The sequence below is a fragment of the Mixophyes fleayi genome, chromosome 9, assembly GCF_038048845.1.
Source record: "Mixophyes fleayi isolate aMixFle1 chromosome 9, aMixFle1.hap1, whole genome shotgun sequence".
NCBI classification, from domain to species: domain Eukaryota; kingdom Metazoa; phylum Chordata; class Amphibia; order Anura; family Limnodynastidae; genus Mixophyes; species Mixophyes fleayi.
The window spans coordinates 118,472,872-118,544,960 of NC_134410.1; the positions used below are offsets into that span (position 1 = coordinate 118,472,872).

The 72,089-nt window shown below is 41.6% G+C and overlaps 2 protein-coding genes and 1 pseudogene across 4 annotated transcripts; 2 read left to right on the forward strand and 1 right to left on the reverse strand.

Annotated features, from left to right (window-relative positions):
• Positions 1-4,408, forward strand: part of LOC142101095 (nuclear pore complex protein Nup214-like) — a 26,722-nt pseudogene extending 22,314 nt beyond the window's left edge.
• A 15,101-nt stretch (positions 4,409-19,509) lies between these two features.
• Positions 19,510-33,148, reverse strand: FAM78A (family with sequence similarity 78 member A). 3 transcript variants are annotated; one of them, XM_075185246.1, is made up of 3 exons: positions 32,842-33,148; positions 29,626-30,116; positions 19,510-21,614 (listed from the first exon to the last, which is right to left on the reverse strand). In XM_075185246.1, the coding sequence occupies exons 2-3, from the start codon at positions 30,045-30,047 to the stop codon at positions 21,080-21,082; spliced, it is 957 nt and encodes a 318-aa protein (XP_075041347.1). In that variant the 5' UTR covers positions 30,048-30,116; positions 32,842-33,148; the 3' UTR covers positions 19,510-21,079. The 3 variants fall into 3 exon arrangements, with proteins under 3 accessions (XP_075041347.1, XP_075041346.1, XP_075041345.1); XM_075185245.1 differs by lacking the exon at positions 32,842-33,148 and adding an exon at positions 32,318-32,779 and having other exon boundaries at positions 29,626-30,126; XM_075185244.1 differs by lacking the exon at positions 32,842-33,148 and adding an exon at positions 32,318-32,778.
• An 11,825-nt stretch (positions 33,149-44,973) lies between these two features.
• On the forward strand, positions 44,974-58,691 carry PLPP7 (phospholipid phosphatase 7 (inactive)). The gene is made up of 2 exons (XM_075185247.1): positions 44,974-45,563; positions 58,018-58,691. Exons 1-2 carry the CDS (start codon positions 45,122-45,124, stop codon positions 58,380-58,382), a joined length of 807 nt encoding a protein of 268 aa, XP_075041348.1. The 5' UTR covers positions 44,974-45,121; the 3' UTR covers positions 58,383-58,691.
• Positions 58,692-72,089: the final 13,398 nt, after the last annotated feature.

The following is a 72,089-nucleotide window of genomic DNA, read 5'->3' on the forward strand; positions in this document are numbered from 1 at the left end:
CATAGTGAGTTGATACACTGTATATGTGTGACTGCATGCCTCCGTAATGTCATTAGGTCTTAGTGAGCCCACAGTGGGCGCCTCCACTGCCTGTAGGTGATGTATACACATTAAAGTGTTGCATTATACTGTGCCCCATTATAATGGTAGTACATCCAGTGTACACTACCACCGGACACGGGCTCCGTGTCTTGTCTGATCCCCCCCCCCTCCCCGGTCTGCTATTGCCATTGCATGTGATGTATGTTCCTTTGTGTCTTCCCCTCTTCCCTCCTCCTCTTTTATTTTGTTTGCCTCTGTTTTGCTCAGGTGGGTTCGGCGCTGCTCCGATGTTTGGCAGCCCTCCCACTTTCGGGGGATCCCCTGGTTTCGGAGGGGTGCCAGCATTCGGTTCAGCCCCAAGCTTTGCAAGCCCTCTGGGCTCGACCGAAGGCAAAGTGTTCGGCGAGGGTACAGCTGCAGCTAACACAGGAGGATTTGGGTAAGGACAGGCGATTTCATCCTATGGCACATTGTTTATACGTAATAAAACACACACCTATATATAGAATTTGTGTAATTTACTGTCAACATTTGATTCCCTTTGTCTTTATTTAATAATGAAACTTGTTGCATTTAGGTATTTGTTGTACATGATGGTTTTGATGCTACACATGGCTTTTGCAAGATGTTTAAATATTTCAGTGTTACAGACTTCAGAGAACAAACGATCACCAGGTTAAAGAGGACATTTTATTTACTGCATAGTGCAGGGTTCCCAAATCCAGTCCTCAGGGAGTTCTCGCAGGGCAGGTTTCCCAGGTAACCTAATTATACCACCTGTGGATCTGTTACATTGTATCGGTCAGTAACGAGAGCACCTGTGCTCCAGCAAGGAGATATGGAAGTTAGGGCTCCCTGGGGACTGGATTTGGGGAGCACTGACATTGTGTGCTATGTATTTGAGGAAAAAAAAGATGATCCCTCTGTGTCTGTGCCCCATTCTCCTGGGAGAGGGCATACAAAAAATAACGAGGTTTCTGCTAATGGCTTGATTCCTTTTTATTAGTTCACCTTGTTCCTCCATGGATGAAGTCCGCTAGGGAGAGAACCTATGCATACTGCTCTTCCGCTCTGAAGCCGTCTTGAGCTATCTTATATGCTTGGTGGGTGGGTTTGTGTCAGTTCATCTTTTCTAATCCACAGTGGTGTTGCTGATTCAGAGAGAACTTGCTGTGTAGCGATTGTAGTGCTCATTGATTATTAATTTTCTGGTTTGTCTCCATTGTTTGTTTCTTCCTTTTATGATTGTCCCAATAACATCCCTCCAAATGCAGGTTTGGAAGCAGCGGTGGCAGCGCCACCACGTTTGGTAACATGGCCAACCAGAGCGCCCCGTCCTTCGGTGCTCTGTCCCAACAGGGAGTTGGTTTTGGCGGGCAGCAGAGTAGCGGGTCCCAACAGGGAGTTGGTTTTGGCGGGCAGCAGAGTAGCGGATTCCCCGGCTTTGGGTCCGGCGGTGGTGGAGCAGCACCAGCAAGCAGCGGAGGTACGTTACCCATCGTGATTTGAAACATCCGGGACCTCGTCATAGTCTGACATTAACCCTGCGTTGTTCTTTGTTTTGTAGGTTTCCAGTTTGGGGTTGCAAATCCGTACGTATTCCTGGCCATGTCACACTGTGCTGAAATGATGCAACGTATATAGCATAGGGCAAAAGCTGAGAGCGAAATCTAATGAGGATGTTTGATTTTTTTTTTTCCCTTGTCCCTTCCTGTACTATGCAGACATTGTGTGTAAGAGCGGAAGTCTTAACCCTGTGCTTAAAAGTGGAGCTAAGTTTAAAAAAAAAAAACACTTTGATATAATAGCAGAGGGTAAACTGTATTCTCTTGTCTTTCCTTGAATGATAAAGATCTTGCCTCAGGAGTAGATGTTTTGACAAATTGGAGGAGATTTCCTTGAGGAAGTCTTGAATTATCTTAAAAAAAAAAGGGGGTTTCCACCTTCAGACAATTTGTATTACTTGTTTTTTTTCATTCCGTCCTACAACATTTACTAAATGAATGAGCTTTTTCTGTGGATTATACAGAAGCATTGTTTGAAACGGAGCTGTTTATTTTTGTGCCATTTGGATATGACGCACTCCAGCTATACCTAATATAATGTAGACTCCCCAGAGCAGCTCCGAGTTGTACCCAGGTGCAACAAATATAATCAACTCTGCCTGTTCTTTTTCCGATGACCATAAACGACACTGGCTGATTTCATAAATACATGGCTGAAAATCACAGACGGAACAAGCGAGAAAAAAATGCTTTTAGTAAATGTGGTAGCTGTACAAATACAAATTTAGTCATCTGAAGTTGGGAAATCCTGTTTTAAAGCTGCAGTCCCATGAAAAGTGAGGTTTATGTTTTTAACATATATCACTCTGATTGTCTGTAAGAGGACACATGGTATTGTTGTTTTTTTTGTTTTTAAAACCATTTGACAGGTGTCACCATGGCAACTATAGAAACATAAGCGGAGAGGATTTTAGAACCCCCTTCTTGTCAGCCTGTTAGTCCACAGCACAATCCCTACTGCCCCCCCCCCTCTTTCCTCTGCCCCTATATACATGGAGTGGGTGCCCAGACATCAGGTGACCCTCTCCTCAGGAATGAGCTTGAGTGCAGCAATGTAAGCACATTCCAGTGGAGAGGGTGCGCCTTGCAGGTGTAGTCATAGAAGTCGATTCTGGAGAGGGAAGGCTGAGCAATCGGAGGGCATCCTAGGTTTACGGTATAAAGGTACAAAACTTTCTGATTTGAGAATTAAACGTTTGTGGGATTGCAGCTTTAAGTGACACCACTTTTTATTTAGTAGATTTTTATCTTCAAGACCAAGAGATTTTCAGCCGTGAAACACCACCCAAAGTATTCCTTATTCTTTTATATTGCCTACGTAAGTAACAATTACCGTGACGTTAGTACTAACCTACAGCTACATGATTTGTACCACCATTCCAAACATGTGTACCCTGAAGGGCTGTAAAGCTATCATGACCTAGCTTTTGGTTTAAGCCGGGTGATCTATGGAGAGTGAAACAGCAAGGTTACCACGCCTGACAAACTTTAATTTTCTTTGCTATATGTATATATGCAACACAGACAAAGTGTGGATTGCAGAAATATTTTTTAGTACATTTTATCTAGATGTTGGCCTGATTTTGTAAAGTCAGAGTAACAACTTATTTCCCATAAATAACACACTTTACACTTACACTATGTAACCTAGCACTTGGCTTCCTCCACCCAAACCAGCAGTGGGCAACCGAATGCCCTGAGGCTGCCAACGGCCCGCTGAGCCTTCACCTGCAGCTCCCCCTAGCTGGCAGCTCCCAATCTAATCAGAGCAGGGGCAGGTGATCTCTGCACAGTGCAGGGAGGTCACGTGGCATACCCGGAGGAAGAGGGAGGGCACTGCGCTCTCCCTACTTCCCCCGTGTAGCCCCTTTGACAACTGGAGGGCCCACATACAGCGTTCACGTTGCTCCTCATTTGACTTAAGCAATGGCTGCAACAACTTTAACTCTGACTGTTACCAGCAGTGGTTTATACACCAGCATTTGGATCGTTCATCACCATGCAGACTCCCTGATACCAAAAATACATTGTTTCAAAGTTTTCACCCTCTCTTGAAATGATAAAATGCAAAATACAGAACTGTCCCAGGATGATTCAATATAAAGAACCCCCCCTTCCCAGTAGCCATATCACAGTGCCAGCGTTCTCTCCAGGATAGCTCAGACCTTTGCTAGAGCGAAACTAAACTAAATCTAAATCCACCTGGGTTTTTTTTTCTGGCATATTATATTATATTAGATCACAGACTTGGATGTACAGATATATTAATGTGCAAAAGTGGCTTTATTGTAAAATTAGGTAACTATCGAAAAATGTCACGTTTTCCTTGCACGGTGTTTGAAAATATGGCATTATAAGGCTATGAACTGTATCAAAGCTGGGCTATTAGATCTGTAGAGAATGTGTATGTTTGTCTTTTGATATATACAGCGTTAGACTTGGCCGCTGATTTGGATTGACACATGGAGCTCATCGCGTTAGATGGAAGTGGAAGCTGCACCTGTGTGTTATTACTTTGTGACAGTTTTTGCAGTTTTGATAGCAGATCTCAAGAACAATTATCAGTGTGACAAGGCATTTTATTTTGCTGTGTTATATCTAGTGTAAATTTAGGTTTCTGGGGGTCACGGTTGTATAGAAGCTCTCCCACCAACCCCTGTCACTGGCCATCGTGTCTGTTTCCCCTAATGCTGGGCTTTACTCTCCCACAGGTCTATGTCAGGATTCGGGGGTGGCTGGAGGGGCTGAGCAGAGGAAGATGACTCATATCCGCTGCTTTCTGTATTTGCTTCTTGTAACTTCACCACCGGTCTACACCTCCGAAGCCACAACAACACCTACACCGTGTACCAAACGTCAGCCTGTTATCTGCTGTCCGACATCTCAACAGACACAACATATATTTTTTAACAGAGTGTTTCCCACGCTCCTCAATAAACTGTCTCTTGTTTTCAGATTGTTCTCACTTTGTGTTGTACGTTTCTTTCTTGGGTTCCTGTTAAATGCTCCCGTTGTATTAGCCACCAGAAAGGTAATAACCAACGTCTAAATGCAGTGAAAGGGCACGTTTAAAGGGATAATGTGCCATACTAAAAAAAAAGGGTTTAGTTAGACTTTATTTTTGCATAAATACAGATGAACATAAGATTCTGTGACTTAAACCTTATTTATCTATGTTTTGTTGTACGTGGGAGATGTCATTCTGAATACTGGACTAAGTAAATTATATTAGCTATAGAATGCAATGAAACTGCGCCTCCTGCTGGACACATGACAAAGTACTTGGTACATTGCACATAGCACCATTGTTTTAGTAAACAATAATAGCTATATAAAACACATGTTTTCAAAAGGTGCGATTAGCTTTTGTGAATTTGTTTTTAAGGATTGATCTGCATAATATGTCAAATTCAGCAACTCCCAGTTTTGTTTTTAAGACTCCTTTCTTCATTGTCACTGTAGTGGTCTTAAAGCTACTTTTATTTTACATGGATAGAGAGTCACCCTTTAAGTCAGTGCTAAAATACCCAATTATTATTTCATATATTAATCAGTACTTTATACATTCGTATTGTGAGTTTAGTGTCACTTTTTTAATATACATGCTGCAATTCAATGTCCTTTAAAAAAAATGTAAATAACATTTTATATGGATCAAAGTCTAATTTTTAAAGTTTGTCCCTGTATCATATTTGCTTCATGCCCTCCACAACAAATGAAATCTCTAAAACTGAAGGCACGTGGCATTGTGACTGTACACAAACCTTTGCAGGGCTGTAATTACATGGCCCTGTTCTGAAGGCCTGAAGCCTGTCTGCGTGCCACTTGCTTCCTCGTTGGGTTTCTATCAGCCGTTACTGAGCTTAATGGCTGGATAATGTTAATAATGGCTGACTGTTGTGTGGGCGGGAATGGTTTTCTAATCTCCAAGCAAATGCCTGTTGTAATCTTGTTTTTACAAGTGAACCTGCTCGCGCGTTGGGTGATATTGGTAGATCGTGAGAACTGTGCCCTAAAGGAAAACACTGAAAGTCTCTCTTTTATCAGAAATGTTAAATTAAAAAATAAAAGTTGCTCCTAAAATGTTCCTGGTTTTACTCCCGTCAGCAAGAGGCAGCTTCTAGCAGACAAGTGCACATTGTGTAATGCCTGAGGGTATAAAACTAAATATAATAACGTAACGTGTAATAGTCACAATCCTGTTGATAATACCCAAATATTCTCTGCAAGAAATTGTGCTGTTGGCTGCTATTACCTGCTGCCTTGATGCAATATATCATAGCTTTTTTGTGTGCTGAGTTTTTTTCTATATAATAGGATTTGGTTGATGCAAATGTTGGATTCACTAAATTATACTATGTGAACTAATACCCCTTACATTGGTGGTGGTACTCCCTCTGTACTCTGCCCATTACAACCACCTGAATGCTGGGGTATAACTATATAGTGCATTTCTTGTTTGATACATAATTTCAGTTCGATGTGGTATTGTATCCTAGTGTTTTGTATCAATGGAAAGCTGCAAATCTCACAGCACTTTACAATACAATTTACAATATGGGAATTATTATTAGTTTGCAGATATGTTGTGACTGTGCCATAGGGGTTAAACAAAGGGGGCAGCAGGGAATTAATATTTTTACATTTACATTAATTTGTTTAAAATTGAGGCAATATTTCTAGTTTCGCCCCTGGTATGTGAAATTTTCGGTTTTCTGTAGATCCAGCGTGAGAACAATGTGTCATGTGTTTTACATGCAGTGAGTGACATCTACAATCTGCAACAGACAGAGTAACTTCTGGCCAACAGACATTTAATTGCGGTCAGTCTGTAAGATTATTTGTAACACACTGCCGTAACATTCTATAATCCCTGACAATCATTTTTAGTTTTATACAGCAATGCACATTGACCACATACTATTTGTCACTAATGTATTTTAATGGACAGCAGTTTACATATAGATTGAAACCGCTTTGACCTCCAGAAAAGCTCAACAAAAATATCCAAACGCTCGTTCCATCCCACCTATATAGTGCAGTGATGTAACCCCTGACCTCTTTGTATCCCTGGCTCTGCTTCCTGTACATATCTAGCAGTATTGTCATTTCAGGACAGTGTTTCCCAACTAGCATGTTAGGACACTTTTGTACATCATTAGAATTAAGATGTAATATAGGACTTTTGTAAAATATTAAAAAAAAACAATTGAGGGATGCTATATTGATGTGTTGTGAATAATGGAAATATATCCAGATCTTTGTCACTATCTGGCAGCAGTAGTCATCAAAGATAACAATATTTATCCAAACAAAGCTTATTTATGTCGCCCATGCTGCAGAGTGGCATATAATCCAGTTCACACTTGTTCATACACTGACTAAATACTAAATACGACTTTGGTCAAAAAAGTTGTGTATATACAGCAACCAGCTGCAACATTAAAACCGCTCCCAAGTGCAGTGAATAACATTGACTATCGCCTTACAATGGCACCTGTCAAAGGGTGGGTGGGTGGGATATATTAGCAAGTGTACAGATGTGTTTGATACAGGAAAAATGGGTAAGTGTAAGGATCTGAGGGACTTTGACAAGGCTTGAAATTGTGATTGCTAGAAGACTGGATCAGAGCATCTCCAAAACAGGTGTTCTGGGGGTGTTCCTGGTTTGCAGTGGTTAGTACCTACTAAATGTAGTCCAAGGAAGGACAACCGGTCCAGTGGGCGCCCAAGGCTCATTGATGCGAAGGAGAACAGCTACTGTAGCACAAATTGCTGAAAAAGGTAATGCTAGTCGTCTGCCTTACCTTCACCCATATGCACAGATCAGTCACATCATTAAAACCAATTATTAGCTTATTATTATGTAGGCCCATCTCGTGCCACCAAAACATCTCTGACCTGTCAAGGCATGGACTCCGCAAGACCTCTGAAAGCGTCCTGGGGTATCTGGAACCAAGATGTTAGAAGCATATCTTATAAGTGGGGCCTCCATGGCTCGGACTTGTTTTTCCATACTCTCTGTAAACTTCACAATATGTGGGCGCTATAGAAAAAACTGATGACCTCAGAACTCCCCGATTTAGTAGCAAAAATAAACTTTATACAGATATTTTACAGGAGAATAGAGGGACAGATCTGTTTCACTTATGTATGTTAATTCTGTACTTGTTCTATCAAAAAATGTGTTATGGCCCCACCTAGGAAGCAGAAGGGGTTAACTTCCCGTATGGCCTCAATTGTGCATTACTGGAGAAATTTGTGTCCTCCCAGCAGTGATCAAGAATTGCAGGCTGTGCGTTCAATACCAATTTATTAGCCGTGTCCTGGGATTACTTATCGTGTTTAATCAGCGTGGCTGGACAAGGACAGAACCGTGCCCTTCCCGCAGTATCTAGGGAAGAACTGCAGCTCTCTCTGTATCCGGGATAACTGCTGTAAATGACTTGTTGCTTCCTGCAGGGAGGAAAATAAAAGGTATTTCTCCACTTGTGAAATGCATCAAATCCGGCTGTCATTAATGTCAAATGAGGCAAGTGCCCAATTCAATGGGATTTACTACATAGCAAAAAGCATTTTCGTCCTTCCTGTTGGTCATGGACTGTTAATACACATGAGAAACAAATTGCTTTTATCAAGGTTTATACTGCCCATGCAGCCCTACTGTAAGCAATTGGCCTCTATTGTTATGAGGTGTGCCAATAAACATGGTGAAGGGACTGCAGAGGACCTTTATCTACCTACCTGGGGGTGGTCATCTTCAAACTGCCCCCAAACAATTGGGCTAGCTACCACTGTGGACACCGCATGGTGGCTCAGTGGTTAGCACTTCTTCCTCACAGCACTGGGGTCATGAGTTGAATTCCCGACCAAGGTCTTATCTGTGTGGAGTTTGTATGTTCTCCCCGTGTTTGTGTGGGTTTCCTCCGGGTGCTCCGGTTTCCTTCCACACTCCAAAAACATACTAGTAGGTTAATTGGCTGCTATCAAATTGACCTTAGTCTGTGTGTGTTTGTGTATATGTTAGGGAATTTAGACTGTAAGCTCCAATGGGGCAGGGACTGATGTGAATGAGTTCTCTGTACAGCACTACGGAATTAGTGACGTTCTATAAATAAATGATGATGATGATGAACTGTGCAACGCCAGGGAGCCCAGCACCACAACTACAGATTACAACAGCAGAGATGGGTACACTATAAATTATGAGCAATACTACCCTCTTTTTGTCTTTTTCTTCCCTTTCTGTTGCTAGGACCCATCTTAATCTCCTCTGTGTTAGTTCCTTACTTTGCTGAAAGTGCCATTTTCTAGACATTAAATGTCATTATCCACACCCTAACGCTTCCTCTTGCCTACAACACTTCTGCACTGATAATAAAGTTGTGATAACATTACACAAAGCCACAAAACCTCTCTGAAGACAAATTAATTTCCTTTTTCTTTTTGAAGTCCTGTGTTAGTAATTTCAATTATCTATTTGTGTATTCCTGATGCAAGCTCATTGGTAACTAATATAGTGTTCTATAACAACTACAACTTTGCCTATTGCACTGAAGAGGATTTTATACCTGTTTCAGCTAAGACCGGGAAAACCTTTTGTGCTGACCTCATCCTTAATCCTGTCAATATGACTCACAGATAAATACATCTGTACATAAAGTCAATTAAAAAGTGTTCAAAAAAAACACTGGAGATTTCAAGATGGCGCCCATGTTTGGTACATACCTTAAAAGATAGACCACGTCACCCATACCTTACTGGAGTATTCAGGTTTTCCAATTTCCTGTAGAGTTTTTGAAATAAAAGGGTGTACTGCGACTTTTGACTCACCCTGTACCTCAATATTGTCACTGATATTAGGGCAGCACAGTGGCTCAGTGGTTAGCACTTCTGCCTCACAGCACTGGGGTCATGCGTTCAATTACCGACCATGGCCTTATCTGTGTGAAATTTGTATGTTCTCCCTGTGTTTGCGTGGGTTTCCTCCGGGTGCTCCAGTTTCCTCCCACACTCCAAAAACTTACTAGTAGGTTAATTGGCAATGGGGCAGAGACTGATGTGAATGAATTCTCTATACATTGCTGCAGGATTTGTTGCGCTATATAAATAAATGGTGATGATGATTTTGGCAATATCCCTGCCTTGGTGATCCCAAAAAGGATACAGCCGTAATTAATGTGCTATTTTTTGAACATGCCAGACTATCCAGTCGTCAGAGGTCCACTGTTGGCCTGTGGACATGGTCATCTGCTGACCATATTAACATTGTGATCAGGCCGCCAAATCAGTCTAAGCTGGTATGCATACGTATGGCCAAATTGGAAACTTATCCAGCTGAGGAAAGATTCATGTCCTGTGTGTCACCTCTTGGCAAGGATTACAATTAGATATAGGTAATTAGCTACATGGGTACAATCATTTTGGCTACTTTACAATGCATAGTATACCTCAGAACACTTAAAAAAAAAAAAAATGGACAATATGAGCCCCGCCCATGATCAACCCAAACTATGCCTGATTTGCACAAATTTCACCCAGGTACGTCCAATCATGCCAGCGTTCCTGAAAAGCCACGTCCACTTCCACTAGGCCACGCCCTTATGAGCCTTTGAAAGTTAGTACAATTATAATGTACTGGATAGTGATTGTCGGATTCCGATTCTTGATCTCATCATATGCCATAAAACTCAGAAGTGAAGATGTGAAGGGTCATTCAAAAGATATTCATTTTATAATCTGAATATTGGACTGCAAGACAAAAATAAGTCCCAGCCTCTAATTTGTCAAAGCCCTGCCCAGATCCTTCTAGCCACACCCATATTATTGCAAAGCCTCTTTCCAATAGGCCACAGCATTTTTTTGTTTAAGTATTAAGACAGTCTGACCAAAATTAGGACTATTGAGAGCTATGTTTCTATCTTGCTACAAATAAAAAAAAGCAAAAGTGCAGTAATACATTACTATTTAATATGCACTGTATTATCTATTGGTTACATTATTTTTGCATAACAGAATAATCACCATATTGTGGTTTAGAGTACCAGCCATCTAAACATAGTGCACACAGCTACCTCAATACAATATTCTTGGGAATGCAGCCTATCCATCGGTAGTATCTAGTGTCTCATGCCTCTGATCTTACTGGTTCCTTGTAAATTTATAGGCTTAATATTAACTTCTGCCCTCAAGAGAGATGGCTTCTCTGTGCATACGGACAAGTACACTTTATTTTGGGTGTTCAGAAGCCGCCCCTCATTTTACTGTCAATATTGCAGACTTGGGACGTTTTTCTTGCACTGATATCTGTAACGTTGGCCAAGCGACTCAGCCTGTGTCAGGCTCCTCTCCTATCTATTAATAGTCTTTCTAATTTAGTTGTGGTTTAGTAACCAGAGATTCACATGGGGCTTCTACAACCAACTTGTCTCTGACACCCAAGAGGTCAATCTGCCAAGACTGACGTCGTCCCTGATCCTGTACTGTAGTCTAGAGATAGTGGAGGAAATAGACAGAAGTATTTGAGAGCATCTAGTCATGGCAAAGATAGCTATAGCTACCACAAAACAGCATTTCTATTTATGCGTATAAAATGTAGAAATATAGTCCTGCAATGGCATATAATCAATATAAGCAGAACTTTGCAAATTAGTATTTCATCATCACTATTTATTTATACAGCGCCACTAATTCCGCAGCGCTGTACAGAGAACTCACTCACATCTGTCCCTGCCCCATTGGGGCTTACAGTCTAAATTCCCTAACATACACACACACAGACTAGGGTCAATTTGTTAGTAGCCAATTAATCTACCAGTATGTTTTTGGAGTGTGGGAGGAAACAGGAGCACCCGGAGGAAACCTACGCAAAAACTGGGAGAACATACAAACTCCTCACAGATAAGGCAATGGTCGGGAATTGAACTCATGACCCCAGTGCTGTAAGGCAGAAGTGCTAACCACTTGGCCACCGTGCTACTGTAATTTCTAGCTTTAATAACATTGCATTTATGTGCAAAGTCTGCACCACCTATTATAAAAAGTGAAAAAAAAAGGAAAGAGATGAATACTGGTTATTCAAATGTAATTAACACAAAATAATAATAATGTGATCATTTCTAGTAACTACTAGTGTCAAAGGTATTGCTGGAAAGCAGTAACGTGAACTATAGAGAAGTAACATAATCACATAAGTATTCCGGTTGATTGAGAACGTGGCTACATCTCATGAATTATATAGAAAGGGTTTGATACTCTACATTTGATGGTAGCTTGTAGTGCCATGTCTTATACCTTTATGTGTTAATAAAGTTCACAAATTCCTCTGATTTAATTTTTTTTTTTTGATGGATTTTTTTAGTTTAGTTTTTCAGTTCGACAAAAATAATCCATTAATTTGCATGTAGATACCTTAAATATTAAAGATTTATGAAAATAAAACAGAACTTTAAAAATAAAACAAAAAAACATTAATTAGCTTATATTTGTAAAAATAATAACTAATGTAATAATTTAATATAGACCATAAAATTACTGTAAAATATCTTGTTAATTTACCATAATAAATAGATTTGTTTCTTTTACACAATGTTTTGTCAGGAAGAATGGAAGTCATTAAAATTACTTGTTAATAAAGATATGCAAATTGCTTGAAAATAAACATTTCTTGATCTTAACTTGAAAGGTTTATAATAAATAATCTGTAATTAGTTGTTTATAACAAATAATTATTAGTACTTATTTTTGTTTCTAAGGAAATAAAAAGTAAACATCTGCTGGTTTATAATATAAAACCTATATTTTTCATTATGTTTCGTATTCAATCCTACAGACATTTATTTGTTTTGAAAGCATTATTAGAATACTCGTTCATCACTCGTACATGAGAAATTCACAGTGTTAAAGTAATTTTATGTTTGTGAATTTTCCATCATTAAAAAAAAAAGTGTCAAAACTTGTTTTTTTTGCTACTAAAATATATTTGTGGATTTTGAGATCTGAGAGCTGCTCTATTCAGAAGCTGTTTTTCTAGATAAAATAAGTAAATACACTTTAATTCTTCATGACAATATGACGACTGGAACTACTTAGTGGAGTCCTGGATGATATTTGATATTGGCAGAGCAATATGGAAAATCCCACTTATAATGTAACATGCCAAATAAAGGCCTTTGTTCACGAAAGCATAATTCCATATGTTTAACTGAATGTTTATTTTCAATTTATTCTATAATCTACTTACTGTATATAACTCTTTAAAATCATCTCAAGCTCCTGAAATTTGATTTATATAGTATTTAATTTGCATCATCATCATCTATATAGTGCCACTAATACCACAGCACCATACTTAGTAATTATACATATAAATATAATACATATATACATATATAATACATATAAATTCATATTATACACACAAAGACAGACTAGGGTCAATTTAATAGCAGCCAATTAATCTACTAGTACACTTAATTAATCTACTAGCCAATTAATCTACTAATGACAGTCGGAGAAGAGCTGAACTGCTGCGCTTGCGCAGCAGTTCACTGTCGGCTACAGAGTTCCTCCCAAGCACCTTTGCGGACCGTTTCACGCCTGGAAGAGGTAAGTATAAACTTATATAATTTTTTATTCATTTATTAGTGTCCTAAACATTTTTTTTATGCAATTCTGAGGCCATGAGAGTCATTGGGGGCATTACTGTGGCATAAAAGATATTTGGGACATTACTGTGGCATAAAATGTATTGGGGACATTACTGTGGCATAAAATGTATTGGGGCAACTGTGGCATATAATGTGTTTCTGGGGGCAACTGTGGCATACTATATATTTATGGGGGCAACTGTGGCATATTATGTGTTTCTGGGGGCAACTGTGGCATACTATGTGTTTCTGGGGGCAACTGTGACATATTATGTGTTTCTGGGGGCAACTGTGGCATACTATATATTTATGGGGGCAACTGTGAAATACTATGTGTTTCTGGGGGCAACTGTGGCATATTATGTGTTTCTGGGGGCAACTGTGGCATACTATATATTTATGGGGCAACTGTGGCATATTATGTGTTTCTGGGGGCAACTGTGGCATACTATGTGTTTCTGGGGGCAACTGTGACATATTATGTGTTTCTGGGGGCAACTGTGGCATACTATATATTTATGGGGGCAACTGTGAAATACTATGTGTTTCTGGGGGCAACTGTGGCATATTGTTTCTGGGGGCAACTGTGGCATACTATATATTTATGGGGGCAACTGTGGCATACTATGTGTTTCTGGGGCAACTGTGACATATTATGTGTTTCTGGGGGCAACTGTGAAATACTATGTGTTTCTGGGGGCAACTGTGGCAAAGTATGAATTGGGGGCACTACTGTGCGGCATAACATGTTTTTTTTGCTGGTCCCTTACTGTTAATATGATATTAGCCTCATAAAATGAGAAATAATTATATATATATATATATATATATATATATATATATATATATATATAGCCGCAGAGAGGGGAGGGGGCGGCTACAAATTGCCTGGGCCTGCTTGGTGGCCCGAGTCCCCTCTGGAGACCTAATTTTTTTTTAAAAAAAAAAATTAAAAGTACTTTTTACATTTTTTTTATTGAGTGCAGGGGGATCGGTAGTGGCTAAATCCCCTTCAGCTCAGGTACCTTCAGACGCCAGGTCATGTGACTGCAGTGGTCACATGGTACTCGGTGGGCTGCTGAATATCTTCCCATGCTGTGCAGTGGAGAATAAGATAAGAAAGAAGGTGTGCTGGAGAGGGGACATTTGTGACGAAAGGTGATGGAGAGGGGCATGTGTCACTGAAGCAGTGCCGTAACTAGACAATTTAGTGCCCTGGGCGAGACAGGGCACCGGCGCCCCCCATCTAAGTGGGAGTGACATTTGCCGAGTGGGTGTGGCCAACCTAATGTAGGGGTGTGGTTGGCACATTACTGAAAATATTCTGTTACACATATTTGCAAATGCATGAAAAGCCAAATGCATGTATATATATTTATATCTATATAGATATATCTATATAGATATATGGCACTGGGTTAAATACCAGTGGCACCACATGTCAAACACAGTGGTTAACTAGTATTTGTACTTGCGGTCTGTGGGTTCCTTAGAGGACCATGCATTTACCCCGGAACGCACATGCGTTCCACTGCTTCTGATACCAGGAAGGAATTGTTGCTTGTAGGGGAGCTGGATTAGAGCCGTGGTTTCTTATGGGCACAGAGGCAGTTATAGGGCGGCTGCGCCCCCTTGGGCTTGCGCCCTTGGCGGTCGCACCGCAGTCGTTATGGCTCTGCTGAACATTCTTATTTACATTCTGCTGACACCTAGTACAGGCATCTACCTATAGGTTATGGCAATATATAACTAAGAACAGACAGCACCTTCTGAGCAGTCAATAGTGAGCACAGCACACTAAATAATCAGTAACAGACATCACCCACTGAATAATAAGCAGCTGGCATCACAGGCTGCGCAATCAGCAGCAGGTATCACCTACATAAAATCAGCGATAGGCATCACCCTCTCAACAATCAATAGCCAGCAACAGTCACTGAACAATCAGAAGCAGACATCACCCACTGACTATTAGAATCAACAGTTGGCATCACCCACTGACCATTACAATTAGCAATATGCAGTACCCACTGAACAATCATACTATGAACTCCAGTAACTTGGAAATATAGAAGGATTGATTAAATTACTTACTTACTTTGGTAAGTTATATCCGGATGGTTACAATTATTTCCCGGCATCAGAAGCAGTGAAGCGCATGTGAGTTCCACCGAAAACAGGAAGTTCGGCATTTGGAACGCAAATGCGTTCCAAATGCCAAACTTCCTGCTTTCGGTGGAACGCACATGCGCTCCACTGCACTGCTTTTGATGCTGCTAATGAATTTTTGCTTGTAGGCGAGCTGGATTGGATCCGTGGTTGCTTCTGGGCACAGAGGCAGGTATCGGGTGGCTGCGCCTCCTTGGGCTTGCGCCCGGGGCGGTCGCACCGCCCGCACCGCCGTCGTTACGGCTCTGCACTGAAGGTGCTGGGCAGAGGGGGGGCAAGTGTGATTAAAGCATGTGGGCAGAGGGGATATATGTGAGCAAAGCTGCTGAGCAAGGGGGTATGTGTGAGTAATGCATTTTTCTGTAAGAGGGTGGCCTGGTGCTTTTCACCTGCTAGACACGCCCCCAATGATGTACTGCCACGCCCCCAATTGTACGACCACTTGCATGGTTGCAATGTTGTGCGGCGGCACAACATTTTTTTTAACCATGCTTAACTATAAGGGAGGACCCATGGAGTTGCTGTACTGGGGCCATGAATTTCTCTAGGCAGCCCTGTATGTGTGTGTATGTATGTATGTATATATATATATATATATATACACACACACACACACACACACACACACACACACACACACACACACACAACTGGCACACCTGGTCTTGACTAGATTTTAGCCGGCACTCCGATAGAAAAAGGTTGCCAACCCCTGTATACTAGTATGTCTTTGGGAGGAAACCGGATCACCCGGAGGAAACCCACGCAAACACGAAGAGAACATACAAACTCCACAGAGATAAGGCCATGGTCGGGAATCGAACTCATGACCCCAGTGCTGTGAGGCAGAAGTGTTGAACACTGAGCCACCAATTCACAATTATTGCCCACGATCCTTCATTATTAAGTTCTAAAAAGCTTCACCCTATTTAATTGTTCCTTTGATCACTCTTGTGAAAGAAAAAAACAGGACTTTTCGTGCCCATATTTTTGTTTTCCTATAGAAAGTTCCGGTGAGTAGGCCTTGTCATTGAAGCAGGGCATACAATGGGCGTGATACATGGAATTTTGGCCATGAAAGTGTTCACAAAAAAACTTTATTAGTCTCTCCAAATTCAAAAGGACCCTATGCCCTGCCACTGTTTTCCATGTCCCATTTATATGCAGTAAGTCTTTTCTGTGAAGTCTTGCACCGTATCTTATAAGTTTTCCTCAGTTCGTTTCCTGTGCCCACTCAAACATTAACTAAGGACATCCTTTCCAGTATAGATTATCACAGCGTCCTGTTATTTTCCAATTTATAATGGATAACTCTTAGGAAAGAGGGAAGTAGCAACAAGGGTAGGTTTTATTTTATTGTGAGATTATAAAAAACAAGTCCAGGGGGTAAATTTATCACGCTGCGGGTTTGAAAAAGTGGAGATGTTGCCTATAGCGACCAATCAGATTCTAGCTGTCATTTTCAGCCATGCATTTATATGAACAACAAGAGATGTTTACATGAGCTGTGCTGGGATACGACAATAGCTGTCCTGATACCACTGTAGCCAATGTGGAGAGGTCTCCCAGGAACACAAAAATAAAACAGCTCTGTCTGACGGTATAAAATACATGACAGGCAACACTACATCAGCTAGAATGATACATTAATTTAGTAAAATTTGCAGGAAAGTATATATAAACCTATAGTCTAAATAACACGGTAGGTGGACAAACCTCTTAGTTTGCATTTGTGTTCAAAACTGTTTTTAATGTATATTGCAACTATATTGTATTCAGTTTGGCTCTTGTGTAAATCCATGTGTAACCAATATTGAAATGGGCGGAGCTAAAGCGACCTGTGTCCAATCAGAGCATGAAAGAGTTAACCGTTAGATTGCTTTTGTTCAAAAGTATGTGAGGTGCATAGATAGATAATGCACCTGCTCATTAGCGATACTTCTAGAAATACGTTGAAATATCATTATACCCACATGTAATGTATGTTTTGCTCTAGTCTGCTTAGCCTTGAGATATGTACTTTATTATTATTGGCATAATGCCATATATCATAGGCTTGCGCAATTGTGATCTGTCTACGTAATCTGAACTGCAAAAAGTGATGTCTTGGTTTTAGTAAAATCAGAGTTCTTGCAAACAATAGACCCGTGTGTTTCGCTAACTCTCCGGCTGGCCGTATTGATACACCTTATCTGATCAATGACCACTCAAGAAATATCGCTGACAGAGCGTTAGAATGTTAACAGCACAAAAAATTTCAGCTCAGACAACTCCTGCGTGTCTGTGCAGACAAATTTAAAGTGGGTCTGTGCCAACATAGAGTCATAAAGATGATCTGAGACCCACATATATTAGTATGTCATTATTCTGGGTGCCCCAAAGAGAGAGGTTCCTAATAGATTTGCATTAAATATCTACTAATTAGTGGATCCCAAATACTATATTCTAGAAGTCCATTTGGGATCTAGACTAAGGCTGGGTACACACTACAGGTTTTTCACCCAATAGCGCATTAGTGTGTACGCTCCAACGATCATGTTTTATTGTTCCAAAGCACATCGTATCGTCTGGTTTTATAAATGGACTTAAAATCACTTTGACTGAAGGAACGATGTCGGGCCAATCCTGCAGTGTGTACGCCCTCATGACCAGCCGTGTAGGCAGATCTACATAGAGTTTACAGAGTCACAATCTTTTCAGCCAATGGTTACGACAGATGAAGGGCACAGGTCTGACGGTAAATCGTGTAAGACTTGTATGTGTACATATGATTCGGCTGCTGATCGGAACTTTCAGACGTTCGTAAAATCATTAACAATATGGCATTGGGATAAATTTTCTGTAGTGTGTACCCAGCCTAGCAGGCTGCGTACATCTGCTCTAATAAAAAAGAGCACAGAATTGCGATGTGAGGATCCATTCACAGATTGTGATGTCAAACTTACCTCTATATGAAACAAACTTAGCATTATGAATATATCTATATTTTCACTGTTCTTACTGTGTAGGTTAAATCAGTAACTAACAGCTCTCCACAAAGTCGGGCATCACAGCAACACACAATTTGTAGACTTTTATGAAAACTGGTTACTGTATCCCATAGCTCATTGTTTCCCAAACCCAGTCCTCAGGGCCCCCAAATAGTGCAGGTCTTCCTGGTGACAAGTGAGATAATTACACCACCTGTGGATCTGTTACATTGTATCACTCAGTAATGAATACACCTGTGCTCCAGTAAGGAGATATGGAAAACCTGCACTGTTAGGGGTACTTGAGGACGGGGTTTGGAAAACACTTAGCTATTAGTTGTTTGTTTTACATTATATAAGCTGTATTGTGGATTACAGCATCTTCTCTCAGTGAACAAGGTTTCATATGGGCAGCACGGTGGCTTAGTGGTTAGCACTTCTGCCTTACAGCACTGGGGTCATGAGTTCAATTCCTGACCATGGCCTTATCTGTGTGGAGTTTGTATGTTCTCCCCATGTTTGCGTGGGTTTCCTCCGGGTGCTCCGGTTTCCTCCCACACTCCAAAAACATACTAGTAGGTTAATTGGCTGCTATTAAATTGACCCTAGTCTCTTTCTCTGTGTGTGTGTTGGGAAATTTAGACTGTAAGCCCCAATGGGGCAGGGACTGATGTGAGCGAGTTCTCTGTACAGCGCTGCGGAATCAGTGGCGCTATATAAATAAATGGTGATGATGGGTTTGGGCAGCACTGCCATAGCTACTAGTTGTTTGTTTCTATTATATAAGCTGTACTGTGGATTACAGCATCTTCTCTCAGTGAACAAGGTTTCATATGAGCTCACTAAAACCGACTTCCGTTTTGCGCTTTTTATCTATTTAAAAAAAAAACAACTTGTGCCATTTCCACCATATTGCATGTTAAAGTTTTAACGTACTGACCTATTTCTCATGCATTAAAGCGCACTACCGGTACAGTACAATAGTGCAACACACGGAAAATGCACTAAAATGCACGACTAAATCACAAGTGTTTTTAACCTCTTTCCCAGTACCAATGTGCAAACGAGCCCTAAATCTTCCCCCATCACATAATAAAAACGCAGCACTTTCTTAAATAAATTAGAATGTCCAATTATTTAATTTTACAGAGCATATGAACATTACATTTTAATGTCAGCTTTCCGTCCATACTGGCCTCTGCACTACGACTTTCGGGTTTCACTTTTTAACAGACCAGTTTCAATCTATGATTTCATTTTAATTTTTTCTTAACAGAAGTTTGGTTTCAGATGTAAATTTCAAGTCTAAAATACTTTTTAACAGAAGTTTGTTTTTAAAAGTTACCACATCATAGTTCTGTTTTTTTTTTTTTACTCTGAAACACAAGATTAGTTTCAAGAGCATTACACAATCCAGCTATAAGAGAGACACAGAATGGGTTTCTTATAATAAAAAATAAAAATTCTGAGCTATGTACACCACTGTATCAGGTAGAGAAACGGTCCGTGTACGGCCCGAGATTGGGAAATAAAATCCACAATATACCATTTGTACTTTGACAGGAGGTGTAAGCCTTCGCTCTTATCTGTGGAAGTCAAATTATTTCTACAACTCTATTGTCACATTGTCCGGACTGATCTCATAGTGGAACAAATGCAAATAAGCCTCTCCTCTTCAGGAGAATAGACTCCTGGGTAATGTCACTGTGTTTCAGTAACCAAAATTGTGAATTATTTTGTAATGCCGGTGTGCATTGTTTGTTTCCCATTCTGTGGATCCACAACAGGCCAGCAGCCCACTGTAAACTACTTGAAAGTATGAAAAGTGACTTGACACCTTTTCTGTGTTAACATATCATATTTTCTTAAGAAGGCTTTCATTTGTACCATAGTTGCCCTCTTTTAAGAAAAAGCAGCTATACTGATTGAGGGATTCAGGTGCACTGCACAGCAATGCTTCGTTGTCCCTTCAGTAGCTAATCTGATAGCTACACTACCCCTGAGTTTTAGCAACATCTATCTTTTATATCTATCAACAGCATTCCACTGTCCACGTTCCACTGTATACCAGTGGTGTATTGCCATGTGAAATATAAAACGCTTTACCGTTTGTCAGCTTGTTCTATATAGTCTATTCCAAAGTTTACTATCTGCATTGAAGGCAACACACAAAATATTGCCTTGTCTAAGGGCAAGAGGGTTAAGAGGATGTTTTGGCAACGTTCAAACCATGAGAAGAAAATATGTGGAAGTGCATATAGTATAGAAACTTCATAAATTACACACAATAAGGAAAATCTCTCAACAACAACATCAGAAGCTTTAACGTCATGCCTCAAGAGGTTCCTCAAAAGTAGGCTTGGAAACGTAGGACCAAGTCCAAACCTGAAATGAAATGGTTGCAGTGCCAAGGGTAGACCATCATGGTTGGATGAAGGTGCTCAATAAAAGCTAGTAGAGTATCTGGAGAAGCTCAAATTAAACATTTGTATGTTTCCCATCAGTTTTGTAGTCCTAAGAGATCTCATCATTACTCAGTCACATATCATAGTCCTTATCTATAAAATAACACAGTGATACCCAAGATTTGAAGAAAGCAAGAGCAGACCCTTGGTTGATTTTTTTTTGGTATTCTATTATTATTATTATTATGTCTTTATTAGCAGCTATTGGCCTGTGTACTTTGTCAGGCTAACCGACGTTTCGGGGGTATCACTACTACTGGCGGTTTGTTCTTTGGCCTCCACATAAGCACCTGTGCGTCGTTGGCGTTGGGTTTTACAAGAGCGCTTGGAGGTATGGGTTCGTTTTTGATGAGCACTTGCGGCTGCTCCTGGCCGAAAGGTTCTTTTAGTTTGGCCCGTTGCCCCAACGGCAAGGTCGGCTTGACCTCGATCTCCAGTTTCATCCTCCATTTGATGGTGTGCAGAATAATGAGGTCACCGCAAGCCAAGTTGATAGCCACCAGCCAAGTGGTGAAACTTTGGTCCCTCCAGATGCCCGTCAACATAGGCACATTGGAATCACTAACAGGCACTGCCCATGTCACACTTGGGTAGAAATTGTCATTCATGCTGACGGTAAACTTGGTGTCCCGCTTGGTGGGGCCGGTAACAGTGCAGGTCTCAGTAGTATTGCCATACCAGGGGTAGTTTACGCCATCCGAGTCACTAATAGCTGGGATTGTACCATTGTCAAGATCTGGCAGCTCCCAACTGGACCTGAAAATGAGAACAAATTAACTACATGTGATAAGACATGGGTTACATTGTTGTAAATGTTGTTGTTGTTGTTTTAATGTATCTATACTAATAAAACAGGAGAAGGCAGTTGGTTCAAAGACAGGTTTAGGATTCCAGAATCAAACTCAACATTCTAAACAAGTTTTCTATTTGTTCTTGTGTTCTCTCATTCAAGTTAAGTTTCCTTTCCCGATATAAAAAACAAATAGTCAAAATTCATTACACGGACATGAAAGTAGTTTGCGTTATTTGTCCCTTGACTGCCCAGCCCGCCAGGGATGGATTAATAAGGGAGCATTTGGTGAGAGAGTTAGCAGGCAATGTCCAGGTCCACTACGGTCTATGTGCTTATACATGCCGTCATGTTGGCAATCAGGTAGTTTTATACTTAGTTGGCTTTAACCGATCGTGTCTATGGGCCCAGAAAGGTAGAATAAACAGGACCAAATTGTGACTGATATCTTTCAGTCGTCGATCAGCCACAAGATCTGGATGGATGAAGACCACTTCTCACCATGTGTGAGGTCACTACCCGACTGCACCAATTGTGCCGCACAGGATCAGGCATTTGTGCTGAACAGACAGATCTAGATGATTTGGTCAATTGTATGCCAAAGATCCGCCTATGTATGGGGACTTAAAACAAGCTGCAAAAGACAACTCCAAGGCTTCTAAATCTAGGAAACAGAACTCATCAATTGCTGGAAGTGGAAACATTTTATGGGAAGGGAAGAGAAGACATAATTTATCTCGCGGATAGGGGTGCAGTAACATGCTCACAACTAGTTTAATTATGGAACAGCACCAGAGAATGAAGTATTAAATGTCAAGCCAGGAACTGTGGATTTGTAAATCTCTCCTTACTTGCCCCTGTTAGCCAACAATACATATAGTTCAACTGGCTTAATAGCATGGATACATTCCAAGGAACAGATCCATAAATCCGAATTGCAGACTAATTATGATCCTAAAGGTTACAGTGTTGGTAGCTGGGTTTGAAATGTAAGTATTATAAATGGCGTGGTACAGGATTTTGGATAGAGAATGGACCAAATTTAGTTTTTACTCTGAAACCAGAAGGTCCTTTACCAGGATCACCATTGTCCATCTGACCAACTCACTCTATTTAACAGAACCCTACCTCATTTAAATAACCATAAATAAAATACTGCAATAAGCACGGATGTGTTATCGCTCACAGCAAAACACACAATTCAAATATTCTAGTGCAATTTACAAGCCGTGTTATTAGATAAACCTCGAGAACCTTCTCCCATTATATACACTTACTAATGAGAACCCTCTCCCATTACATTAATATACACTTACTAATGAGAACCCTCTCCCATTACATTAATATGCACTTACTACTGAAATCTTCTCCCATTACATTAATATGCACTTACTAATGGGAACCCTTTCCCATTACATTAATATACACTTACTAATGAGAACCCTCTCCCATTACATTAATATACACTTACTAAAGAGAACCCTCTCCCAGTACATTAATATGCACTTACTACTGAGAACCCTCTCCCATTATATTAATATGCACTTACTACTGAGAACACTCTCCCATTATATTAATATGCACTGACTACTGAGAACCCTCTCCCATTACATTAATATGCACCTACTAATGAGAACCCTCTCCCATTACATTAATATGCACTTACTACTGAGAACCCTCCCCCATTACATTAATATGCACTTACTACTGAAACCTTCTCCCATTACATTAATATGCACTTACTACTGAGAACCCTCTCCCATTACATTAATATGCACTTACTACTGAGAACCCTCTCCCATTACATTAATATGAACTTACTACTGAGAACCCTCTCCCATTACATTAATATACACTTACTAATGAGAACCCTCTCCCATTACATTAATATGCACTTACTACTGAAATCTTCTCCCATTACATTAATATGCACTTACTACTGAGAACCCTCTCCCATTACATTAATATGCACTTACTACTGAGAACCCTCTCCCATTACATTAATATGCACTTACTACTGAGAACTCTCTCCCATTACATTAATATGCACTTACTACTGAGAACCCTCTCCCATTACATTAATATGCACTTACTACCGAGAACTCTCTCCCATTACATTAATATGCACTTACTACTGAGAACTCTCTCCCATTACATTAATATGCACTTACTACCGAGAACCCTCTCCCATTAGATTAATATTCACTTACTACTGAGAACCCTCTCCCATTACATTAATATGCACTTACTACTGAGAACCCTCTCCCATTATATTAATATGCACTTACTACTGAGAACCCTCTCCCATTACATTAATATGCACTTACTAATGAGAACCCTCTCCCATTACATTAATATGCACTTACTACTGAGAACCCTCTCCCATTACATTAATATGCACTTACTACTGAGAACCCTCTCCCATTACATTAATATGCACTTACTACTGAGAACCCTCTTCCATTATATTAATATGCACTTACTAATGGGAACCCTCTCCCATTACATTAATATGCACTTACTAATGAGAACCCTCTCCCATTACATTAATATGCACTTACTACTGAAATCTTCTCCCATTACATTAATATGCACTTACTACTGAGAACCCTCTCCCATTACATTAATATGCACTTACTACTGAGAACCCTCTCCCATTACATTAATATGCACTTACTACTGAGAACTCTCTCCAATTACATTAATATACACTTACTACTGAGAACTCTCTCCCATTACATTAATATGCACTTACTACTGAGAACTCTCTCCCATTACATTAATATGCACTTACTACCGAGAACCCTCTCCCATTAGATTAATATGCACTTACTACTGAGGACCCTCTCCCATTACATTAATATGCACTTACTACTGAGAACCCTCTCCCATTATATTAATATACACTTACTAAAGAGAACCCTCTCCCACTACATTAATTTGCACTTACTACTGAGAACCCTCTCCCATTATATTAATATGCACTTACTAATGAGAACCCTCTTCCATTACATTAATATGCACTTACTAATGAGAACCCTCTCCCATTATATTAATATGCACATATGTCTCTTAACAAGAACACATGTAATAATTTTTTTCTGATTCTTACAGGAAAGCAAACATAAATATAAGAGCAATCATCTCAAGTTCTCTCAAGGTATGGAAGCTTTTACCTATATATTTTTCAATGTTATTTCTAGCTCTTTTGTGTAAGGTAACATGAATTTTATGTTATGTGGTTCTTCAATCAAAGTGAGCGTCCTCAGTCTCTGCGCCACTGATCATACTTTTTCCTGGAATGCTAGCACAGAGGACACAGTAGCCGTGTTAAGCGTGCACACTCTCATGTTTCATGTAGCGTGACCTACCCTCCCTTCCTGGCAGATGCATCGGCTTCATAAGAGCATTATCACAATTGTGCTTTTCCTCACTGAGAACATCCTGCTGTATCAAAGAGAGAGTTTATGCAGAGAAGGGGAATCCTATTTATTGTCTCTTGTTTTTCTTGCTAGCAGCGATCTTCCTGTGCTCTGCTATTTCCTCTTGTAGGAAGAAGGAACCGAGGAGCATTACAACAGGAGCATTGAGTGGGGGTTTTAACAGCTGCAATATACAGAGGCGCTCATCAATGTATTGCATGAATGGAATCAATATGAGCAGTGATTACGCAACCCGGTAGCAGGATAATAACAAGGACATACTGTGTCATCCCAGTTTATCTTTCTGTAGCCTACAGGCTAACAGGTACCAAAAGACGGATAAAGATGAACGAACCCACCGATGTATAGAGCAGTGGTTCTCGGACACGACTACAGATCAGAGCAGGGGGCCTATTTATCACAATTCGCATTTTTGCTCCTTTAAGTAACATCTGTTACCGCATGGGTGACTTAACGGGGCAATTTACCATTAAAGTCATGTCGGGACAGCGCATTCGATAGGGGGCTGTCCCGGTGATGACTCTGTTCTAATGGCTTCTGACCCGGAGCCTCTACTGCGCAGGCGCGACACAGGGTCGCACGTGCGCAAGGGACAATTCCGTTAATTAACGCAAGGGAGAGCAGGAGGGTTGCCGGAGAGGGATCCGAAAATCCCTCTCCCCATAGGATTGAACGACTAACGCCCTCTGAAGAGCTAAGCTTTTCAGGGCTTGATAAATTTAACCAGCCCACAGTCTGGCTACAGCCGTTTCCGCATGGTTTAAGGCTTGATAAATAGGCCCCCAGGTGAGATAACACGTGGTGTTGTTGCCCAAAAGGATAATGGACATAACTACCGTCAATCAAAGGTATTTTCAAGCTAAAATTATTTTCGTATTACCTGCTTTTGTCCTATTGATAAATAGACCAGTCATTCACCTGAGGGAATATAGGTGCAGGTGAAGCTATCTAGCAAAATCCATTCACTTCCGGATTATCCATTTCCATTCACTTCAGGTGGTTTTGTTACAGCTACCTCTCAGTAGCTGTAACAAAACATCTTCTCCATGAGAGACGCACGTATGGAATTATCAGCCCTGCATCACTAACCCGTCCCAGAATGAAGTCCCAGGTAGGGGCTGGTTCGCAAATTTTATCCTGGGGGGCAGGACTTGGCTCAACAGCCTATTAGGAACATTTTAAAGGAAAAAAAATGTAGGCCCAGTGACCCAGCCCAAGGGAGCTCACTATGGGACCAATCTGAGGGGCAAATGCCCCCTCTGCCCACCCCCAGGCCCCTGTTGACTATTCATACTGGGACTTACTAAATATTTATATGTGCCTTCACAATGCTGTTACACAGAGATTACAATACATAGATTGAAATTTGATCTTAAAGATATACTTTACTTCCATACTCGCATAAAAATGTGTAAGTAGTTTCGAAGTTACACCTGTCCTTAATCACCTCTTGGGCTACATTTATTAAACTGCGGGTGGAGGTGTCACCTATAGCAACCAATCAGATTCTAGCTGTCATTTTATAGAATGTACTAAACAAATGATAACTAGAATCTGATTGGTTGCTATAAGAAACAGCTCCGCAGTTTAGTAAATATACCCCCTTGTCTAGCTCAGTATCGGTAGCAAAAAAAAAAAAAATTCCATCACGTTTCTTCACTGTTACTGAACCAGATAACCCCTGACACAGACAAAACACAGGCGCTGCCAGAAAGACAACTCACAACTCACACAGGTCATCTTGTCTGTGCGCTAAAAAAATAATAAAACAGCAGACATAAACAATTATTCTCATTATCTTTAAGTCCTGGCAGGGAATGTGGGAGCACTGAAATCTGACATTTTAACTGCAGGAAAGGAATTATTTCCGATGGAATTTCCACCAGGAAATGACTTATCCAGGTAACTGGCGTCCAGGCTTCATACATTATAACCGGATACCACCAGAATATCACTCATTAGGTCACCAGCTCCGGTCAGTGCAGATTACAAGAGGACACCGGGGAAAGTCTACATACAACGGTGACACTCCCAGTCACGGGAGCAACATTGGTCGTATTTTAATTGTTCTATTATTATAGACCAGTGTTCTCTTGTACCATCAGGGAGCTAAACTAAACATTCTATGGAAATGGTACAGGACACAGAAGGTCAGATGGCTCTGGTCACCAGAGCTTACAATCTAATGGAACAAAATTGAAAAGCAGCGGCTTGTTTTCTACAGTGAGACACACACACACATACGCACACTGTGGTGAACTGTCAAGTGACAAGCATTGCTGTGTCTATCAGCCACCCAGCTAGTTTATCCGGAAGAACAGAAATAAGAGTGATAAGGGGCAGATAGTGGAATTGGTGGGGGCAGCAGGGTATAGGAGTAATGTTGAGAGCTGCGCACAAAGAGATAAGATGCTGTGAAGAGAAGCAGTAAACGTTATCTACTGGCCTGGGAGAACTAAGTCTCTGGCAAAGTACAAATACACAGGCAGCATTCACAAATATATATGAGAACATTTGAGGAGTTTGTCAGAACCTACAACAGGAAGGGATCTGCAATAATACTGGCTCCAGGATTGCAGGGGGGGGGGGGGGAGCCATATTGGGCCTGAAAGGGAAAGTGGAGTGGAACTGACTCTAGTAATGTAGTTGTTAGGTAGTTTTACTGTATGTTATTAATACTGCAAGACATTTAGCAATAACACTTGGCTTAAAAAAAAATCCAAACAGGAAAAGTGGAGGTGATGCGCATAGCAACCAATCAGATTCTAGCTATCATGTTCTAGAATGCACAAGATAAATGATATCTGGAATCTGATTGGTTGCTATGGGCAACACCTCTACTTTTCCTTTTCGAAGGTTTGATGAATCTACCCCCATGTGTATTAACTTAAAGTAAAGTAAAGTAACTTAGTAATTGCCCGGTATTAAGCTGTTATTCAAAAACTAACATAAGAATCTGAGGGATAAATTTATCAATCTGCTGGTTTGAAAAAGTGGAGATGTTGCCTATAGCAACCAATCAGATTCTAGCTGTCACTTTGTAGAATGTACTGAATAAATGATAACTAGAATCTGATTGGTTGCTTTAGGCAACATCTCCACTTTTTCAAACCCGCAGCTTGATAATTTTGCCCCTGCGTCTTGTCCTTGCTGCCTAGTGTGCATTATAATGATATAAGTCACCTTGGAAAACTATGACCTGTATAAAAATAATCATCTTGCCGCTTTCTTCCTTCATATGGTGACAGAACACATCTAACATCCTCACCATTGAAATGGACAGAAAGGGTCACGTTATCCAGTATCCAGTAACACAAGGAGAAATGAAGGAGTTGTGGATCATAATGACTACACAAAGGTAGAAGCTGAATGTTTTAAAATGTCTAAGACGGTAAATAAAGCAACTAATTCCTAGAAAAGTGTGGTTAAAGTCAATGAAAGAGATAATGATAACAAGATCCTTGAAGCAGCTATCAGTGTGATGGCAAGAGCCTTGAGGATTTAATTCCACTGCGTATTCCTAAGTCGCCTGTTTCAAGATCCATTTCAAATATCGATCTTTCATAATCATTTGATTGTGTTTCATAGCCGGAACTGTACCGTTTAGAGCTATGAAAATGATATGAGCGTTGGAATCTTCAATGTGACCCAAGCTTATGCAACTAGTGACTATTCAGCCGCGGGGGAACTACAAGCCTCAGCGTGCCCTGCTAGCCAGAGCCGGAGAGCCCCGAGTCACTTTTCTCTGATGGGACCTATACCCTATAATTCAGTATATAACTAGTATTCCCAATGCTTTTATTTTCAGAAGTCTCTATTCATTTGTCAGCTTGCCATGTGGGCAAAACGGCACAGACAGATTGGCAGAGAGATTTGAAACCATGTGCATTATTGTGTCAAGAATTAACGTTCTTTGAGTTGTCACATTACATCCTGTCTGTGGAACATAGGCTGGTACAAACAGGAAGCACAAGTCACTTCCTGGCGGGGAGGGGGCATATTAAGTGGGGGTTTTGCCCATAGCAACGGCTCAGGTCTTAGCTATTATTTATCTAGTATATAATATAAAAAGGATAGCTGGAATCTGTTTGGTTGCTTTGGGCAACGCCTCCACTTTTCATTTTTAGACGTTTTAGTAACTCTACCCTTAATTTTCATCAATTTAATTTAGTATACGCTAGTAATTTTTGGTACAAGAGCTTGTACTTCTTAAAGGCAAACTATCACCATTTTTATGTGATTCTCATCTTGCAGAATAGCAGACATTGCATTTGATATTATTTGGCCATTGTTGCTAAATATTATTAAAAATAATAATAATAATAATAATAATAATAATAAATGAATGAATAAAACTTTATATTTCCAGGCAGCAATACCTGGAAAACTGACAGTTTTCAGGGCTGCCACCACCATAATCTAGGAAAAGGAATCACATATAAATTATGATAGTTCCCACGTAAATATATAAGTAATTATGTGAAGCGATGGGCAATAGATCTCCACCATCACGTTGGTTGCAGCAGACACTTACATGCCCAGGTCTCCATAATAATTATAGAACTCCATATGGTTACAGGCCTGGATCCAGCCCACCCTCCAGGACTCCTTCCCAGAGATTGGAGGCACTAGCACTTGGGCGGTAGCTCGAAAATGGGGTGTCCTGTAGCGGAGAACTACGCTGGACGACTCGTCGATGCTGGTGGGAGTGGGGTCAATGGAGGCTTTGATGTCCAGGACAGAAATGGACTCTCTGAAGACCTTGGGTTTGCAGCTTAGGCTGTGGATGCACCCCATAGTATTTAACACCAGAGCAATCTCAAGCAGGCTCAGACAGTCCTGGTGAAGGCGACGCATGGAGACTTGGATGTTATTCCTGCCCTCCAGGTCACAGCTGGGTGAGACCTCGTCCCGATGGCTGTAGTTTATATGATAGATTTCTCTTGCTATATCCATAGAGATGGGATCACGAGCATTTCAGAGCTGCAAACTACGTGCCAGTTCCAGGCTCCGCCTCCTGGGTACCTGGAAAGAACTATATTTTATTAGATGAGACTATGCGACATTATCCATGGCCTATTAAACAGCACCTATCCCTTTGGAACATTCATATTAAGAAACATATGTTTCACACTTATGCAGCCTGTGGCTTCACGGCTGGTGTGACCGACCCAATCAGACCTCCTCGACACTGCCAGACGCCCACCACCCCTGTTCTTACCAGGTGTGGACAGGGTAGGGCAGCATCTATTATGCGTGGGAGTGTTGCGCTGGGCTATGTCATCATTGGCAAGCGCCACACCCCCAGCCCACTACAAACATGGAGGAGCAGCAGCCGGCAGCTTCACTCTTTCAGTGTTTTAGCCCCCCTCCCCCTACACCTTAGCGCCCTAGGCTACTGCCAGTCCTGTATGGCTTTAACCAGGCCTAGCCAACCTGTAGGCCTCCAGGGGGTATATTTACTAAAAAGTGGAGATGTTGCCTATAGCAACCAATCAGATTCTAGGTATTATTTTGTAGAACGTACTAAATAAATGATAACAAAAATCTGATTGGTTGCTATAGGCAACCTCTACACCTTTTCAAACCCGCAGTTTAGTAATTATACTCCCAGCTGTTGAGAAACTCCAAGTCCCAGCATGCTTTGTCAGCTATTGGCTGGCTATCTATTGGCAAAGCATGCTGGGGCTTGTAGTTCCACAACACCTGGAGAGCCACAGGTTAGCCAGGCCTGGCTTGGACTATAACTCCTAGCAATCTCTGCCAGTCAGCAGCTTTTACCCCTACTAAAACTGTTAAACTGATCCATCACTTACACATAGCCATTTTGTAGGCTGAACATAATCTTAAAATTGCTGACGGGTGGCACCCATGATAGCTGATTGTTAACAACAAAACTATCACTTTGTTTCTCTTCCCAAAACTACAGTGCCATGTTTCTTTTTATACTGCCAGAATGGCTGCTGAATCTCTCCTCTCATTCTGATTTGCATAAAACATCATTACTGACAGGAAACCAGTAAGGGAGAGAATGCGGTGAGACAGATAAAGAAAAACTAGATTAAAGAGCAAGCTTTCTATAGATACATAGTTTTCAGCAACCAAGTACCTAGGAATTTGTGGTGACAAGTACATTATAAAATATGTAAAAAGTATTAGTGACAGATCAGAAGGAATCAGATCTCACACACAACACAGGATCACACGGAATTTTAAATGTGAGAATTAAATAAAACAACAACTATCCTTTCTATAAATAATTTAATCTAATGTGTCCCAGATTCTTCATATGCAATAGATAATAAGTAGATATTAAAACATTGCCTTATCTTTTAGTTTAAGCAGCATCGGGAATCAATTGCAATATACCAATTAATAATATGACAGCAATCGTTACATATCAGTTCTGAAAATTGTAATTATTGACTGTTACTTGCCTGTCCCATAAATTATACTTTGTTTTTTCTTTTACCCAAATCCCCGACCACACGCACTGAGATCAATCTATAAATTATTTGTCCGAGCACCAGTTATATTTTAGATATGGGATACCCAAGTGTCTGGTGCAATATATAGCCTCACGGTTGCAATGCTTCCGTTCCCGTACTGAAGCCGCAATTTCTTGCTAATTCTGGGTACAGGCCTGATATATCTTTCAGGGGTTCAGCCACAAACCCTTTCACAGCTCCTAAATGTTCTCCCTGACGAACAAAACAGTTAAATATTGACATCTATATATTTTTTTTATCCCTTTTGGCACTTCTATCATGGGTGAAACACACTAAGCTTAGGCTATCTAAACAGTTTAGCTGACAATACAGTGTTCACTTGGAATCAGCATTTCATTGTGATGGAATTGCTGTAGCATAATGCAGCAACTGCTTTCAGAGCTATGGAGAATACTGACACTGTTATATTTTTTCCCAACCAATAAATTGAATATATCTGCAATGGTGTGCCAAGCAGATGAGAGAGGGGGGTGGGGGGTTGAAAGTTACAGGGGATGGAACACCTTATAATTACTAGCAAGGGAAGTTTGTGATTTTATAAACCCCTGATAATACTACTCTCTCTTGGCTGCAGATTTCGTTGCATAAAGAGGGGATTTGTAATTAATTCCCACCGTTCATGAGCAATGAAAGGCAGATAGAGGGCAAGCAAAGACTGAACGGGGAGGGTTTCCCATTGACCCAAGAGCCATAAATAAAATAGAGATTATTAAGTACCTGTGTATATGTTGGCATGCAGCAAGCGCAGAGTCTCTATTCCTCTGGGTCCTGGCGTCTCTTTGGATAGCAGGGGTTCTGTCTGAGCTCCAAATTTTTTTTTTGGAAGGGGGTTACCTCCTGCTAGCACTCTCTCTGCAGCCCCTGGTTCCCCTGTTGCAGTCAGCAGCCACGTCCGTTGCAGCCTCTGTGACAGCACTGAGGATTAACAGCGCATAATAATCAGGGGTCCCCATGTCTGCCAATAAGGGATGAGTGAGGGTCCCCCAGTCATGACAGTGCCAAGGGTCTCCCCTGCAAGTATTATGTGTGGTGCACACACAAGTGTCCTTGTCACTGCATTTTATTGTGACATTGTCACTAGTCTTCCCCCTCCTTAAAAAAAAAAAAGACACCCCACCCTCAAAGGCTGCTACCAAAGGAAACTTTTGCAAGGAGGACTCTTGTGATGACAGCTATATCTTCTGTAACTCTCCTCTCCGCCTCCCCCTAGGGAGGGACTCTCTGCAGTATAGATTACTCACCCATCAGCCAGCTCTCGTCTGCACAGCCTGGGGTGCTGTGGTGGGAGAGGATGGTGCAGCCAGTGTCGCCCCTTCTCCAGCGTCTTCCCGCTGCTGCTGCTGCAGTCTGATGGGCAGGGGAGCAGGTTAAACTTTGGTGACAGACAGTCCTCCTGCCCTGCCCCACTCATGACCTTTCCCTGCAGGGATCCCCACTCTGCCTCAGTCCTGTGCCTCTGCTGCAACCCATTTGCAGCCCCCTCTCCTGGTTTGCTAATTGTCTGTAAAGCTGCAGGTCTTGGACGCTAAGCTGGCTGATACACGACATTTCCTTTGCTGGGCTGGGGGCGTACTGGGTAGTGTAGTTTTACATGTGTCTGTTCTTTTGTAGCTGGTTCATGTGCCAACTTTCTCCCATCAACAGGTTTTAATTGTTTTTTTTATGATTGTGTTGTTTATCTACAAAGCTGCCAAATATTTCACACTGCTGGGCAGGCAGTTCTACAAATCATGTATTACTGGGAACCTAGATTGTAAACTCCTGTGGTCTCTTTCTATGGTCACTGGGCCATCTGCATTTTTCTTCCTTTAAAATGTTCCTAATAGGCTGCTGAGCCGCGTCTTGCCCTCCGGGGTAAAATTTGCCAGATCCACATTGATACAATCTAACACTGACACACAGATCCACACTGACGCAGACTAATATTGACTGACACACAGATCCCCACTGACACACAAATCCCCACTGACGCTGACTAATATTGACTGACACACAGATCCCCACTGACACAGACTAACACTGACACATAGATCCCCACTGACACATAGATCCCCACTGACACAGACTAACACTGACACACAGATCCCCACTGACACAGACTAACACTAACACACAGATCCCCACTGACACACAGATCCCCACTGACACACAGATCCCCACTGACACAGACTAACACTGACACACAGATCCCCACTGACACATAGATCCCCACTGACACAGACTAACACTGACACACAGATCCCCACTGACACAGACTAACACTGACACACAGATCCCCACTGACACATAGATCCCCACTGACACAGACTAACACTAACACACAGATCCCCACTGACACACAGATCCCCACTGACACACAGATCCCCACTGACACATAGATCCCCACTGACACAGACTAACACTGACACACAGATCCCCACTGACACAGACTAACACTAACACACAGATCCCCACTGACACACAGATCCCCACTGACACAGACTAACACTGACACACAGATCCCCACTGACACATAGATCCCCACTAACACAGACTAACACTGACACACAGATCCCCACTGGCACACAGATCCCCACTGACACACAGATGCCAACTGACACAGAGATCCACATTGACACACAGATCCCGACTGACATACAGATCCCCACTGACACACAGATCCCCACTGGCACACAGATCCCCACTGACACACAGATTCCCTACTGACACACAGATCCCCACTGACACACAGATTCCCTACTGACACAGACTAACATTGACACAGATATGAAATATTTAGATAGATAGACATATTACCAGCATAGAATGTATATTTTGTATATACTTTATCATCCCCTTGCTATATATTTTCTTGGTTGGCACACAATGCCACGATGATTACTGGGCTCATATCTCTATTCCCTTTCTACCTTCTCATATCACACAAACTTTGTTCCCCATAAAAGTAAAACTAAAAATCAGAGTTAAAAAAACAAAGTAAATTATTTTTAGCAGCATCTGCAAGTGGAGAGGCACCAAATTTTGTTCTCGCCCCAGACGCCATCATTCCTTGCTATAACTGATTATTTCATAATATATAAAACAAATATACGTCCTATCCAACAGGTTTCAAAATACAGTCATTCAGAAGTTTATATTCAACATGTTTTAAAGGAAAAGTAAATATTTCATATTATTATAAAAGAAATGCAGAGGGTTTTATTATATTCATTGCTGCATTATAAGGCCCATCCCCTTTAACAATTTGTCAGCTACATAAAACTGTATAAAAGGGTTTAGGAAAAATAGGCCACACGTCTGATCTATCCGCGCCACGTCTTAATACTGCAAGCCCCTCCCACTTACTATGGCCACACCCACATGTATGGTTTTTTTGCCAGCAGATAATCATGGCTGTACAGTGTAAAGTTGCAATTGGGACGGGGTCAGGGCAGGGGCAAACGCAGGATTTATAGAGGGGTGTTTCCACACCACGCCGCCAGTGGGCGTGACCAGTATGCATGGGGGCATGGCTATAATTTTAGAGAGTGCTTGGCTGCTCTCCAACTCTTCCTATCCCCATAATATACATGAACAATGCTGCGTGCACTACTGTTAGGTGCACGTAGCTCTTTCTTTTCAAGCAGAGCTGTGTGAAGTGGGGGTAGGGTCCAGACACCTCAATTATACAGTGCCCCAGGCTTGGAGGGGGGTTTCCAGGCACTAGGAAATCCCCCCTCGGTTTGCCTATGCAGGGGTATTAAAATTAAATGGGGAGGACCATAATAACAACACAGTTAATACAATTAATCATGTCTTCATTTTATAGCATATTACAAAATTGTATTTTAACAGCCATGTAGCAAGAAGAGAGAACTCATTACATCATCAGGGGCGAGGTTTAGGTCAGTATGGGGTGGATTGATTGGGGTCTAGGGGGAATGGAGGAGGATGTGGCTTTAAGGTTATGAGGGTGTGGTTTAGGAGTAGGCAATGTTGGTAGTTATGTTTAATGGGTCGCTAGAGGAATCGCTGTGCTATACAGCACAGTGGCATGGTAGTTAGTATTGCTGGCTCACAGCACTGGGGTCGTGGGTTTGATTCTGGCCCAGACTCGGGTCAGAATCAAAAAAATTACTGGTAGGTGAATTGGCTTCTGACAAAATGGGCTGTATTTAGACTATAGGCTCCAATGGGGCAGGAACTGGCGTGAATTATTATCTTGGGCAGCACGGTGGCTTAGTGGTTAGCACTTCTGCCTCACAGAACTGAGGTCATGAGTTCAATTCCCGACCATGGCCTTATCTGTGAGGAGTTTGTATGTTCTCCCCGTGTTTGCGTTGGTTTCCTCCGGGTGCTCCGGTTTCCTCCCACACTCCAAAAAAAACATACTGATAGGTTAATTGGCTGCTAACAAAAATTGACCCTAGTCTCTGTGTGTGTGTGTGTTAGGGAATAGACTGTAAGCCCCAATGGGGCAGGGACTGATGTGAATGAGTTCTCTGTACAGCGCTGCGGAATTAGTGGCGCTATATAAATAAATGGTGATGATGATGATTACATATTATCTGTACAGCGCTGCGTAATAAGGTATGGCTAAATAAATAAATTATTATATATACAGAAGGGGGAAGGTTCACAGTAAAAAAAAAACAGGTTTTCCAAAATTGAACAACTTTATAAAATAGTTTTTCTTAAAAAAAAATAAAATATCTGCAGCCATAAGTCCCAACTCTTAGACCTACGAGTATAAGACAACAAAAAACAACATGCACATTTTCTGAATAGAAGTCAGTTATACGGACTATGTAAATAGCAACTATAAGAGTGCAGTATAAACATAGACACGTTATTGTGTAAGGGCTTGTGCAGAAACTGCTTGACCCCTATGGTCACACAAAGACACCTCTCAGGAACTTTCATCAGTCTGTCAGAAATGATAACAAGGAGTAGATTTATCAAACCGTTCTATAAAAAGAAAAATGAAGGTGTTGCCCATAGCAACCAATCAGAATCTAGCTATCATTTACCTAGTACATGCTAGAAAATGATAGCTAGCATCTGATTGGTTGCTATGGGCAACACCTCCACTTTTCCTTTTTAGAACGGTTTGACAAATCTCGGTCTAAATCTGACATAACTGGCACATCCTAAAATGCTTGTTAAATAATGTGCATATATCCTGACTGGCACTTTCCAGCCGGCCCTGCCTCACAGATTGATATATGTTCCCCACCGTAAAATTGTTATGGGTGACTGATGAAGGTACAGACTTGTTCTGTCAAAGTCATTCTTGAGAAAAGGTATTTGTCACTCAAACAGCATATGTCGTTTTAACAGACCAATAAAACATAATATTATTCAGAGCCTCAGAGCACAGTGACAATAAGTTTGTCTGGATGTATCCTCGCTTGCCGTGGAAGTGACAGGTAGGTACAAGGCAAGACCTCTCCCGATAAACAGAGCTTGGATTTGCCTATAACGGTGTCACACAAAAAAAGACGTCAAGCTTTGACATGTTTTGAAGTGCTGCATACAGTTTTTAGAACAATTCAGCAACTACTATTGCAAGTACTTTATAGAATTCTGTGTTATTTCCCCTGTCACATGAGAAGTTAAATCGTTCCTTATTAGCTGCCCAGATGTTATGTAGATGTTTTGGATCCTAGGTTTTTCATGCAAGATTGAAAAAGCTGTTAAACACTGAACACTTTTCTCTGGCTGTTTTCCTGCTCATTAAAACAGCTTGTGTGACATCAGCCTTCTAGTTCAAATCTAGGAAAATAAAAATCCAGAATATTCTGTAGCAAAGACTGTTACTATTCTGGAAAATTTGAGCACACAAGACCCTTATCTAACAACCCATAGGACGTGATCTGTGATGACAGTGAAGAGGACAGGTTGGCCCAAGGTAAGACTGACTGGTCCATAATTACAAAGAAAAAGTTTGTTTTAAAATGTTTAAAAAACAAGTGAATATCATGTTTCCAACATGGTAAAAATTAAAGGTCTACTTTTCACACAAAGGACAAACTAGGTAGCCATGAAGACGTGATCCAACTATAAAGAATAAAACTGAGTGACTTCTTAGTAGTACCAATCAACGAAGAGCATGGACATGTACCTAACAAATCCAGTCAGTAATCTATTATATTTTGCAATAAAGACATCTGTCTAAATATAGTTGTATATTTTTGTGCATAAATGCTGAATGTGTACAATTGTACAACCTTCAATACAGAATACGGAAATAGATTAATAAAGTTCCCCACCTCTGATCCAACAGAATCAACCTAGGTTATCTACGGACCCACTGTAGGTCTGCTCGTATTACTCACTAGGCAACCTGGGCAAGTGGCTAGAGAGAGCCTAGAACTAGCAGGAGCCCTGAAGCTGGTTCAACAATGTGACCAAATTGTATAAACTATGACATAATAGTCAGGGCCATCTTAACAACATTATGGGCCCCTGGGCAAAGCAGTGCACTGGGGCCCCTATATATATATATATATATATATACACATCACTTTTTTTTTTCAAATCCCCCTTAATTTACCTTTCAGTCGCCTTGTTCTCCGAGTCCGATCCCCTTGTCTTCTTCGTTGCTGTCCTGCGCTCCTCCGTGCTGTGCTCGCAGTGAATACCGGGCGTGATGACGTCATCACGCCCAACATTCACTGCGAGCGCAGCACGGAAGAAGTGACCGCAAAAGGTAAGTTGTTGTTTTTTTTTTCTTTTTACAGGAGTCCTGACACTTACTACAGCCTACGATTTTGGAGAGGGAACGGGTCGGGAAAGGAGTGTTCAGTCGTAATCAATGTACAATAAGGGCGTGCCAAACTCAAGTGCGCGCAGCCACGTCCGAATCAAGCTCTGTGCATCTCAAAGGTACCTGTTTTATTGCCATATCTCCAGCTACAGGGCTAGTCTAAGTCCTGATCAGTAGTGATGACAGTCTTGTATGCATGCTATAACATGTGTTTGCAATCAGGAGCAACTGTGTCCAATCTAGTAACAGTGAAATCTATTGGGCAGCACGGTGGCTCAGTGGTTAGCACTTCTGCCTTACAGAACTGGGGTCATGAGTTCAATTCCCAACCATGGCCTTATCTGTGTGGAGTTTGTATGTTCTCCCCGTGTTTGCGTCGGTTTCCTCCGGGTGCTCCGGTTTCCTCCCACACTCCAAAAACATACTGGTAGGTTAATTGGCTGCTATCAAAATTGACCTTAGTCTCTCTCTCGCTCTGTCTGTGTATGTTAGGGAATTTAGACTGTAAGCTCCATGGGGCAGAAACTGATGTGAATGAGTTCTCTGTACAGCGCTGCGGAATCTGTGGCGCTATATAAATAAATGGTGATGATGATGATCTATGCATTTGCACAATAAAGTGGTGAGAGAGACTGAAGATAGCGATTGAGAGGTGCCCAAACACAAGCTTAGCCCAAGGACACAGATACGTAGCCTATTACCTGAGTGATTGCCAAGCAATACAATGAGAGGTACAGGAGCTGCTCTGAGTTCCAATGACCTTGGGCCATCTATAGCTCTGACTACTTTTTAATTGCTGGTTGTTTGCAATAATGAAATAATATTATATCTTAACCGTCTTGAGTCACCCAAATCTCCTGGAAGCAAATTTTGAAACAGAATAAAATGTTGTTATCTAATGAACATCCAGGGCTTAGTTTGTGCCGGAACACTCCGGAACGCAGCCCTGGGACTTATGTTAGACTCTTTAATGTTTAAAGAAAATGTGTCAGAAGGTTTTGGAGTTTCACTTCTTTTATATCTCAGTTCCACTTCTTTCTTGTCTATAAATTCAGCACTGTGTATACCGCACGCACATTGCGTTACTTGTGATGATGTTTATGATAACACAATGACTTCGTTGTAATAATGTGACATTAGAGAGCCGCAAGCATTGACTAAGACCAGCTTGGAGGGTAGGGTGGAACTGTTAATTTAGACCACTCTCATCCTGAGTAGACTCTCACATCTGGCCCTGATATCTCTATATATTATGTGTTAAGTTCCACACCCTGACCAGAAGCTAGTTCACAACCCTGCAATATTTTCTGTGCAAGTGGAAACGAAACCAACAGCAAGCTTCCTGTCTGAGTTTCGTTCCCCACAGAGGAAGTACAACCCAGGCCATGGAGTATAGAATCTAAAAAACTATTTTATTTTTTTTCCTTTTACAGATATCACATTTGCAGTCACTTAAAAGAATTTATCGTGAATTCTCTTTTATTTGATTTGCATTGGTTAATGGTGATCTAATGCAATTAACAGCAGCAGCCATCATTACTATAATGCACTGTAATCAGTCATTATTTAATCAGGTCCTACAAATGTCAGGCCCAGGGAGGTCACTGGGATTTCTCTTAGCATTACAGCAACCTGCCAGATAGCAGAAATGAATTCATTATAACCACTGACATGATGCAGTTTACAAATACCAGACAGTCGCTAAATGCAACTCGTGACGTCTGTTCTATGTTCCCCAAACCTTTCAACTGATTCAAAAAAACAATATACCTTATTCATAATGAGAGTTCATCCTCCCGTCTAATTTAATTGCTCAGGTAAATCTATATTATTAAATGTAGAACTTCACTACCAATCAGCAATTGACAACCCCGCTCAGAGCTATTTGTCTGAAATGTGTGGGGGGGGGGGGGGCATGGAATCTGGGGTGGTTAGGGGGAATAATATTTTTGCATGGAGTTCTCCGATATAGAAATGTTTTTTTGCTTAATTATGCCTATCACCAGGGCCGTAACTAGGGCTGTGCGACAGGGGCGATCGCCCAGGGCGCAATGCTGAAAGGGGGTGCAATTTAGGAATATTTTAGGTTCATTTGGTTAAAATTGAGTGCTAGGGGGGCGACATTTGTCTTTCTCGCCCCAGGCGCTAGAATTCTAAGTTACGGCTCTGCCTATCACAGAACATCTCAACAAGATTAACAGGAGAGTTCTGGGATTATAGGGAAGAGATGTCAAACAATGGCATCTCTACTTAATAATGACCTCGACAAGCAGACTTATGCTGGTCAAACATGGCCTCTCAGCCCTAACACCGAGTGGCAGAGTCTTTGCCAAATTTGACCAAATTAGACAAGATCTGAATGTTCAGAATATGAGTCAAGTAACTGGACTTGAGGTTGAAGTAACAGGCCGATAACATCCAGCTTGCGTCCGTATTTATCAATATGCCTGATAACTTACCCCGTCATCCTCGATCACATTTTTATCAGGATTTGCTATTGTTTTAGGCATACATGCGCTGCCAATATCTTAACTTTTCTACCACCACCATATAAAACAGTCACCTAGGAGATGTCATATAACAAAAATATAAAACAACACACAAAACAAACAATAATAAAACAAGGACAAATACATAGGACAAGCAAAGGGTTAGAGTCTATTTAAGCCAGACAATTATTCTCCATTAAGCTCTGTTGTGATGTGTAATGTTAGAAAAAAAAACTTTCAATCACTCCAGATATTGCTTGTTGTAATTCTAGTGTAGAAGGCGCTAATAATAAATTCTGTACGTAGGTCTTCCAATCACTCTAATGGAGCGGTTTTCAGCCGCACCGTTTCACTTATGGAATAGTTTCGGAGCTGGGAAACCCTGAGAAATGTTCAGCTGGTGTTTTGTCTGCCGAGTTTGTAAAAGGAAACAATGCAAAAACCAGTATATTAGGATGTGCAAAAATATTTGTACTGACTGTATTTTGTCTTAGGAAGGCCGTATATAGTAAATATACAGTATGCTTCACTAATATATGTCATACTTGCCAACTCTCCCTGAATGTCAGGGAGACTCCCTGAAATAGGGGTGATCTCCCTCACTCCCTGAAGAGTCTGGCATTCTCCCTGATGCTGAGCCAGTACAAGACGCGGTTGGCTTCGCCATCTGTGGCATGATGACACAGTTCAGAAATTGTGTCCTATGTCCATGTATAGATGCCTATGGAGGTGGCCATTTTCATGGAGACCAAGATTTCATGAAAGACTGACAGGTAAGACAACATGACTTCAGTAACGGAGACAGAAATGTAAAAGACACTTCAGTCTCTAGAGATTCATTAGCTGCTTTTCTTTAACGCATAATTGCCTACTCTCCCGAAATGTCCGGAAGACCTCCCAGGCTCCCGGGAGAGCAGGGCAACCTCCCGGTTCTCGCCCCCGCAATAGATAAGTGGTGGGGGCGGGGATTAATGACGCAAATATCACATCATCTTAGCCCTGCTCCCTGCTGTTATTGGCCAAAATTGTGGCCATCGTTTCGGGGTTGAGTCCAAAATGATGCGATTCGTCAAGCCCTGCCCCAGTACGTGTCCCCCCCCGGGATCTCCCTGAAGCCAACGAGGAAAAGTTGGCAAGTATGATATATGTTGCTTGTGATACTCCCATTTCTGTTAGAGGCACTGGTTGAAATATTTAACATTGGTAATGCTAAGCAAATGTCTTACAATTGTTTGTAATAATTTAGCCAGCGGGGCTGCTGTTCTGTTGAGGTTGATGGATACTGTAAATTCAAGTCATAGTAATAAACACAAATAAAAATAAGTAACTGAAAGGGAAACATTTATATATGAATAGGGGTCAGCGGACTGTATGAGTGTAGTATGTAGTTCTATACTAAACATGCCAAAAAAAACACAGGTGTTTATATGGCCTTTATATGCATTTAATATGCCGAATGAGGAAGTGCAGAACTCGGTACACTGGTCAGTGCATTAACGGCTCATAATAAATGCACACTCTTTCCATGCCCCAGGCAGGAATCCATTCATAACGAGCAGACACCGCTAACTTGAATATGAATGTAATAGGCTCTGACATCTTAATGCAAAATGCCTAAATAAAACAAGGTATGTTTGTTTGGTTTTTTTTTATTTTGAAACAAATCCCCTGTCCCCCAGCTAGTAAGATAACAGGGTCCCTGTACAAGAAACTGGAAAATTTTGATGGCAGTCGGAGTGTCGGAAACTGAGATTGCGCTGGTCCAATCAGCTTACTTGACATACTCTGAATCTCACTTACATAGAACGCTGCCTGGCTGGCTCGCCAAGTGCTCACCACGTGCATGCCGTATCTCCACTCCCTGGGGATGCCTCAGGAAAGTAGAAGGGCGTATAGAAATATCACCTGAGGTGCACTGCGCGAAAGTGCAAATGGTACATGAACTTCCAACCTCCTCCCATTTGAGTTGCCCCCCTTTCATTAAAATATTGCTTGGCTTAGCCTAGTTTAGGGCTTTAGCTAATCATGAGAATGAGGGAACATCAGGACTGTCTTTTTGTCATGTGACATTCTTGTGTGTGCGCGAAGCCCTTATTACATTGCTCGGTGTGCGCAAAGAAATGCGATTCTCCACCGAATTGCAATTAAGTCTAGGATGATTCAATAATCAAATTCTGCAAGGTTAAATCTCATTTCTGCACTGCTCCGCAAAAGTAAGTACATCCTAGGTCATACCTCCTAACATTTCAGAATCAGGAATTAGGACTGGGGGCGTGGTTATGTCATGTGGGGGGGTGTCTAGTGCTCATAAAGTGCCACCTTCTCTGCCCTCCAAACACCCGCACACCTGAATGTAGGAGGGTGCATGTCACCTGTTTACTGCTGGCAGAGCAGTGGAGAATGGGAGACTCCTCCCAACATTCCCACCCATGGGACAAAGCTGTCCCGATCGGGAAGACGGGACATAGACCTCAAATCGGGACAGTTGTGGGGTGTGCTAGGTGTGCCCACCCTGAACTTTGCAAGAAAGACCTTCAGTCTGTTCAACTTCTACTCCTCTGCAAGCCAATGGGCTTTGGTGGAGATCCAGTCACACCTGCGTAAGTTGGAGCATACTGTGCAAAGCTGTTTCCTGTAGGTACTGACTATGCCTACAAGTAGGTTGCCACCACAGATGAGTATATCACAAAAGCTGGGAGTCACAAGGGCTAGACCCCATGGTTATTATTATTATTATTATTATCATAGATTTGTAAGGCGCCACAGTGCTCCGCAGCGCCGTACAGTAGGGGAACAGTACATACATAATACTGGACATACATAAAATAGGGACATACAAGGTAGACAAAATAAATGCAGACCTGAAAACAAAGGGTATGGAGGTCCCTGCTCATTAAAGGGCTTACACTCTAAGGGGAAGAGGGCACAGCTGAAACAAGAGGAGCGAGTGTGGCTCAGAGTGGAGATTGGGACAGTTGTGAGGGTGCATTAGTGTGAATAGTGTTATAGGGGATTAGGTCACCTATAAAAAAGAGATGGGTTTTCAAAGAGCATCTAAAAATTTGAAGGCTGTGGGAAAGTCTGATTGAGCGTGGTAGGGAATTCCATAAGTGGGGAGCAGCGCGGGGAGAAGTCTTGTAGGCGGGAGTGAGAGGTGGTTACCAGAGACGAGACAAGGCACAGGTCAGAGGTAGATCTAAGAGAGCGGGAGGGAGAGTATTTTGATATGAGATTTGAGATGTATGAAGGGGTGGTGTTGAGGGCTTTGTAGGTAAGGGTGAGTAATTTAAATTTGATTCTGGAGGACACATGGAGCCAGTATAGGGATTTGCAAAGTGGTGCAGCAGATGTGGAGCAGTGAAAGAGATCAGTCTTGCAGCAACATTTAGGATGGATTGAAGTGTGGATACATGGGTGTCAGGAATGTCAGATAGCAGGAGGTTGCAATAGTCAAGACAGGAGATGATGAGAGAATGGATAAAAGTTTTGGTTGCATGATGAGTAAGAAAAGGGCGTATTCTGGAAATATATTTAAGGTGGAGTCGACAGGACTGGGAGAGAGTCTGGATGTGATAAATAAAGCAGAAGGCGGAGTCAAGTGATTTTACTGGATGGGTCCAGGGGTAATTCATTAAAAAAAAATGGAGTTCCCCTTACAAAAAAATGGTAGTTTATTTATTTTAAGTATCAATTATATTTCGTTTTACAAAATATTTTAAAGCAATGTTCACCCACTTGTATTCCCTTTTTTACATGAATGACATTATTAAGACTTTGCAGAAAAATTCTCTACTAGAACTATTCTCTTTTTAATGCCTCGCATCTTTAATATTTGCAAGGTGTGAAGTGGAAAGAGCTACTTTTTGGACTTCAGCACATAGTAATAATGAAAGCCAAATAATGCATCACAAAGCAACTACAAATCCCAGAATCCTTTGTGTTTGACAAGTATTGCAGTAAGGTTTAAATAGACTAAATCAGCCATGTGAGTCCTCATGTTACTTTCCAAAACGTTCTGTTCCCTATTGGATGGCACAGCTGCCAGTAAGCCTCTGATTGGCAGATGGCATGGGGCTGTCAAGCTCTGCAAGAGTATGGAGTAAACATCGAAGGCATTCTTCCACAACTAAATATAACTCAGGACATGTGTGCTGAGTGCATCCAGCTCTCACTGATGCAAAAGTCCATCAGCCAGTTTAGATACAACAAAGGTTCCCTGCCCATCCCATTTGCCCTGCTGTTCTGCAAGAAAGCTGTGCCCACACCTCTTGGGGATCTGCGAAGATGCCAGCTGCCCAAAGACGGAGTAGAGCCCGAGACAAGAATAATGTCCTAGGCAGACCAGAGTTCATGTCTCTCAATCAGCCAGCAGTTCAGCCCCAGGAGGGCAGAAGCTCTAACAGAAAGCAGAGTGGACAATATGGTAACTCTGGTGAGGGTGGCAGGGAGAGAAGGCAGAGTCAACAGCTGCCTGAGGAAGACTGCATGCAGCTGAACCCATCTTTCAAAGAGATTGCCTGGAATTCACTGGTGGCCATTGATATATCCATGTCCAAAAGCCTTGGTGTTTGTGCCACCAGCACTTCTTCGTGGGGCAGTGCTCGATCCATGGTCAAGCTCATCGGGATAACGAGCCACGGTTTTCCCTGGATTATTGGCACGCTGGTGTGCATGTGGAAAAGCAACACATTGGCCGGGCAAGAAGTCCTCTTTAATCTACTGCTGGGTAAGGCATTCTAAAGTTTACGCCGGTCTTGTGGATCTGGTTGGCAAGTAGGTGCCAATATAGCTCTGCATGGCTTTCATGTGGCCCATGGCTTAGCTAAGAAACTATAGTCAATTGTTAATATTTATTTTTTTGGGGGGGTAGATGAGGAGAGATGAGCCTGCATGCTAACATCTAATTAAGACATCTATGGAACCCACAGAAAAATATAGTCAATTGTATGATACCATTTGTGGGTGAACAAGGAGAGGTGGGGTCTGCATGTGGCTCACACTTTGTCTTGGGGTCTGCATGTGGCTCAAACTTTGTCTTGGGGTCCACTGGTGGATCCCCTGGGAAAGTTAGTGCCTAACTTTCCCAGCCTGAGCTCACCACATGCAAAAGTTAAGCAGCACAGCCCACACTTTCTGGCAGTACCGGTGCTATAAATACTCTGATAGCAGAACTGTCACCTCATCCGGGGATGAGCTGCTGGTCTCTGACCAATGGGCTCCTCTGATGTCACCAAATGAAACCAGAAGTACTAGGAATTTGCTACAGGGACTAACGCAGACATGCCAAGTTAAAAACAGCTACAGCTGGTATTAAGTATTAAAGTCAAAATCATTACTGTGTTAGTCTTAAGTGTTTAAGATTAGATAAGGGGCAATTCACTTCAGAAAAAGCTGTCACTGAAATATACGTTATTCCTCCAAACTGTTACAGTACTAGGCTAAATTCTGGTGTTGAGTGACAAGATCATCCTTCAGTTGGGCCACACACGTGTAACGCCAAATCAGGCAAGATCCAGCCATTCGCTCTGGTTTAGTGGCTGGATGACAATTGACTTCATTCCTACTTCTTCAGTGCAGTCAGAAGATGACATCACAAACAACACAACAACTGCCATCTTCCTTACACATTTTCTGCAATGTTCAATAATTATTCCATCAATTCCCATAGCATCATTATCTATCAGCTTGGTTGTTTAAGGGCCCTTGACCCTGCAATATTAGGCCAAGTGCAGGATATCTATTGTGATATTGTATCCTCTGGTCACCTTCATCATCATCAACATTTATTTATATAGCGCCAGCAAATTCCATAGCGCTTTACAATTGGGAACAAACATTAATAAAACAATACTGGGTAATACATACAGACAGAGAGGTAAGAGAACCCTGCTCGCAAGCTTACAATCTATGGGACAATGGGAGTTTGAAACACAAGGGTAAGTGCTACATCATATTGCACACTTGACCAGCTAGAATGCAAAGGTTAAAGTATTGAGTGGGCTGTGTTATCAGTCACACAACAATGTTGGTCAGGGAGTTGTTGTCTTGTGCTAGCTGTGTAGTGGGTGGTAATAGGGTAAACTAGGAAGATTAAGAGGGTGGTTGAGGAATATTAAAGGCTTGCCTGAAGATGTGGGTTTTCAGAGAAAGCTTGAAGGTTTGAAGACTAGAGGAAAGTCTTACTGTGCGAGGGAGGGAATTACACAGCCCGAAAAAAGTCCTGTAACCGAGAATGGGAGGATGTGATGAGAGTGGAAGAGAGACACAGATCTTGTGCAGAACGGAGGTCTCGAGTTGGGAGATATTTTGAGATAAGTGAGGAGATATATGTCGGTGCAATTTTATTGACGGCCTTGTATGTTAGTAAAAGAATTTTATATTGGATTCGTTGAAATACAGGCAGCCAATGTAGAGACTGACAGAGTGACTCAGCAGAGGAAGAACGGTTTGCAAGGAAAATAAATTTAGCCGCTGCGTGTAAAATAGATTGTAGGGGTTCAAGTCTGACTTTGGGAAGACCAGTAAAGAGGGAATTGCGATAGTCGATGCGGGAGATGATGAGTGCATGAATTAAGGTTTTAGCAGTGTCTTGTGTGAGATATGTGCAAATTCTGGAAATGTTCTTTAGATGTATGTAACATGATTTAGATATAGAGTCAATGTGGGGAATAAACGACAGTTGTGAGTCAAGGATTACACCTAGGCAACAAGCTTGCGGAGTGGGATTTATGGTCACGTTATCAACAGAAATCAGACAGGAAGCTTCTGTTTTTGGGTGGGAATATTATTAATTCAGTTTTAGAAAGTTTGAGTTGGCGAGAAGACATCCAAGATGAAATGGCAGAAAGACAGTCAGTAACGCGAGACAACACAGATGGTGAGAGATCAGGAGAGGATAGATAGATTTGTGTATCATCCTCATAGAGATGATACTGAAATACAAAGGAGCTTATTAGTTTTCCAAGAGAAGTGATGTAGATAGAGAATAGCAGAGGACCTAGGACTAAGCCTTGTGGAACTCCAACTGATAAAGGAAGTGGAGTGGAGGTTGTCTACATTGCAGAAGCGGTCAGAGTGGTCACATTAAAAACAACATGATTAGAGAATACAGTGTGGCCTAATTTTTATTGTGTATATAAGTGTCACATAGATTATATCATGCAACTTGTTGCAGCGATTCCCGACCAGCTGTCGTACTCCATCATGTCAGGATTCATGTTCCATTCAGACAACTGCAAACTGTTTCACTTGCTACCATCTTAGGAGCTATGTATTTGGGTTATACTTACCCATGTACAAAGCTGAGAACACCATGATTTAAAGTTCAAGGCCCACAAATTTTCTAATATGAACCATGAAGGTAAAATAAATGTTTAGTGTTAACCTGACATTCCTGTGCAGCTCTGTTAAAAGGTATAGTATTACCTCCCAGCTCCATTACAGATATCTGTAACTCCTCCTACAGCTATAGTGACCTAACTGGATCTGATACAGGTCAAAAGGCTGAGAATGCAGTCATTTCAGTTGCTGTGACATCACTGGCCCCTCTCCTATGTATGAATCAACCAATCCACACAGTTTATTTTTGCCAAGCAAGTCTGCCTGGATGACTTTCACTCCATGTCTGCTCTGTTAGAGAAGCCCCTCCCCCCTAACAAGGCAAGAAGAAAAGAAGAGTATAATGGACATATTAAGCTAAGTATAAACTCTCAAGTTATTTGATATATATTATTCAGTTCAGAAATACACAGCCTTTGACATATATTAATCTCAAATAGTGGCTTTAATTGCTAATTTAAAATATAAACATGTCATCTGGGAATTGCTGTGGTTTGGTACACTAAATTCTACAGTACTGATATCTCAAAAATGATCCAGGAATTATTAATGTCCTGTATACTACTTCTTTGCCCTGTGCTAATTACCCCTTTATATATCTTGCAGAGCAAGGATATATGCTTTCCAGTCCTTTTAAAAATATTTACTGACAAGTGTTTTTATGTAATTATGACCCGTATTTCGTATTAATACATTACCATTCTCATTTTACTGACTTCTATTTTTTCTTATCGTATTTAATTTTGCCGCCTGTAAACTTACTGATGGTTGTCAATCTGAAGATGAAGTTTAAACATTGCTTTGCTTCACAGCACAGATTTTCAGCCTTCTTCTCACGAACCTACCACACGTCATATTTTCCTGCATGAGGATTTAAGGGACAATTACTAGTAAATTAAATAACGTGTTTGATTTCGTAAATCTTGAAAACAAGGCTGACAGTTGAGAAAATGGTTGAGAAACTGTTATGCTGATGTCTTACTTAGGAACCCACAATATCCACAAAAACTGGATTTTGATGTCATGAACATACGAGCAACAGATAAGATATGTCTGTAGGACAATATACTACATGATTATACAGATGGTGCAGGAAGCTTGCATACCTCAAACTGTCCTCGGAATTTCGAGTGGGCTTACCGAGAAAGGGGTATTGAATCTTGGGGGAGGGCATTAGTATTAGTAAGGGAAAGGTTATTAGTCTGGGTAAGGATGTGGTTTGGATGTATTGAGGGCATGACCTAATTTGTCCCAATTCTCCAATTGGGAATATTCTTATCAAAGTGCATGTAGGGCCTGATTCCTTAAGGAGAGCAAAAAAAAAGAGTAACTTTGCACCTTGAAAAAACCATGTTGCATTGGAGGGGGAGGTCAATTTAAAATGTGGGGACATATTTATAGTTGGGGTAGGGCATGTCTTAGATCAACTTTAAACTTCAGTGCAAACATAAGCTATCAAGTATTTTTATGCTACATGAAAAAACAGCCAGTATTTAACTTATGTGCAAAATAATAAACTATTTTGCATCCTTTGCATTGTAACATGCTGTTGTCCAGAAGGAAATATTCTCCTTTTCTTGCTTTGCTCTCCTTAATGAATCAGGTCCGTATTGTTCTGATACACAGCCTGGTTAAGACCCCATGAGGCCCTAAACTACTAGTTTGAAACTAGTTTGGCCCCTTTCCCCACCTCTGTTTGGCAAAAACTCCCACACATAAAACTGGTTTACAGTAATCCTGGCCCCTCAGTGCTCACAGTAATCCGGGCTCCACGGTATATACAGTAATCCCGGCTCCTCGGTACACACAGTAATCCCGGCTCCTCGGTATATACAGTAATCTGGGCTCCTCGGTACACACAGTAATCCTGGCTCTTCAGTAGACACAGTAATCCGGGCTCCTCAATTCACACAGTAATCCCGGCTCCTCGGTACATACAGTAACCCTGGCTCCTCAGTACACAAAGTAATCCGGGCCCCTCAGTACATACAGTTATCCGGGCTCATCGGGATACACAGTAATCCAGGCTCCTCGGTACACACAGTAATCAGGGCTCTTCTGGATACACAATAATCCGGGCTCCTTGGTACACACAGTAATCAGGGCTCTTCTGGATACACAGTAATCCAGGCTCCTCGGTACACACAATAATCTGGGCTCCTTGGTATATACAGTAATCTGGGCTCCTCGGTACACACAGTAATCCAGGCCCCTCAGTACACACAGCAATCCCGGCTCCTCGGGATACACTGTAATCCGGGCTCCTCGGTACACAGCAATCCGAGCTCCTCGGGATACACAGTAATCCGGGCTCCTCAGTACAAACAGTAATCCGGGCTCATTGGTATATGCAGTAATCCGAGCTCCTCGGTACACACAGTAATCCCAGCTCCTCGGTATGTACAGTAATCTGGGCTCCTCGGTACACACAGTAATCCCGGCTCCTTAGTAGACACAGTAATCTGGGCTCCTCGGTACATACAGTAATCCCGGCTCCTTGGTACACACAGTAATCCGGGCCCCTTAGTTCATACAGTTATTAGGGCTCATCGGGATACACAGCAATCCAGGCTCCTCGGTACACACAGTAATCCGGGCTCTTCTGGATACACAGTAATCCGGGCTCCTTGGTATATACAGTAATCCAGGCTCCTCGGTACACACAATAATCTGGGCTCCTTGGTATATACAGTAATCTGGGCTCCTCGGTACACACAGTAATCCAGGCCCCTCAGTACACACAGCAATCCCGGCTCCTCGGGATACACTGTAATCCGGGCTCCTCGGTACACAGCAATCCGAGCTCCTCGGTACACACAGTAATCCGGGCTCTTCTGGATACACAGTAATCCGGGCTCCTTGGTATATACAGTAATCCAGGCTCCTCGGTACACACAATAATCTGGGCTCCTTGGTATATACAGAAATCCGGGCTCCTCGGTACACACAGCAATCCCGGCTCCTCTGGATACATAGTAATCCGGGCTCCTCAGTACACTGCAATCCGAGCTCCTTGGTATAGACAGTAATCCGGGCTCCTCAGTACAAACAGTAATCCGGGCTCTTTGGTATATACAGTAATCCGGGCTCCTCGGTACACACAGTAATCTGGGCCCCTCAGTACACACAGTAGTCCGGGCTCCTCTGTATATACAGTAATCCGGGCTCATCGGTACACACAGTAATCCGGGCTCCTTGGTATATACAGTAATCCGGGCTCCTCAGTGCACTCAGTAATCTGGGCCCCTCAGTACACACAGTACTCAGGGCTCCTCGGTACACAATGTAATCGGGGCTCCTCAGTGAATACAGTAATCTGGGCTCCTCGGTACACACAGTAATCCAGGCTCCTCAGTTCACACAGTAATCTGGGCTCATCTGGATACACAGTAATCCGGGCTCCTCGGTACACACAGTAATCCGGGCTCCTTGGTATATACAGTAATCCGGGCTCCTCGGTACACACAGTAATCTGGGCTCCTTGGTATATACAGTAATCCGGGCTCCTCAGTACACACAGTAATCCAGGCTCCTTGGTATATACAGTAATCTGGGCTCCTCGGTACACACAGTAATCCGGGCTCCTCGGTACACACAGTAATCCGGGCTCCTCAGTACACACAGGAGCGTGAATGTATATTATATATGAATTATTGTAGCGTCAATACGGGATCTGATTTTTACACATCCACTTTTTTTTTTACTGACTTATTTTCATACTGCCTGTCGATAAATGACTGACAGCTCACAGCCCTGGCCTGACCGTGGTTATCAAGTATGATTGGGTTCTGAATTTAACTCCTGGAATTTGGATGCCCTTCCTGAACATAAAAGACAGAAAAAAAATTCTGTTGCAGCAAAAAAACAGCACTGCTGTCCATTCAACGATTTCCTTTTTTTAAAAGCAGTCCCATTAAACAGCAGCGTTTGTAGAACATTCTGTCCTGAGTGAGAACCCTGTTTGTGACACAGTCCAGATTTCGTGAATGTGTCAGCACACTTCTGTTTAGATTAAGCAGTGTAAGTTGGTTGTAGAGTCTCAGGCTGCTAGTAACTCTGGGCCTCTGTGAGTGCCCTACAGAAGGCAGACAACCGATCCATCTGTTTCTCCCCGACAACCTTCGCTGTTCCTGGTTATTTGGGTCACAGGACATCAAGAGATGGATTAGGTGATCTCTGAGTGACTGCACCACTCGGAGCTATTTCTGGGGGCATGAACGTTTAAATTGCTGACACCCTGAAAAGCACCCGTTGCTGAATCACAGGAGCCGAGTTCAAGGATGAGAAACTCGGGAACAGCGTGCGTACCTTGTGACAATGTACAGACTCAAAGTTGTCGCGTAAGGAGGGGGCCTTAAAAGCACCTTGAGTGTCATAAATTACAGATCAAATGCAAGGAGAGGTATCACAGAAGCACTAAGAGAGATATAAAAAGATTACTACCATAGAATGACAAGGCCCCAAATCATCAGGTGTAATGAAATAATAAATAATGTCTAGGCCTCCTCTTGTAGATGACTCTTCAACACTTACAGATCACTAAACTAAGACTGCACGAGAGAGCTATATTGTGTGAGTGTAGGCCACAAGATGGGCTGACAATTAGATTTATGGAACCTTGCCATGTTGACGATTTTTCTGATCCCAGGCCCACCTCTCTGACAGATGAGTTTGTCTAATTAATAATATTAAGTTTAATACAATTATTGTATTATATTTTGGGGTGTGTTAGAATGTAGCTCCCTTCATCATCATCATCATCATCATTTATTTATATAGCGCCACTGATTCCGCAGCGCTGTACAGAGAACTCATTCACATCAGTCCCTGCCCCATAGTCTAAATTCCCTAACATATACACACACAGACAGAGACTAGGGTCAATTTTTGATAGCAACCAATAAACCTACTAGTATGTTTTTGGAGTATGGGAGGAAACCCACACAAACACGGAGAGAGCATACAAACTAGAGATGGTCACTGACCCCCGTGTTTTGGTTTTGGATTCGGTTTTGGATCTGGATTACCGTCGTGTTTTGGTTTTGGTTTTGGTTTTGCAAAACCGCCATTGCGTGTTTTGGTTTTGGTTTTGGTTTTGTTTGGTTTTGTTTTGCTATTTTTTGGGAAAATCCATGTTTTTGGGCCTAAATTAACCCAATTTAGTGCTCCAACTGTTTTAGAGACAAGTAATCTAATTGTTGAGGTAATAAATCATCCAAAAAAACAGTTTAATTCTTCGTTGGTAGGCCTATTCTACACACAAAACAGATTGTCTTCCTCTCCATCTATGCATATTGGCAATGCAGCCATCGTCTTTGAATGTATATTACACCCTACACTTATAGTTAAATATGTAAAGAAATGGAAAAAGCCAGTTTGCTTTCTGTCTCTCAAGGCCCCCCTCCACTTGTATAAAATAGCAAAAAATTCAGCCATTATAGACTGTACAATATTAATTGACATGGAGAAAGCCAGTTTGGTTTCTGTCTCTCTAGTCCCCCCTCCACTTGTATAAAATACTAAAAAATTCAGCCATTATAGACTGTACAATATTAATTGACATGGAGAAAGACAGTTTGGGGTCACTCTGTCTCTCTAGGCCCCCCTCCACTTGTATAAAATACCAAAAAATTCAGCCATTATAGACTGTACAATATTAATTGACATGGAGAAAGCCAGTTTGGTTTCTGTCTCTCTAGCCCCCCCTCCACTTGTATAAAATACTAAAAAATTCAGCCATTATAGACTGTACAATATAAATTGAAATGGACAAAGGCAGTTTGGTATCTGTCTGCATCAGATCCTCTCTCCACTAGGAGTAAAATAGAAAACTATTCAGCCGTTATATAATCTAGAATATAAATAGAAATTGAGAAAGGCAATTTGGTATCTGTCTGCATCATAATCATCAACATCATCATTAGCGCCCTCGTCGCCTACACAAATCTCCCCCTCATCCTCTTCTAATTCCAAAGTGGCATCCTCAATTTGGGTATCACCGGCTACACTCGGGCTATTAAGGCACACATCAGCAGAATGCTCACGATTAGACATCCCACTGTTGGATGGACTCTCCACAGGGATTGTTGTCATTTGTGAATCAGAGCAAATATTCTCCTGTAATGCCTCACTGGTATCTTGCAGCTCAGCTTTGACGCGTAACAGTAGTTGTGCACCAATTGTAGGCTGGGTAACTTTTTGGGATCTGCCACTAATAGCCAAAGGTGAAGGCCTCATTCTCTCTTTGCCACTGCGTGTGTAGAATGGCATGCTTGCAATTTTTTTTTTATCGTCACTTAACTTTTGCTCAGTTACACTTCTTTTTCGCTTCAATACAGTAAATTTTTTTTTGGTTTTTGTTTTTTGCACTAATTTGAAAACACTCTGTTGTTTGACATCGCCTTGGCCAGATGACGTACTGGGAACACTAACATCAGGACTGGTGACAGAACCTGGTTGCTCATTTAGATCATATGTGGACTGCTTTGAATCCATTGCGTAGATACTGCTGACAGATATGACTTTTGACAGCCAGAAATATTAATGCACAATTAGAGAGGACACCCCAAAAACACTGAGGAGTGCTAACATTTATTGAGTAGATACTGCTGACAGATATGACTTTTGACAGCCAGAAATATTAATGCACAATTAGAGAGGACACCCCAAAAACACTGAGGAGTGCTTAAAATTATTGAGTAGATACTGCTGACAGATATGACTTTTGACAGCCAGAAATATTAATGCACAATTAGAGAGGACACCCCAAAAACACTGAGGAGTGCTTAAAATTATTGAGTAGATACTGCTGACAGATATGACTTTTGACAGCCAGAAATATTAATGCACAATTAGAGAGGACACCCCAAAAACACTGAGGAGTGCTAACATTTATTGAGTAGATACTGCTGACAGATATGACTTTTGACAGCCAGAAATATTAATGCACAATTATGGGGGACAACCCAAAAGCGCTGGGGAGTGCCAAATATGAAGAAAAAATAATAAACCTCTATCCTCCTCTCTGCACTAGCGATTTTGGTTAGAGCAATTGCAAGAACAATATTGTATTCTTTCTCTGTCCCTGCTCTAATTAGCCTATGACTACACCCTGCTCTCTCCCTCTGTCAAATGGCGATGGATTGCTGTGGAGGCGTGTATTTATAAAGTTCAAGTATCGCGAGAACCGAGTCCCGAGATCCGACGACGTCACAATGACGTTCGGCCTCGATTTGGATTCGGAATTGGCGGGAGAGTACCGAGCTGCTCAGCTCGGTACTCGGATACCCAAAGTTCGGGTGGGTTCGGTTCTCGGAGAACCGGACCCGCCCATCTCTAATACAAACGCCTCACAGGTAAGGCCATGGTCGGGAATTGAACTCATGACCCCAGTGCTGTGAGGCAGAAGTGCTAACCACTGAGCCACCGTGCTGCCCAATCATTTATTAACCTCTAACCCTCATTTATTCTCTACATGATGACCAAAGGTGCTAAAGGTGAGTCCCGCTCTTCCACTGCATTTAAGAGGGTAAAAAAAACCCACTATGATCTGTGGGTTTTCTGATAATGCTCGAAGAAAGGAAATTTTCCTTCCTTAGAACTGTGCATTCGTGGGCACGGTGCCATCAGTCTTAAACTCAATGGGAGACGCCTGGGATAGGAACAGGGTCTATCAGCCTATCCCTGGCACTAAGGAAGCTGGGTGTACGCTTGTTCGAAAGAGGAACATCGTTTTGATCAGCAGGCATTAAATATGTGATAAATCAGAGCTCAGCACAGGGGTGATCCCGTGGCTCATATTGCAAGAGCTGAGATTATTAAGACCTTCGCCACTGAGACTTTTCTCGCCCCTCAATAGAAATTTTTACTGAATAATTGATAAAGTCGTGATTGTAATACAAAGGGCATCCAGAACGGTTCTCAACTGAACCATAAAGATAATTATATTTGATCTGCACTACACATTAAATCTTGGCTCTACAATTTGTTTGTAGTAGGAAGACCCAGTAGTGGGAGCTGTAATGCTCAATTGTAAGCCCCTTGATGGAACTAATAGGACACTGCACTCTGCTTTCTATTATCCAGCCGGCCCTCATTACCGTTGGTAATGCTATTAGTAGCATCCCTACCAAATGTCCTGATTTTCGTGAACCAGTCCCTATTAGAAGGGACTGTCCACACATTTGTCCATGGAAGTTTGGAGGTATGTCTCTGCTTATAATTGGTCCCACAGGAAGCAGGACAAGGGGATGTGGCAATGTCACTTGGGGGCGTGGTCATGCCAGTAGTGCCATGGCCACACCAAGTGGGGGGCATGTCACATTATTTGGATTCATGCCTCGCTCTTCAGAAGCACTAGGCTGCCCCCAATTCCACGCCCCCTGTTCAGAGCAAGGACTTGGATGCTAAGGGGACAGGAAAGAAAACATTTTGGAACAGGGGGGGCTAGCGGGATTCCCCGTTGTGTGGCATTGTCCTGCCGTGCTTACCGGGCTTACGATGTTCCACGGGTCATGATGGTGACATGCCTCCAAAATTCCTGGGAGTCAGGACAAATGTACGGATTATCGGGACCGCGGCTCATCCTCCTCAAATCAGGACAGGTGGGAGGTGCAATAATAGTACCTTTTTTTTGGAGCAGTCATTCACCCTTCTAATGGCAGTGGTTGAATCCATGTGCTTAATTCTAATGCTGTAGAAACATTTGTTCATTTGCATTATCTGCACTTAGTAAGTTAATATAAACTGAAAAGTAATAATCAAGTGAATATATGATGAGGATTGCAGTTCTCCCTGCTCTCTGACATATCTTCCAATAGTACAGATTATTGACTTCAAAGTGGGTGTGGTTTATAAGAATGTGGGTGTGGCTTTATGAGAATGAGGGTGTGATTGGGTGCATCTGTTTTCGGTGTGGGTGTGTCTGGGCATGGCTTGGGTAGATCGGGCGTGACTCAGGTGGATCATGGAGGGGGTAAATCATGGTGGGGGAGGGGGGCATATTATGTCTGGAATTTGTTTCTTAAAATGTTGGGAGGTTCTGCCCCAATGCCCCAACAGAACTGAACCACCAAAAACAGAAGGACCAATTCATACAAATAAGAAAAACTGGGGTAAAATTATGGCATAAGGGGCAATTTTCCACCCCTCCAATCCCATGTCTACATGGCCTTTCCAGCAAGGCAGCGGGCAGCAGATGCATATATAAGTGATAAAGTCATGGTATTAAAACTGTTTACATGTAAGCTAAGATTATATTGTGTATGGGATAATGCACTCCCTACTGTAAATTATATGGATATTAGACATCACTGAGGAGTTCCGTGCCCATATATACTTTTATAAAGGTCATAGAAATCCTTGATGACTTATAATATCTGTTATAATTTACCAGTAGGGGATATATTACTCCTTTGTGTTAAATAACTGTTTATTGGAGGCTATAAATGGCAGTAACACAGATACACATCAGATAGATGCATGTCACTGAATAGGATTAGCATTATTACTTTATAATACACAAGGCTTGCTCATGAACACCGAAGTGATGACATCACAACTCACTGATTATAAGCGAAATGATCTGAGCTCACTGTTAATACAGATTTACAGAAGTTTGAACATATATTAACATAACTTGTTTATTATATTATATTCTCTGATTATTAATCACTTTCTGATAGGAGAATATAGGCAAGTAATGGATTAACGTGTTTACTTTGTGATCTCTGTTATATGGAACGGTGACAATTACGGTAATTAAAATAATGAACCTTTTTTTGAATATGACTCCTTATGTATCTGTTTTCCTAAGTGTTGTTCCTTTGTTTTCCCTCTGAAAGCTTTGCTGCTGGACATCCTGACAGTGGCTGGACTACAGAAGCTGACCAGACGGCGGGGTCCGTATGAGGTCACGCCTGGTATCTTGGACTACCTCCTCCTTGACGTCTATGCCTTCCCCGCGGCACATGCCAGTCGAGCCACCATGGTGTCCAAGTTCTTCCTCAACCACCTGGTGCTTGCGATCCCCTTACGTATTTTATTGGTCCTGTGGGCCTTCCTCGTTGGACTATCTCGTATTATGATTGGACGGAACCACATCACTGATGTCATGGGAGGATTTGTGATTGGCTACTTGGAGTTTAACTTTGTGGAGATAGTTTGGCTCTCATCTAACACTTGTCAGATGTTGTCTTCTCTGTGGTGAACTTCTACATTGAGGAGAAAAATAAAAGACTTCTAGGCAAATAAGACTAAGAGTAGAGAAGCTGTTTAAACAATGAATGGAAATTAAAGTCCAATTCATTGGTTTATGGTCAACGGAATTTAAATATAAAGAAGGACATTATTTAATTTAATTTTTTGTTCTGTGCTACAAAGGAAACGATTAAAACTACAAGTGCTGTCTTAATTCGTTTCTGGGAATTACAATTTAAAGTAAAATAATATGTGTTTGGGGAACCCAGTTCTAAACCTATGTAAACCATGTTTTGTAATAAAGGATCAGTTTAAGATTTTTACTAGTCGGGATTAAAATATTTGCTACTCTGGTGCCAAATATGACATTATGGGAAGGTACGTTCATTTACTCAGAAAATATATTGTCACTGGAAGCTACTGCGTTTCTGAGAAAGTGCATCCCGTATCCTAAGTTATTTCTGAAGCACACTCAATGTGCGACACAAACTTTGGTTTGGCGCACCACCCAGCGCATTTCAAGATGCACGCTTACCCTGCACGCTCTGGAAATACGCCAACCAGAGGTGTACCTAGGTGTGTGGAGAGGCGGTACAGTACATATGTGTACACATCAAAATTCCGACCTCCTATCATTTTACTAGGACTCCTTTCATTAAATACAACTTACCCATTAACCTTAAGATCGAGGGGACATTGGGACTGTCTCTATCACATGTAGCTATTTTGTGTGTGAAACTTTTGGTTAGGGGCCCAGAAATTACGTTTTCACCTCCTGGACCCCCCCACTCAGCTGTACTGAGGCGTTTTTCTGACCACGTTCGGCCCACACAGATACTTCACCATAACAGGCTGCTTTTGAGTGCAGATTGGGGGATCATTGGGGAGCAGGAGGTGTCAGGATGGAGCAGGGGCGTCGCAGGTGGGGCGACCTGAGATTGCCGGGCTCTCCCTTACCTCCAGGCCCCGTAGCCCCACACGCTCTGCACCCATCATAGTTAGGCCCCTGATTGCCCGGAGTGTGCCTATGGGCACCATTGAAAGTCAGGGGCAAATGCAGGATTTGTGGAGGAGGGTTTCCACATCACGCCACCAGTGGGCGTGACCAGCATGCATGGGGGCGTGGCTATAATATTAGACAGTGATTGGCTGCTCTCCAACTCTTCCTATCCCCATAATATACATGGGCAATGCTGCGTGCACTACAGTTAGGTGCAAACAGCTCTCTCTTTTCAAGCAGAGCCGTGTGAAGCGGTGGCAGGGTCCAGCCACCTCAATTATGCAGTGTCCCAGGCTTGTAAGGGGGCGGGGGGGTTCCAGGCACTAGGAAACCCCCCAGGCACTAGGAAATTTTGTTTCCTCACTGCTCGCTCTGCAAATCTAGGCACACTACTTGGTACTTGTAACAGCAACACTCCTGCCTGTGCCAACTCCCGCTCCTCTGCAAACTCTGCCTGGACAGAAATCTAGGCCCAGTGCGCAAATCTAGATGCTCATCATAACCAAAGCTGATTTTTAGATTGTGTATCAGCCCCCCCTGTTTGGACTGTGTGAATAAACTCACCTTTAAAAAAGGTTTTAAAAAAAGGTAGCGTTGGAAATCTTTCTAAAAATAAGTAGCCCCCAAAATCTTGTTGTTTGCTATGGTTACAGCAAAGCTATATCCATTGCACCATGTTAGTAAATAAGCCCTCTTCTCTTCTCTGGATGGGTCTAATTAGTCCCAGAGGTCCCAGACCTTACCTTTATTAAAAATAAAAACATAACTATCAGTAAGCAGCTTAGTTTCCTTAGAGAGAGAAGCAGGATTATAATCCCTGACATCTGGAGAGCCTACTGGATAGTTTTTCTCCCCACAAGCTGTTTATTTCGGACAAAGTTGAATAATATTGAAGAAAATATTACTGTGTTTCCCAAACATCGTTCCTCTGCAGAGTACAAACACCAACCCAAAAAATTAGGTACATAAACATCACAAGTATCGCTGACCATAATAAAAGACATTTCATTACCACAGATTAAAGGACGTTATTTAATAATAACCTGGAAAAGGTGTTCAATATTATTTATATGCTGTAACGGCGTGGGTACAAGCAGCCATCGCTATAGTTCAGTGTTGGCTAACATGTGACACTCCAGGTGTTGTGAAACTACAAGTCCCAGCATACCCTTCCAGCAATAAGCTGCTATATATTGGCAAAGCATGCTGGGACTTGTAGTTTCACAAACACCTGGAGTGTCACAGGTCAGCCAACACTGGTATAGTTCTTTAATCGGTGCTCTGCCAATCATTTATTTTGGAGCCCGATCTATAAAAGTTGTTTAGGGCTAAAATATTAAAGCTACCAAAAACATGGTTTTTGAAACTGCACAATATTGCTAGAAAGAAAATATTTTGTTAATAGAAATGTTTCATTTGAAGAAAACATGGAAATGTGGGTGAAAAAGAAAAATTTGCTCTAAAAAAAATTGAGTGGAAAATGTCCCTAGTAAGAATATTATTTTTTTTAATTTAAAAAATCATTCTAATGTCACTTTGACCTTAATATTATTGACGATTAGTTTACTTACATCACCAAAATCTAACGTTTCTAAATAGGTAACCAATGTCAATGATCAGTTCATGCCTTTGTTGGATATATTTGCCAATAACACTGTAATAATAAGAATGAGTGGAGTTAGACCTTACATATGGGTGTTACATTCAGCCATTTAATGAGCACCAGCAACGCCTAGTACAGTGTTGGCTAACCTGTGACACTCCAGGTGTTGTGAAACTACAAGTCCCAGCATACCCTTCCACCAACAAGCTGCTATATATTGGCAAAGCATGCTGGGACTTGTAGTTTCACAACACCTGGAGTGCCGCAGGTTAGCCAACACTGGCCTAGTAAATATGCCAAGTGGATATACTATGAAATATGGTAAGTGGATGAACCTGCATGCTTTCTGCCAATTATCACCTTACTTTGTGCAGGGCTGCGTCATTTCCATGTTGCTTGCAGTGTTCTCATTCATTAATGCTCCATAAAATATACTCTAGTCCTGTACGTACTATGAAAAGCACTATGTATAGCATGAAGTTCAGCAGAGTTATGAAACTAAGGGGTACATTTACTAATCATTCTGAAAAGGAAAAGTGGAGGTGTTGCCCATAGCAACCAATCAGATCCTAGCTCTCATTTTCTAGAATGTACTAGATAAGTGATAGCTAGAATCTGATTGGTTGCTACGGGCAACACCTCCACTTTTCCTTTTAAGAGTAACGTTTCCAATGCCCGTTTGTATGAATCCTTAAGCAAAAATGAAATGAGCTTGGTACAAAGTGGTTGTATCACAGCAGACATTATGAAACCATTAATTCCGAACAGCAAAATATGTTTATTTTGGATTGAAAATTAATTTTGGTAACTTCAATATGATCTAATTTAAGAGAAGATTTGGTATCAGGTTTACATTACTGCATAGTTAAAATAAAATAGGCAGATACTCATTGCAACATGTCTGATGCTGACTGGATCCTCACATGAACTTTAATCTTAACTCCTATTTCAGGCTGACCCAGTCTAGGGGATAAGGGTGAGGTTCTTTTAGGAAAAGGGTCACTGTTACTACTGTGCCACCAACAACTGAAACAAATGTCACTTGGGAGGGGATGTTTCCCTCCGTCCAGTCAGTGTGTCTGTTCTTTCATGAAGTCTGTCTCTCCTCTCCTATCAGTGTGTCTGTCTGTCCTTTCAGTATGTATGTCTCTCCTGTCAGTGTGTCTGTCTGTCCTTTCAGTGTGTCTGTCTCTCCTGTCAGTGTGTCTGTCTGTCCTTTCAGTGTGTCTGTCTCTCCTGTCAGTGTGTCTGTCTGTCCTTTCAGTGTGTCTGTCTCTCCTGTCAGTGTGTCTGTCTGTCCTTTCAGTGTGTCTGTCTCTCCTGTCAGTGTGTCTGTCTGTCCTTTCAGTGTGTCTGTCTGTCCTTTCAGTATGTCTGACTCTCCTGTCAGTGTGTCTGTCTCTCCTGTCAGTGTGTCCATCTGTCCTTTCAGTGTGTCTGTCTTTCCTTTGTGTGTCTGTTTTTCCTTTTAGTGTGTCTGTCTCTCCTGTCAGTGTGTCTGTCTGTCCTTTCAGTGTGTCTGTCTCTCCTGTCAGTGTGCCTGTCTGTCCTTTTAGTGTGTCTGTCTCTTCTGTCAGTGTGTCTGTCTGTCCTTTCAGTGTGTCTGTCTCTCCTGTCATTGTGTCTGTCTGTCCTTTCAGTGTGTCTGTCTTTCCTTTCAATGTGTCTGTCTATCCTGTCATTGTGTCTGTCTTTTCAGTGTGTCTGTTTCTCCTGTCAGTGTGTCTGTCTGTCTTTTCAGTATGTCTGTCTATCCTGTCAGTGTCTCTCCTGTCAGTGTGTCTGTCTCTCCTGTCAGTACGTCCGTCTGTCATTTAATTGTGTTTGTCTCTCCTGTCAGTGTGTCTGTCTGTCCTTTCAATGTGTCTGTCTATCCTGTCATTGTGTCTGTCTTTTCAGTGTGTCTGTCTCTCCTGTCAGTGTGTCTGTCTGTCTTTTCAGTGTGTCTGTCTATCCTGTCAGTGTTTCCCTCTGTCCAGTCACTGTGTTTGTCTCCCAGTCCTGCCAATAGCCACTGCACAAGCTATGGTGCTTTTATGCTGCAGGGTGGCAATCCACTACCATGCATGGGTATGTAAGCATTTTTTTTAAGTTATGTAAATTATGTGTAAGGTGAATATATATAATATATACAGAGTATAACTAATAGTGATGGTGATTGGTCATTTTCTAAATTTAGTGTTTGCTCTAAGGGCTCAAACACACAAGGTTACCTTAACACTTTAAAAGAACAGCATTTTACCTGCAGTCCAGACAGTGGCTTCAACAATATGGTGGACGCAACAAGAACTCTGTTTCTATGGTAAATGTATCTTACTGCATACTTACTGTATGTACCTGAGACTCAAACGCTGTGGCTGATGCAGGTAACTACAAAAAAAATTTGTTTTAGGCTTATTGCAGCGGTTTTGGTTTTTCTTTACCTTGTTCCGAAGTCAGGCATTTGGGGACTCCCTCTGTAGAAATCCTACATTTGACCCCGTACTGGGGCGCCGAGAAAAATAAAAACATTAAATGAGTGACAGGAGTTGTTGGTGCTCTAGGTGACCGCCTTAATTCACCAAATGGTAGTGCCAGCCCTGTTTAACAGGAGAAAGTTGGTTTTAAATTTACAGATTATAAAGAAGCTTAAAGTTCAGGTCTGTAAAACTTAAAGCACCTCTATGAATTAACATGAATTGTTACTATTAATAAATCATGGCACATACATAATATTAGTTCATGATTATGGTTTAATGTTTTACAATATTTCACCACTGGTGTGACAACACCACTAAACTTGGAAACAACGGCAATTAGGCATCCTTCCTATATGGTAGTATTCTTGTTTTATAGAAATCATGCATTTATGATTTTCATTTAACGATTTTAATATGCATGTACTACAGTAATGTCCCTGTATATTCTCCCCTGAAGAGAAGTGTAAAATAGTTATTATGTGAAAGAGTTAAGGGGAACAGGACCTGCCCATACGACTTCCGTGGGTTTTTAAAAGTTCTAGTATCTGTGCTACTTCCTGTTCAGATAACCACATGCCCCATGTCCCAGAATGCTTATCTGCTGAACACAGGCGAACATGTCACAGGAAAAGGCTGCGACGTGCTGAGCCTAATGTACAGGAATCCTAGCGACACCTAGTAATATATTGCACATTATACGGTTACCCTACTGGAAAACGTTGCATAACTAGGGCTCATACTCCAGCTTAAATCCTGACTAAACCTTAAATACATGTGTGAGGATACTACCCTTAGCTGGGATGGCAGTTACCCTCTGTGGGATACAACTCACTCAGGTAGACCAGAATATATCCAAAATAAGTCTTTATTACGAAAGCACAACACCACAAGACGTTCACAAGTTACAGGGTAAATGGTAGCATGTATCCTCCAGCAGCCTCTTGCAGTCACTCCAAAGTAATAATCTCAGTCTCCTTCAGGGTCTTATCCTCCCGCAATATTACCACTTCCGATTAGCAAAACAGCCTTGGTGGATTATTGGCTCAGACAAACCCTGTCCTGGTAGGGTTTCCTCCAGCAGCACCACGATGCCTGGCCCATAGTCCTTTTCACTGATGTCTTGTACACCAGGATCCTCCAAGTTAGAATAGCTCTCTTGGCATTCTGCTTTCCCTATATTCTTCCCTTTATACACAGGAAGTAGGGTCAAATGTCTCAAACATGCTAGACATACTGTCCCTGTTACATTGATTATACAATAGAATGGCTTAACTCAATTAGCTTGTTTGGCTGGATACACTAAACATGGGGTTACAATATTACATCAAGGAATGACACTTCACGCTTACATGAAACAATAAGACTTTTGACACATTGTATCAGCAGTGATACGCCATCTGAGTCTGTGATACATTTTGATACAATCACATTTATATTGATACATATTAATACATTTCCCAACTGTATTTCAGCCAGTATATTACTGTAGAGGCACAATGCATATCATCTAGAAGTTCTAACCTCATTACCTCTCAGATTACCTGTTGACCTAGCTAATTAACGTGGGCTGCCAGCTAATTAACTCAGACATTGTTCTGATTACAAACCAAATCTAAGCTGCACCTCCTAACAATGGACATTTGAGAAAAATGGTAATTACCTTAGCTAAAACAAGCAAAATGACTTCTGCTGTCCTGTTATTTTCACACAGTATGGCAATATTCTTTATATTTATACTACATACAATATTGCAGGTAATAGCAAGGGAAAAATGTACCTAATAACATGAAATAATAATACACATAATACACCCATGCTCTGGTGTATATACTTAGACTGGGCCAAGGATTAAAAAGTACATTAAACTGAGAAACGGGTGATGAATAAAAAGCTCTCAGTCCAGTAGTACCTCGTTTCCCCACATTATGTGAGCTCTATCTGAAAATCATTTCCGCATATATATAATGTTCCGCGTTCCTATGTAGCCAGGTCATGAAAATAGGGACAGTTGGAAAGTATGAAAGTCCCACCATGCCAGTCAGGCATTATTAGAACTGAACCCCCGTGTGACACCCGTATTGCAAGACAAGGTACTTTTTTGGACTTCAATCTAATTTTGGTAACATAAATATGATCTAATTTAAGGGAATCCCTGGTATCGAGTTTGCATTACTAGAGTTAAAATACAATAGGCAGATACTCATTACAACCTGTCTGGTGCTCAATGGGTCCTTACATGAACTTTAATTTTGACTCCTACTTCAATCTGATCAAGTCTAGGGGACAAGACTGAGGTTCCTTTAGGGGAAAAAAGTCACCAGCACAACTGTGCTACCAACATGACTGCAAGATGTTTACAATAACGGAAGTATAGGTCACATGTTTACATTCAACTTTGTTCTGGATGATGAATTACGCAATGTTCCCCTTTTTCAGCATGACTTCCACAGTAGAGCCACGCAGCTGACCTGATCTTGGCAAAGACCACATTGGCCTGGTACTAGGGTGGCAGGTCTTGAATTAGTGGCATTTGGAGAACACTGATGACTTGGAGTAGCGATAGGTCAGTACCAGATACAGGACAATCTATTAATGTTTCTGCCGGGGCACAGATTTTACAGGGTCGCTGAGCTTCCTTAGATGAGAAGATAGATTAGATTTGTATCAAGAAATCCTCCATCGTTGTACTGTACTGCCTTGGTGCTATGAGTGGGTTGGATGAGGTGGCACAAGAATCTGGCCTTGAGAGGCGAAATCCGTAAGTCTGTGGATATATATTGTGCTTATTTATTTTTTATATAGTATTACCATTTGGTAGCAAATTTTACTTTGTAGAAGAACTCAATGAAGTCAATAAACAATTTACTTCCTATCTAATCCTTTGCTGTTTTTATTTTTTTAGTCTCTTTACTTATGTAACTTTTCCTGGGGTCTCTACTTCACGAATGACCGATCTGGTGCCACTTGTGATGTTCTAAATCTGGGAGTAGTTATATCAAGTTATATCAAGCTCTATTTATCACTGAGGTCTGTAGGCTGCTCTCAGTGCAAAAAAACAACCAGTCCCATCATGCCTTGCGTCAGAGCCTGGAGTTTCTCTGATCAGCAGAGACATGTGTTTCTGCTGCTTGATGCAGTGAGAAGTTGTCTACGCCAGTTGGGAGCCATGTCCACAAGTTAGATCGATAAGAACTCAGAATTTACACTGCCCGATATGCATAGACAAAAAAAAGATTGGATATAGGGCTGAAATGCACAGGTGGCAGAGGCGAACGCATGCGCAGCAGCTCCATTTCAGCGAGTCTGAATTCTACAGCAGCCGCGGCGCTGTCAAGAAGCATTCGCGGCAGTGCTGTATTATACTACAATACAGCACTGCCACGGACGCTTCTTTGACAGCGCCGCGGCTGCTGTGGAGTACCGTTGGTTCCCGGAGGGGAGGGGTTTCTTGGGAACCAGAAACCCCCCCTGCGTGCACCACTGGGTGGATATCCACCTGTGATTTTAGCCTTATACCCATAAATATGGATATCATATTTGTGATGCAATAAAGTCCCTAACTTAAAGCCACACTGACTGCATCTTCTCCTCATGGGTGGGCTAAAAGAAAACACCCCCACCTTGATTTTAACCACACCCCTTCCATACTGTAGATACGAGTACTTAACTTTCTTTTCAGATATTTCTTTAGAGGGGAGAAGGTGGGCAGTAGAGAAGAGGAGGGGGAGCAGAAGAGACCATCACAAACAACCACCTTAAACATAAAATAAAACAATAGCAATCAACAATTATATTATTAAACAATAGATTTTCAATCATGAATTATCAGGACATAAACATAACTTTGTTAATAGATGGCAGCTGATGAGATCTAATTAGAAGAGGATTTTTTTCTATCCACACTATTTTTATTAAAGGAACACTGACATGTGTAAAATAAATGAACATTTCTCCGTGAGTATTCAGAGGAGATCTATTCCAGTTGATAGTCCGCTACTTGTCGGCAGTTTAGTTGTGGTTAGACAGGGGCAAACGCAGGATTTGTAGAGGGGGGTTTCCACACCACGCCGCCAGTGGGCGTGACCAGCATGCATGGGGACGTGGCTATAATATCAGTGCTTGGCTGCTCTCCAACTCCTCCTATCCCCATAATATACAAGGGCAATGCTGCGTGCACTACTGTTAGGTGCACACAGCTCTCCCTTTTCAAGGAGAGCCATGTGAAGCGGGGGCAGGGTCCAGCCACCTCACTTATACAGTGCCCCGGGCTTGGAAGGGGGTTTCCAGGCACTAGGAAACCCCCTCGGTTTGCCTATGTTAGAGGTGAGAGAATCGATTTGGACGATTCTGAAATTTCAACAGAATTTCAGAGATTTCCTGTTCAGGAATTTAATTGTAAAAGTCCTACAAGATTATCGAGAAAGGAGTGAGGCAGAGGAATTCCTGTATCAGATTACATGGCCTAAGATAATATGATTACCTGTGAATTCCTCAGTACATATCCATCCACTTGACCTATATTTTACCTGCAGATTCTAGAAGAAATTATGAAAAATGTTTAGGCCTTTTCTGAATCATCCGTATTGTTAATGAGGGATTTCAATTCAACCCTTGATCCTAATCTAATCGAAACGTAATTCTAGTGGAGGCCAATGTAGTTGCCCATAGGCATGAAGGCAATCCGTTAATATAATAATGATCTGTAGACAGAGATTCCTCGATACTAGAATATCTAGAGAATCTCCGGTCACTTAAACACCCGTCACATATAGTCCCTCATAGATCTAACCTACATCTCCTCCCACCAGGCCTGATTAATTAAGGAAAGTAGAGCAAATAAAAAATGAGTAACTTTCCACCTTGGCAAAACCATGCTGTATTAGAGGGGGAGATAAATTTTAAATGTGGGGGTAGATTTATAGTTGGGGGTAGGGAATGTCCTAGATCAACTTTACATTTCAGTGTAAAAATAAAGCTATGAGGTATTTGTGTGCTACATGAATAAAACAGCCAGTATTTAAATTATGTGCAAAATAATAAACTAATATGCACCCCTTGCATTGTAACATGGTTTTGCCCAGGAGAAAACTTACTCATTTTTTTTTTTGCCTTACTTTCCTTAGTGAATCAGGCCCAAAGTCTCCTATTTGATAAATATGTACAATGTCTTCCATGTGGAAGATGTCAATAATCTTATTGGTGTCCCTACGATTTAATAGAGATACCCAATAACCAGATCTAAAATTTGGGGATTGAACCCCACTTGGACAGTCAATCTAGACTTCTTGCTGAATGAATATTGAGCAGGACAATTTTAGGTGTTGGAATGTGGATCAATGTTGGTCTTTGACGCTTATCAGGTGATAATGCAGGAGGGAAGTGACAAACACTATTTATGGAAATAGGAAGGAAATGACACAATTGAAAACAAGTTAGACTTAAGCTGAGGAAGAATACGTTTCCTCTCCCGTTCCAGACAGGTAAACCAAGTGGATGGAAACAAAAGGTAGCATACTTTATATATAGTATACCAGGAAATGTCTAGTGACCCAACAGCATACAATCTGTGAGGACAGGGATACAATTGACAGAACTCTTTAATTTTTAGAGCATTCTGAACTGTCGGATTGTAGTATTTCTGGCATTTCCTCTTTGAGCAAAGACCATGTAACTGTTACTTCATCTGTCAATAGAGCATGTGTCTCATTTTACAAGCACCTTTACACCTTCATCATTATCTATTTATTTATATAGCGCCACTAATTCCGCAGCGCTGTACAGAGAACTCACTCACATCAGTCCCTGCCCCATTGGGGCTTACAGTCTAAATCCCCTAACATATACACACACACAGACAGAGAGAGACAAAGGGCAATTTAATAGCAGCCAATTAACCTACCAGTATGTTTTTGGAGTGTAGGAGGAAACCGGAGCACCCGGAGGAAACCCACGCAAACACGAGGAGAACATACAAACTCCACACAGATAAGACCATGGTCGGGAATTGAACTCATGACCCCAGTGCTGTAAGGCAGAAGTGCTAACCACTGAGCCACCTCTAGAACTTTTAGGCGACCGAGCAATTGGATGCTCTCTTGCAGTAGATGATACAGCTTATCTATATGCTCTTATTTCATGGAGCGGAATCCCATAGGACAATTGTGTCCTTTGCCTTATGTACAAAATCTGACGGATGGATTTCCAGCTGCATGATACAATAACAATATACGGATCTCCCTTATCTGTTGTATTCTTGATCTTGAAGACTGAATACTTCTTCCCTCCGTTTATGAAACCATTGTAGTGGTCATCCCTAAATCAGTAAGCTCAGCAATCAATGTGGGTGGTACTAGTATCTCACTGTTAAATGTGGTTGCCAAAATCCTAACAGATCAAGTTCTTTTGAGAAGCTTTTTGTTCCCAAATCAATATTCACATTGATGTCTATTTTATAATGACCACCTCACAATTAGCAACATTATGAGTTGCAGTGAGCTGGTTCTCCGCAAAGGTTCCTATATCCAATAATTAATAAATATCTAGATTTGTGTAACAGGTCAATGAAAAATGTGCTTGAATTCTCCATTACAAGCACTGACCAGGGAGTAAATGTATCAAGCTGAGAGTTTTCCAGCGGGTTTGAAAAGTGGAGATGTTGCCTATAGCAACCAATCAGATTTTAGCTGTCATTTTGTAGAACGCACTAAATAAATGATAGCTAGAATTTGATTGGTTTTTCAAACCCGCCGAAAAACTCTCAGCTTGATACATTTACCCCCTGGTGTGTTTTTTCTCTTGAATATGACCGAATTTGTAGCCAAAAGGAAGAGTTATGTCTTCCTGCTACTAGAAGATGGCATTGGGTGCAAATGAAACAGACTGGCAGAACAGATTGGTGACAGTTTAATAAAAGATACATATCCTACGAGTACAAGGAGAAGGCGTTGGATGTAGAGTGACGGAGCAGCCCCAACATAATACATAATTACGTTTTTTTGGGAACGTGGATTAGGTTTCAGGCTCAGAGTGGGTATCTTCATCAATATGTTCATTATAGTCATCATCATCCTCATCCACATCAGCATCAGTTGCCCGAGTGGTATGACTTGACTCAGGCTGGTAGTGTCTGAACTCAATTTCCTTGTTATTATTTAAAAAGTTTTAAGTAGGTTGCATAAAAATGATTCCCCAGTGCTCTCCCTATCTCATGGCTTGCTGTGTACTTCTTGATGGCCTGCTGTTGTTCCTCATATCGAATGTTGAATTTCACCCCATAACCACCTCTAACTTCTGTTGATGACATGGCAGATTATATTTGTGTTGCAGTGTTCCGAATGTGGCTATCAAATGCTGAAAATGGGCAGAAACTTTTATGGGACACAGCCAAAGATGCATTCCCTACTACTAGTAAATGAAATGGCACTGGACGTAAATGAAACAGACAAGAAGAGCGGCCCACTTAGATAGTAGGAAGGCAATTTAACAAAAAGATTCATGTTCGCAAAGCCCACCATTGCTTCATAGTACAAGAAAATGGCGATGGACGTAAATGAAACAGACAAAAAAAGCAGAAGCAACTAGATAGTAGGATGGCTGTTTAATAAAAGATACAGATGGACAAAGTCCAGCATTTCTTAGTAGTGCAAAAAGAAGCATTGGAAATAAATAAACAGATGGAAATAACAGACCCAGATAGGCAGTAGATTGATGATTTAATAAAAAGTGATCTGACGGGCAAAGCCAGGATTTTCTTAATAACAGTACAAGAAGATGGTGGTGTCCTTGGGCCTATCACTCACCCTCTGGATCATCAATATAACAGTGTCAGACTCGTGGACACCCGTACACTCTCCTAAGGCTCATGTAAAGGCCCAATAGTATCTTTTTCAACCTCGGCATTCTTCTGATTCATTAATATGCTGTTTTGGAGGTGACAGATCTATACTTAGAGCTGGACGTTGATGCATGAGGTACAGAAGAAAGAATGACCTTGGCGGACTGGTTTTTGCATGGTTGCAAGGAGGGAGTGGTATAAATATACATTGCAGAGTCCAAAGCTTGCAAGATCCCTGCCTCTGGTGTGTGCTGCATTTCACTGGTGTCTTTAGGGGGTTGTTGGGGGCGGGCTAGAGCTTCTGAAGAGGTGCCAAGCCCCCGTGTGGTATGGTCAAGTCTCCACTACTGTGGCCACTCACTCAAAGTTTCATGGTCACGCCCCATTGTCCTAATTCCATGCTACGATATACTACATACTGTTCTTTGCATGCTCTTCCATATACAGGGGTTTGGAGGAGGGGCCATTTAAGTTAAATTTATGATATTAAAGGCTTTAGCTTGCCCACTTCATGCTTTTAACAACTGGACCTGGTGCAAATATATCTCTGACAATAATAACAAACAACTGTTCTACCATGTTTCATGTTAATTTGGTAAGTAGGTGGCGCTATTTTCAATGGGTACTGTTGGTGTTTGGTGAGGGATTTCAACAAAAAGCTGGGAGGCAGAAGGACATGCGTGACAAAAGCTGGCTAGGGCGCTATGGGTTTATGTAAGATATAAGCTGGTGGGCAGTGGAGTATGTGAGTAAAGCTGGTGTTATACATGTTGTATGTGTTGACAAAAGCTGGTGGGCAAGGAGTGGCACATGTAAGAATA

Excerpts from the sequence above, each read along its gene's own strand:
- FAM78A (XM_075185246.1), bottom strand. The coding sequence starts at position 30,047 with ATGGATATAGCAAGAGAAATCTATCATATAAACTACAGCCATCGGGAC. Across the intron at positions 21,615-29,625 it reads TATTATGGAGACCTGGGCAT|GTCCAGTTGGGAGCTGCCAG; the intron begins GTAAGTGTCTGC and ends TCTCATTTTCAG.
- PLPP7 (XM_075185247.1), top strand. The coding sequence starts at position 45,122 with ATGCCAGCTGCCCAAAGACGGAGTAGAGCCCGAGACAAGAATAATGTC. Across the intron at positions 45,564-58,017 it reads CCTCTTTAATCTACTGCTGG|CTTTGCTGCTGGACATCCTG; the intron begins GTAAGGCATTCT and ends TCCCTCTGAAAG.